Source organism: Thunnus thynnus, chromosome 10 (assembly GCF_963924715.1).
Source record: "Thunnus thynnus chromosome 10, fThuThy2.1, whole genome shotgun sequence".
NCBI classification, from domain to species: Eukaryota; Metazoa; Chordata; class Actinopteri; order Scombriformes; family Scombridae; genus Thunnus; species Thunnus thynnus.
Genome location: NC_089526.1, coordinates 24715430 through 24780539, shown reverse-complemented (window position 1 = coordinate 24780539; position 65110 = coordinate 24715430). Strand labels below are relative to the sequence as shown.

Sequence of the window (65110 nt, the reverse complement as noted above, 5' to 3'; positions counted from 1 at the left end):
GAAATGTTATGGAAGGTTTAACCACAGAATAGAAAAAGTGGCCTCATTGCTTTATTTATGGTTGAAAGAAAATAATGTTGATTATTTTCATTACTGATTAATAATTCAATTATATTTTCAATTACTTGATTATATGTGTAGTCTCTGAAATATCAAAAAAATAGTGAAAAATGCCCATCACAACCTCCCAGAGCTCAAGGAGTCGTCTTCAAATGTTTTGTTCGACCAAAAGTCCAAATCCAAAAGATATTCAATTTACAACAATACATGATAAAGAAAAGCATAATTTGAGCTGAAACCAAAAAATGTTTGGCCTCTTTTCATTATTTGTATGTGTGTGTGTGTGTTTGTGAGTGAGAGGGTGAAAAGGGGGTCAGGGGGGTGGGGAGGGTTGTTATTTACCGTATGTGTTTAAATCTGACATCTTCCCTTTTACCCTCATCAACTCCCAGAGGTAACGGCTCAACAAAAGAATAGGTCTCAGTGAACACTTGAGGCTGAGATAAGACCCAATAACAAATTACTTACAGTAATGCAGCATGGAAAGGTTACGTGCCAATGTGCCCAACACTGTGTCACTGAATGTCTACATGGGTTCTTCTGCCCCGCTCTGATGAAATGTGAAATATGAAATATGAAATATGAAAGTACAAGATAAAGGGAAAACAAATCTGTATTCATTCTTTATAACAGGATAGTTTAAATGCTTTGACTTTCAAACTTTCAAGAAATCTGTTGTCCATATTTGTGAATCCTGTATGTCATTAACATTCATTCATAAAATTCAACATCAGATTACTGACAGAAAATCCAAAGCATGGCGGATATTCATTCAGTCAGTTTTAATGATGTTTTCTAAATGAGAGGCTGCATGTGTTTGGAAGAAAACATCCTTAGTGGAAATTCCAGTAAAATATCAGCTGCCTGCAAACCACTCAGAGCCTCCTGCAGTGTTTGGGCATAAATTCATTCACTCATGTGATGGCATGCAAAATAAACAGCAAGTAAAATAAACAGGGCTCCATTCTGGTAAAATATTGTTTGTATTCCTAAGCAGAGATGGGGTCAACAACTTCCCCCTCAGTTCAAAATGTCATGGGAAACTGTTTTAGCAACAGAGCTGTCGACCCATTGACACACATATATGTAATTTATGTGTTTCTTTGTTTTAGGTAAGTTAACTGATTCATCTGACTGTTAATGGAAGACTCATATGAATTCTGCCAGAGATTTCAATTACATCTCATGGTCTTCCTCAGCAGATGAGAGAGTTTGCAACAACGTGAAGATTATTTATATTTTGTTAAAGATATAGACGTCAGAGTGTAGAGATGCAGAACCAGCTTGCAGGTGCTCATTAAGTCCAAGTGCCTGACGAATTAATCCTGTTAAGTTTGACGCTGCTCTGATTGATTAGTCTTAGCACAATTTAGACAAGCGGACTACAGACCAGCCTGCCGTACCATCTGTCTTCCTACTATTGTTGTTGCTGATTGTATTTTGAATTTCAGTGACGTAACATGCACAGAACCCATCTACTGTATATTCTGACTGAATCCATCAGATTGGCTTCAGATGACAGACTGATGATGGACCGAATGAGTGAAGAACAGAGTTTACTTAATCATTTCTTCACCAGATTTAGCTCTTGCCACTTTTCTATCAACCAACAGACCTGAAATGCTGTCACACATTTGACATGTAAAAATATATTTGGAGATGAGATCTTAGTGGCAAACAGCTCCACATTTAAGCAGCTCTTGCAGCAAACATTTTATCAAAATTTCCAAATCTTTATCCCTGTGGTGTCTTTATAAATGGCTCAGCAGCATTTCCCTCACTTGATGTAAAATAATGTAATTCTGAAAGCAGTAGTGCTCAGGTCCTCACACTCGGATGTTGGTATTTTAATCAGAACAAAATGAACAGCACATCTGCAGCTGGATCTGCCAGAGTGGGCTTAGACGTTCTCGATGTTCAGATGAAAGATCTGATGAGAGACTTCACGGCGACATTCAGGATTGTTTAGACTGCCCAGCTGTTTGATGAGGGACATGGCTTTGGCTGAAAAATCATCTCTTGGAGTAGTGGCACACTTTGTACCAGCCTCGCCCTCTCTTTTACTTCACTCCACCAAATAGCTCTGGCAGTGCTGTTGTTGTAGGAATACTGCCAGAGTGCTGTTTCCCTGACCTTAAGTCTCTCGTAGTTTTTTGATCACATAACCCAAGTTCATTCTGCAAGTGGGTCATCTGTCATTTAACTGACATGAAATCATCTGCTCAGAGAAAACCAAGCAGATAAACAGATGTTAGAGGACCACCTGCTAATGCACTATGATTTTCCTATAGGGCACAAGAAGACAGGAAGAGAGGAGCAGAGAGCAGGAAGTCGTCTGGGTCACTCCCCTTGTTAGCTGATGATTTGTGGAGGTACGTGGGTCCTACTAAACACTGGAGCAGTCCAGAATAGACGTGACATAGTAAAAGCACACACAATCCAAGCACGTACGGTGGACAAGGGGAGAACACACTGTTGTGTTTATTTATTAGCTGTTTATGTGACAACAATGGTTGGTCTAAACAGAGGTTTTGATGGCCGTCTCTCTTATTGTCTTTTGTCTCTGTGTATAAATATAACCTGGATAAATATAGCGACCAGCTGCGTTGTTGTCACTTTCACATTGATAACAATAGAGAGCATAGGGAGAAAGGGAAATCTTCCATTTGTTTAGAGTCTGGACTGTTGCTATTTTAGTAACAGTGATGATACTATAGACGTGAGCATAAACAACGGCCCTGCGTGCGAGGAATCAGCACTACTTGGAATACTGTGATGCTAATAAAAAAATAAGTGTTACACCATTTGCAATACCTACAAGACCTTCATGGTGATGGTATGACATCTTGGTCAAGCAACACTGCAGTACATGAAAAGTATTTTTCCAGAAATGCTGCATTAATTATTATTTGTAGGTAACTGTGTTGTGCCAACCAGTCATATAAATTGGATAAAGCCAGTGCCTTTTTAGCATTGCAGAGTGTAAACAACAAAATGGGGCAAAAGGAAAAATGCCTGTTTCAGTCAGTTCAAGTCAGTGTAAAATGAACAATAAATGTATCTTTAAAGATAGACGGTGAACCACTTCATTACTACTAGTTTTATGAAACATGATTTTGTGAATTCCCCAAGAACTGCTGCCATGGAGTCATCATTTGTTTGGTAACTGTCAGTCCAAGATTGTGTGTTGGACCTTTAAATGATAAAATCAGCACTTTTTTTCTTCCAAATTTACAGATTATTTACATCTTGCCTAAAGGGTATGGAAATAAAAGAATACATAGTAATAGGACAAACACATGTAGCATGCACTCAACTGACTCCTGACTTGGTATTTACAGCTGATTGAGAATGAAAAGCTATTAGTATATAGTTAGAACTGTTAGATTGTTATTGAATTTTAAATTTGGAAATAATAGTACTGCCATACTTTCAGCTGGGTGGAGAGGACGTGTGTAGGCATTACGTACATACAGGCACACGCACACAAACTATTAGTGTCACATGTGCAGGCTAAAGCACTGATCATTATCTTTGTGTGTGAACACTTGGTACTTCCTGCATCTTGATGTTGCAGTAATAGTATAGAGTGACGACATGATTGCACTGAAATGGGGGCAGTGACATGATTCTTCGTTTTACTTTGACTTGAAATATTTCTCGTTCTGTCAGCAGGAGGAATTTTACTGAAGTTGCTCTGAATTGAAGGAATGGAAGCTGTAGCAGGCTTGGAATAATGGAGAAAGCAAAATTTCTGTTTTTTTTAAGTTTAATTGTGGGCTAATATCTATATAATACACACCACTGATCAGTTCAATCAAACATAAAGGAACAATGTGTGTCTGTGTTCAGGTCAAGAATCACTAAAACTATTCAAGTGAACTATCAGATTGAAGATTTACAGGATTTTTGATTTACAGTAAAAACAGTGAGAGGAACACGATCCTAAAGGCAGATGGTTTTCACCCGATATCAAATATACCTTATGGCCAGTTTCAGAGACTTAGGAGGATCTATGATACTGAGAATGAATATGAACACTAAGCTAAAGACATGTACACAGATTTGAACAGAGTGGTTACAACAAAAAGGTTCTCAGTAAATCTTTGACTAGAGCCAAATCTTCGCCAGGAAGCAACTTCTAAACAAAAGACCCTGTGAACAACAACCACCCAGAATCTATTTCAGCACACAGTACAGCAACATGGCCTATGATAACACACACATCATCACTAAAAACTGGGACACTTTGCTCAGTGTTTCCCGAGCCTCCAGTCTTCTCTTTCAAAAGGGCACCAACATTCAAAGACAGCCTAGTGAGGAGTCACCTACCCCCACTAAACCCACTACATGGTTCCCAAAACCCACCGGTACATTCAGATGTAGCTCTTGGTTCTTGCAACAGACAACACATTTGTGGATGTTTTTAGTCAAAAGACATTTCAATGCCAAAGCTTTGCTAATTGCAGCACAACATATGTTGTTTATATATACTTATATATGTGAGTCTGGCTGTTTCTACATCGGCTGCAAAAAAAACGCAAGCTGCAGGAGAGACCGGCTGAACACAACTACACTATTAGGACCCATAACCCAGATACCTTGAAAGCCATGGCCATCAACGGGAGACTTTTTGGGTTTATACCCTCAGGGCCACTTCCTTTTCCAGGCCTAAACAAGGAGATTGACTTCTCCCCCTTTCTATAACTTCTTTTGTCATGGGATAGAGCACCTATGTGGATTTTTCTGTTGCTATACTATACTGTCATGTTATACTATACTGTTTTCATTCTGTGTGAGTGCTGTTTTTTTCTATCTCTGCATTTTATATAACATCATTATTCCTTCCTCTTAGTACTGATTATTATTGTTTTAATTATGAGCTTTGACCACCTGTTGACAAGTACTATTAAGGGTGATCCATTATGAGTATTTTCACACTGTAGGGTGTTATTAAAGTGCTGTTTACCTACAGTAGTGTATATTATCAGATTGTCCTTAACTTATACTCTAGGCTATTGATTTGTGATTGAATATTGACTCTTATCTCCTTCCTTTTTGTCATTATATATGTGAGGTTGTTATAATATATGTTTTCACTTGTTTTGTTGTTCTTACTGTTATGTCTCATATGTGGTCTCTTCAAGGGGCAGAATGCCATGTGACCTAGTCACATGACCACTTGTTTTAAATTGGACACCTGTTCTCATTGCACTTTATACCCTGATGAAGACTCTGAATTGAAACACGTTGGTTTATCTGTGATTTAATAAAGAATATTTAAACTTATAATTGTATAATAATGCCTTGAATTCTTTTTAGACTGCCTACCAAAACCATGGACTTACATTAAAAATAAGCTGGTTACATAAACCAATGGTTCATAGCTTATCTGTGTGGTAAAGATAATTGAAGACACGCACATACACACGCTCAGGTCTATTTTGTTCACACAAAGGGGGAGTGAGGGTGTGTCTTCTCCAGTCACGAGAGTCTGTCTCTGTCTCTCTCCCCTCTTCCTGCCGTCTCGTCCTCATGTCTTCAGCTGTCAACTCATTGTTTCTTTGTGTCTGTGTTACATGTGGCTGTGTTTGTATATACATTTTGTGTTTGTGTATTATATGCACACATATACAAAAATGTATTATGTCAAAGTATTATATTATTATACAATGTAGTTTGTGTTTTTGTCGTCAGACATGAAAACAGACACAAGAGTACACAGTACACGTGTGCTGTCCATAAGTATCCACCCTGCTGAACTGTCCTTCATATGTAAACTAGCCTATATCGTTAATAGCTATATACAGTAGGCTGCTAGAGTCAGAGTTTGTTGTATGATACAGTAAAAGCTCACAGCTCTGGTCAAAAACAGACACCTGTAAGTTTATCTGTGTTTATATTTTACCTACAACTTAAATAATTAACTATCATTAATTATTTTACATCAGACTATTAATTATTTTGAAGCACAACACATATTGTACTTGGACATCTGGTTGAGAATCACACTGTTGGCTCACTTTTTCTTGAACTTACAGTGTTTTTTCTTTAGATTATGTAACACTGTTAATTTACTAAAATTGAATTGGCATGTGTTTGTGTATTTGTGTGTGTGAGTTTTTGAATACAATTATAAACATAATATAGAGATTTTGGCACCAACAGAGCAGCTATTGTTCTCAGTATTTTGTTTATTTATGGGTCACAAAGACAAAGAGAGGAACACTGAACACTCATGTCATGTGTGTCGTGTGTGTTTGTGTGTGTTGTCCTGGATGAAAAGGCAACTTTCCATTAGTGTTGTTTCTAGCTAATATTAATAACTTAACAGGTAACTTGGTGTTACATTATTTCAAAATCTGCAGCATTCTCCATTTATTGTAAGAAAAAAATCTCTAATAAATTATGAAGGTTTTAATCCCTGTTAGAACTGTCACATATCTCAACATGTCAGTTGCACAAGACACACTTAAAGCAGCTATAATCAATATTTTCTATAATAATAATGTATTAAATGACAATTTGTCATGTGAGACGCGGTGCTCATAGTGATGAACCTAAAGAGAATCGGCTTTATATCATCCCATTGTTTAGCCGTCCAACTCGCAACTTCACTGTTTTGGTTCACTCTCACCGCTCTCATAGCATTGTTTTTGGCTGCGGCAGGTAGCTGCTCAGAGAAAAAGCTTTAAAAACCCACTGTACACTACCTGCTCGGCACCAGACTAATAGCTAAAGAGCCAAATATCTCCCTCAGGATTTGGTAGAGACCAGAAACTGAGCTCAAAGAGAGTCATTTGCAACATTATCAGTCAAATGAATGATAATGTTGCTCCATAACTGCTGGATGTGTAATGAGCAACTGTTTACTAACAAGTTCAACGCATCACCTTAGAGGACCAGTTTGTAAGATTTAGTGGCAGAACAAACTTGGAAGAAATGGAGTATAATATTCATGAGTATGTTTTAATCAGTGTATAATCACCTGAAATTAAGAATGTTTTCATTACCTTAGAATGAACCTTTTATATCTATGTAGGGAGCGGGTCCTCTTCCACAGAGTCTGCCATGTTGCACCACCATGTTTCTACAGTAGCCCAGAATGGACAAACCAAGCACTGGCTCTAGAGAGAGCCTTTCGCGTTTTCCGCAAGTTTGTGTCTGGCCACCTGGCTAATGTAAGTCTCATATATTCACGCTCTCGCTTTAGCTCTGTTTCTCCTTATTTTTTAGCTTGCACAACCTTCTTCTTCAATATCTTTGTCTTTCCTTTGTGCTGCACAGGTATCATAATTTTGAGACTGCAACTCTTTTGATTAGCATTAGCTAGCTAAGTTAATGTAATAGCCTGTTATCATGTTTTAAGAGGTAAAAGCTGCTTTTGACAGCTTTGAATCTTGGCTGGCTAATGAAATTCAATGACCTACACATTGTCAACAACCAATAGGTGCACTCTCTCCAGCACCAAACAGGAAGCAGCAAACTGGGTAGATAGTAAACATGGCAGGAACTCCACGAAGGCGCATCCTTGCTGTCCCCGTTCTCTCAACCAGGGTCGTGTCCACATTCTGCGGTTTCTTCTCTTTTTCTTTCTGGCTGGTTTTTCAGAACAAACCACTGCACACCCAAGGGCAGCTGTGGCCAAGAGCTGCTTCTATTTATGCTCCATTGTTCAACAGCTTTTCTTCTTGTAAATTTCCAACAGCAGGATGGGAAATAATCTCAAAAGGAATCTAGTTGTAGTCTTGCAAATAGTGACACTGCAAGATCCCCAGTCTTTGCAAAATTATGACACATTGTCTTTAGATGTGAGAGGATGTCAGACTTTAGTCTTTTCAAAGTCTTCTTAAAGTCTTCTAGTGTATGGTAGGCATTAGTTGGCCACGCTACAAAATTTAACTTTTCTCAGTTGTCTGGTTGGTGTTTTCATGCTGTTGTCTGTTAGGCTATTTATCTATACTCTGTCAAAGATGGTTTCCACAAGAAACACCACACTTTATTGTGATTGTATTGAGTTGATGAATAATTCTCTGAGGGTTTAATGACCCCTTTCACATACATGTAACTATTTAGCGCTAAATAAATCATTGCTCAAAATATTAATTAAAACAGCTTTAACAGGATGCCTATGCTGGATGTTTGTTAAATAGATACACTTGCATTTTGACCAATGCAGCTGTCTGCATAAATAAGAATCATTCACTCACATTTTGCATAACTGCAACTAAAGCATCTTAAAGTCAGTGTTTTGCCCAGTCATGTACATGACTGTAGGTTTGACTGTGAGCCTCAAGTCAAAATCCATAAGTGCAAGCCAGCACTAAAACTTAACAGATCCATTTTAGTCATTAGTTACTGCAGCTACTGTCAACCAGCTGCTTTTACTGTGTACCATGTTTTCTCAGTTTTATGAATTACAATCGTTATCAAGTAGAAAAAAACACAGCTAGCAAGAATGTGCTGCAGAGTAGTTCTCAGAGTGTGCCCACCCTCGTTAATAGCCCTCGTTAACAGCCCTCATTATGAGCACACTCCGCTCTAATGAGCCATAATAGCGCTTCCTGATAATCAACCTGATAGGCGGCCCCTTTGGACTCTGTACCCTTTGATTGGCTGGCTGGACGGCGGTGTAGAGACTGATAACCTATCAAGGGGGAGGTGGGAGGGGCAGGCTGGCTGTTAGCCAATAGAAGTGATAGGACCCAGAGGAATGAAACTTGACTGGCAGCGGGCACTAACGCGACGTAGATGAAAGAGCAGTGACGTAAGCCGGGTGTTCATGGGCGTGTGTTCGAGGATGGTCATTTGGTTGACCCTTTTTATCTAACCAACGTTGTCACCATGGTAGCAACTTGCTTGTGACAGCACCCACCTGTCACTCAAAGCAGCCACGCTTTTAATTATACATAACTTTAAGCCTTAATAAAATTTAAACGGGTGAATTATGTAAAAATTCACCTGGCATACAGTTGTAATGAAAATGGAAATTAGCTATAGAGACCAAAACTGTTTTTTGTACCAGGCTGTAAACATGTTTATTTCTGCTGTAAAGTTGGGCATTTTAACATGGGGGTCTATGAGGATTGACTCGCTTTCGGAGCCAGCCTCAAGTGGCCATTGGAGGAGCTGCGGTTTTTGGCACTTATGCTTGGATGAATCCCATGTGAGACTGTTTGTTTTTTTCTAGAAACTTTTTCAGGAATATTCCACAGGCGTTTTTCATATAAGACATTTGAACGTGTGATGAGAGGAAAAGCACAGGCATAGGGGCCTGAGCAATGAAGCAAGTGGAGCAAATGCATCCCCATTATTCAGTTTGGGAGAACAAAATTATGGTTGTGCTAGCCCACTTTTTGTCTTTTTAAAAATAAACTTATCATCATACAGTCCCCACAATCAGGTGATTATATTAAAGCAGCCTATATCAATGATCATTTTTCTATTCTCAACAACTGATAAAAACAGGTAATAAAAAAAAATCTGACGCTTTTGGACTACCATTTTAGTTGAGACCAACCCATCATGAGAGAGACAGAAAGACAGAGTGGAGCTTTTCCTCAAAGCGCCAGAGTGTCTGAATTAACAAACCACTGAACATTTGGAAAGTAACTTGTTTAGACCTCTGCAAAATACTCTGCGTTCATTTCAGTTTTAGTCAGACTTTGGATGGAATTATCTTTAAATATGATGAGGCATCACTCCATGTAATGTAATCTCTCATCCAGTTGCTTTGCACTGTGCTTTCATTATTATGATTATTCTCTCATTTCCTGATACAGGGTAAATGAGAGCTGTAAGTTTAGTCTAAGGGGAAGTAAGGTCTAGTCCTGAACTAAAATGGCCCTTTTAAGTCTTGAGGAGCAAAAATCACCCTCTGAGTTGTGCATTAAAATAGTCCTTGATTTGAGATAATGAAGCTTAAAATAATCTGCATGCACCTGGACCCTGAAACCAACGCAGCTAAATGGTATTCAGCCGTCATTCATTTTACACCTGTGCTTTTCCCACTGTGACATGAATGTCTTGGAAAAAGGCCTACTGCACATGCTAGCTCAGTGACATGACTTATGCTGCGTTCACACTATCTCGCATGGTTGGGATAGATTGGAAAGAGTTGATGTTAGTCATAGGAGGGTTTGAAATACTTACAAAATTACATTACATCAATTAAATTTGGGTTTAATTACATTGAATGACAGACTTTGGCTGATGTAAGCAATCCAGGTTTGCTTGGTTTTCAGGCACTTTGTATTATTATGTACCAAATCGGATATGTCTGAGCTTTCAGAAAAATCCCAGTTTCCCAGTTCTGGGTTTAAAAAATAGATTTTCTGATTCAAATCAATCTTCATTTGAATTATCCAATATCGATTCATAAAATCCCGAGATCAATCTTTTAATATATGCCTATTCCCATAACCCTGTTAGCCTTGTGTGGCCAACATTTGGTTCTTCATGCAACTGGATCTGGCCACGTGAGATAGTGGGCAATAACGTGTGTGTTACAGTTTGGATGAAGTTGGTTATGGACCAGGCTTTATGTGACTACAAATAAATTTCCATTCAACATTTTCCCTGCCTCCTGTGGACTTGTGAGTACATTGGGTTTCACAAGAAAAGTGGATTTAATTCAGTGGGACATGAGTCATAACTAATATACTTTGCAGATTAAATGGCTTAGGAACTTGGAACATGGTAAAACGGCCATTTTTAAATGAGAGAGGAAAAGATGATGGAGTGATAATAATATCTTTCCCCATCTCTTCTTCCCCTGGGGGGCTGCCTCCCCGTCTTTCATCCTGGAGGGAGAGGGTGGGGGGAGAGAGAGGAAGGAGTGAGAAAAAAACAAAGATTGGTAAAGGTATAGAGAAATAATGACAGGCAAATGACAGATAGGACTAATTGTGAGGCAAAAAGACAAAGAGAAATAGGAAAGGAATGAGAGGAGGAGGCACGTAATTCAATCATCACCTCCCATTTCTCTTCATGAATGACCTACAGTAACTCTGCAGTCAAAGGAGGAATGAGGACCTATGTGCTTTCTCTCTCTCCCCCCACCCACTTCTCGTTTCCTCTCATGTCCTCTGCTCTGGTACCCCTATATAACCTCTGACACAGACCCTCTCCCTGTCATAGTGATGGTAGTTAGCAACAACAGGTGTCTGAGTGTCAGAGTGGTACTGGGTTACAGATATTTGAGGTTTCTTTGTGTGTAAACTTTATTAGATAAAACATTTGAGTGTTCTGTCCAGTTGAGCAGAAAACAAAAAAATTCAGACCTAAAAGACAAACTGTAGAGTGGTGATTTGAGGTGAACATGACAAACCAATCAGCTTCCATCCTGAGAATGGCCCTGCTGCTGCTGCTGGTGGTGGTGTACAGTGCAGGTAAGATATTTTAACATTATTTAGATTTTAGCTGCAAAGACAATGTTGTAATGAAATGTTTTGATCCACATCACAAAGCAAGAGTAAGCAGAAGTTGTTCCTGGCTTAGTGAGCTTATGTTGGTCTTTTCAAGTGTAAGCATTGGATTTCCTCTTTTTTGTCCCCAAACTAAAGTTTCCATGTTTGTATAAACAGGGAAAACACTGGTTTCAGTTGGTTTCTGCCTGTCTAAACATTTAGAAAAGATATTTTGATTAAGCTGATGTTTTGCATTTTTTTTCACTATATAGCTATAAATATACATTTTATGGTTACCATTTATGTTTTGCAATCAGTTTTTGTTGTCTTCTGTCGTATTATGAGGTTTTTTTGGATTGGTTTTTTAAAGCAGAGTTTCGTGTCATAAAGTGGACTCTCTTTACACTTTAAAAGCACAGCGTTGCATAAATGTCTTATGTAAGGCCATTTTTATTTTAATAAATATCATTACCGCTCCGTGACTCTATTTAAAAAATGTTAGTTAGGAAATTATGAAGAATTTACAAAAAATTTCAGGAAATTACAAATATATAAAATCAATCTATGTGTCATCAACTGAATCTTGAACTTCCCCCTAGAGCATCAGTTTCAATCAGGTCATTGTTAACTGGAAAACCATCAGTAAGATTTTTCCCTTTTGATAACTCCTCTCCCGTCCTGTCTTCTCTAGATGCTAAGATAGAAATCATTATCGGTAAGAAAGATGTGCCGGTGGGAGAAACAGACGTCTTACTATTGTGTAAAGGTGAGTCATGAAATTTTTCTGTGTGTCTGCAACGTCTCAGCTTGAACCTCTTCTAGATGCTTTAATATAAATCTACACGTTTATTTTAACTCCCTCTCTTTCTTCCCATCTCCTCTCCTGTCTTAGCTGGGGGAGAAGGAACGATAACATGGAAAAAGGATGGAGAGGACGTAGACGAAGAAATCGTGCAACAAGTGGATGAGATCTCCTCTAAATTTAACATTAAAAAGGTTAGGATGTCGGATGCGGGCATGTATACCTGTCTGTGTGAGTTCGACAGCGGACACAATGATGAAGCTCAGGAAAGGCTGTATGTTTATGGTATGTAAGAACAATCATACATTATATATGTGTTGGTGCATCCATTCACAGATACAAATTCATGTTTGATGATGATGATATTAATTATTTTGTTGCTTTAAAATAAGCATCCTAACCCTTTTCTCTTTTGTCAGAGGGTCCATCATTTGGCAGCAACAAGACCCACTATGAGTTTCTTGAGGGCGATGATGCAAGTGTTCCGTGCCAGGTGTCTGGCCAGCCAGCAGTGGACGTTCTATGGCTCAAAGACAAGGAAGAAATCCCTTCAAATGGTAAGACCAGCACCAATGCACTGTTAAAAATGTATCTTATTAGGTAACAGCAAGATAGTTTTATTTAAAGATCCCCTCCTGACATGTTTTAGACATATAAAAATGGAATTTTGAATAATAGTTTGTGTCTGATATGATGTTTCCACAAAAAAAGTTAAATTACCTAATTAGAAATTCTTAAAATTACATCTATTCCTTCTTCCTTAATAAAAATTCTGAATCTATGAATATGCAATATTTTTCACTTAAAAAGTTGAACTCCTGGACATAAGATGTCTCCTACACATTTTTGAGTGGAGGGGGACTTTAATTAAGGATTTGCTTCTGAAATAGGATTTAGATAAGTGTCTGTGACTGTTACTCTTTTAGATGTAGACATACAGTAGATACTGAATGTTTTGGTTGCATACAGTTCAGTGTTTCTTTCTGTGCTGTCCTTGTGGTGCAGCAGAAAAGGCTCTCCAGTCCGATTTCCTTGTCCAACTGCAGTAATGTCACTGAATACTGGGCTTTATCCAGAATCATAATTCTGTCTTTCTGTGTGTTTGTCTCTTCCGTTCCCTCTCTCCATCACTCTTGTTTCTGCATGTCTGTGTTGCACATCTGTTTTTCTTGCATCTCTCTATGTCTGTCTCTTTCTCTGTCGACATCACCTCAGAAGGAAAACGTGTGCATAAACGGAGTGATAACGCACTCATTATTGAAAAAGTTAAGAGAGGCGATGCTGGGACATACATATGTCAAGCCAAGATCAAAGATAGACCCGTCCTGAAAGAGCTCTCCGTCTCCGTTGTCGTCAATGGTCAGTATCTCCTTCATATGATTTAAATAATGACCAGTGTTTCTAAAAATCCATTATGACATGATTTTTTTGATTCTTGAAAAATTTGATGTGTGCATGAGCAGCTATAGATGCTGTTAATAAGCCTTTAAGCATGACATTGACACACCTGATTGCTCATTGAGTAAAGATAAAAGAAAATCTGCCATGGAGTGTTGTGGTTAGGGATGCTTCAAGGGTTAGGCTCTATGCTTAACAAACACATTTCACCTTAAGTATTAATGGTACCATAATACATTTGAAGCACAACATTTTGTTTTATGTAAAATGGGAAAACTTTTGCCTAAAATATGAGCCTCCCTCTGCAGCTCCTCCTTCTGTAAGTGTGAAAGAAGATGAGAAGAGAGTGATAGCTGGATCAGACACCAATGTTTCCTTGTTGTGTCTGGTGGACGGCTTTCCAACACCCACAATCACCTGGAAAATGTAAGACCTGGTTTTACCTATGTGGAGAGTTGGAGACGAAACAAAAAACAATAGACTGCCTTCTTCATTATGCATCAATGTGTTGACAATATACAGGATAGTACAAATGGAAACCAATGCTGATCTGAACATGTTTTCTCTCCATTTCACAGCATAATTTATGAGCTTATTTCAATTCATTTTTTTCACTTAAATCAGTTGACTAAGATGTTTTTCACAAATATTCAATTCTAATATTTTATTTTTCAATTACAATCTTGGTTGAAGACATCTACCAACTGTAACAAAACTGGGTTGTTTTGTGTTGATATTTAGACTAGTGCCCCCTGATACTTAGTATTGCTAATGTAGCATACCATCTTGTCTGTGTGCCGGAGGGTGGAGCAGAGTGCGTGTGTGTCCAAGGAGGAGGTGTGTGTGTGTGTGTGTGTGTGTCTGTCTATCTTTCTCCCCTTCCAATTTTTTCTCTGTCTCCCTCCTCCTCTGGTCTCTTTCTCCTCCCCTTCCTCATTAAGTTGTAAATATCTATAGCATCACTATATCTCATGTTTTGAATGCCTATTAGCAACAAATCACTGCAACATCACTCAGTGTGTATTTTGCTTTACATTTCCCACTTCCAGGCCGGTGGAGTTTGACCACTCACATCATCGGTTCAACTCCGACCGTAGCCAGTTGACTGTATTGTCTGTTGTCAGAGCCGACTACGGGGAGTACATCTGCACCGCCACCAACAAGATAGCTGAGAGAAATGCCACCATCACAGTTCATGTCTTTGGTTGGTTAAACTGTTTTTTTCCCCCCACCTTTCTGATAACTCCATCAGAACATGACATAAAGATGAAACCATAAATCAGCATCGTCAACATGAACCTGCTTTTCAACCATGGTGTTACTTTATCCCATTGTATTAAAATGAAATGTGTTTCTTTAAATGTTGATATGGTGGTTACTGTCATGATGATGGAGATGTTTCATTTCAGAGGCCCCAGATGTGTCTGTGACAGCAGAGGAGCAGAATGTGTCAGTGAGTGAGCGTGTATCTGTGTCCTGTAATGTCTCTGGACATCCTCAGCCTGAGCTACACTGGCTCAACCCCATTGGACAAAGAGTGGTAAGAGTGCATGGATGCATACCACACACACACATCTCACTTAATCTGAATTTATGTTTGGTCTAATATGTGATTGGATGTTTGTTTTTGTGTCTGTTTGTCAGAGCTTTGCTTCTGGGCGAGTCCATGTCACGGATGGTATTTTGGTGATTGAAGACATGATGCCCTCTGATGGTGGACTGTATTCCTGCATGGCTGTCAGCCCCCATGGAAATGCCTCCAGAAAAGTTGCAATACTCAGTAAGACTTTGTGTCTTTGGTGAAGGAAAAAAATAGATGCAACTATGTTTTTAAACATCCAGTTTTATTCTTTTGTCATTTTCTAACTTTAGTTTTTCCTTCTCCAATCCTCCACCCTGCCTCCTCCATAGCCCAGCCTGGTCGACCTCACTACCTGTCAGTCTCACCTGGGCTCGCCTCAGTCCTCTTCTCACTCAAAACCGAACCCGCCAGTGGAGGAACAACAATCACAAGCTATGTCCTGCAGTGGAAGCAAAGTCCAGAAGAACAGTGGAAGGAGATCATAGTCCCAGCTTCAGGTAACATTTGCTCCTCATCAACAGTTTTGTATTTGTGTATCATGAGTCTCAGGAGAAAATCAGATAGTGAATCATGATACTCTATACCGTTTACACCTTAAACTATGTTCTGCCACAAATAATAATATGTAATTATGTACAGTAAATGATGTCTTTGTATGTGTTTGTGCTCTTTTAGATGCACTAATTGTCAACTCCCTCAAGCCATACACAAAGTACATGGTGCGTTTAGCTGCCTTGAATGCACGGGGACTGGGAGAGTTTTCAGACACAAACAACGTCCGCACACTGGGAATGCGTAAGTGTTACACACACTAACAGGATATTGGCAACACACACTGTCAATACACAGCAAATACACATTTAATGTTGTGTGTGTACTTATTTACACATGTCTATACATATGCATGAATGTATCATGTATGCAAATGTAGTGATGTACCATTTACAGTATGTGTATTCATGCGAGCTGCTGTGTATGTTGTACATACCGTATGTATTGAAAGCAAAGTTTTTCCTTCTTATCTGACATTATTCATTTTCTTCATCTTTCATCCAACCATCATAACATTTCCATGCCATCATCATCTGCTGCCCGATGTTCATTCATGCTGCTGACGACACCGCCATCCATCCTCAGGAGGTAAAGAACTGTGATCTAATCAACTAAGAAATAATAAACTGATATGCTTAGTACAGTAATAAAATCTAGTAGGTATGTGTTTATTATTATTCATGACTGTTAAATGTAAATGTATGGTCATCTGTTCTTGCAGTAGAGTCAACAGCCTACTCCTCACATAACTACTAGTCTTTTTATGTCCATGCCACATGAGAGTGCTCAAATTATATCTATCAATTAAGTTATAAATGTCACAATTGTTTTTTTTCTTATTTTGATTGATTGATTAACTTTATCATCCCAAAGGGAAATTGAAAGCATGGGCACAAAAAAGAGAACATGCACAATATAAACAGGTTGCAGTTCACAAATGACACCAGAGTCACTCAATTCTCTTTTCTTTGTCCCTCCGCCTCTTGCCTGTAGGTGAACCAGACAGTCCAGTTTTACAGACCAATGCGATGAAAATAGAAGCGAACTCCTTCTTTGTCCCCCTTAAAAAGAATGATGATGGAATTCCTCTGCTGAACTACAACATACGATACAGACAGGTACGGGAAGGCATGAGTCCATTCTTATTTGGTTGTTCTTCGCCTCTTTTGAGTGTTAAGTGAAGGTATACTTTGGACGACCTAGTATAAACAACCACTTATATCTCTCCCCTGTTTTCTGTTTCAATATTTTCATTTTATTTCCTGAACCTCCCTGTTTCTATCCTCTCCAATGCGTTCTTTTTCACCAGGATGAAGAGGGGGCTGAGTGGAAAGAGAAGGAGATGTCATCGGATGCTGATTCTGTCCTCCTCAAGGACCTGCCTTTGGGCTCTCAATATCACCTGGAAGTGACAGCAGTCAATGCAAATGGTTCCTCTATCCCTGCCAAGTTCAGCTTCACCATCGCAGAACAGAAAGGTATGTAGCCTGTAGGAGCTATCCTGTATCCTTAGACATAAGATATCTAGAAATTTGGTTCAGACTATCAACAAGGAGCACCAGTGCAAATGGCTCTGAAATTAACGATACCTCAAATATATTGCTCACCACGACGAAGATGTTCTCCAAACTTCAATCCACTTTTAAGTAAATCATCGAAGTCTTTCTCCTTCCCCCTCCGACCCTCTCTCTCTCACCCTGCAGGCGGCGTGACCAAAGGCAGCGTTGTTGGCATCGTCATGTTGATCTTCCTGATTGTCTTCTTAGCGGTAGACGCCACCTGCTGCTACAGAAATCGCTGCGGTATGCTCATGTTCATCGCCGTGAAACTCTTTGGACAGAAAGTTCCAGGCCTCAAAGGGGTTGAAGATGGAGAGGGGACCACGAATGGGTAAGTGGGTATGTGTTTATGTCCTGTTCTCTGTGCACAATACATTGTATATGACAGCAAATTGGCATCATTGTAATTCAAACCTTTGTGTGTGTCCCTGCTGTAGAGAAGTGAAGCTGAATGGACTATCTACTCCGAGAGGCAGTGTGCAACAGGCAGAAGTTCAGACAAAGGAGGGGGGGCTCACAGAAGTCACCTGTGACAAAGCCCCTCTCACCAAACACGAGTACGTATATTCACTCCCCTTTACAGTAAACCTACTTGGATATTTAGTATAAAGTATTTAGAGTCGTAAGAATAATCTGTGAAAACACCTTCATTTCACTTCTCATTCTCATATCTGAGCCATCTCTCTATAAACAGTCACAGGAACAAGCTGTAAACCAAATGCAAACTCCATACTGTGTATAAACCAGTTAGAAAAAATGACATTTTCTCATCTAATGAAAAGCAAATTTCTTTTCATTGTTTCACATATGTTAACACAAACCTAAAATATGTGTAGCACATATTCATCATAGTCTTTTAGTTTCTCATAATGACATGAGCAATATTAGCTTTTATCTTAATGTAAAGTAACACTAATTGTTTGGCTTGTTTTAACACCTGTCGTTGTCACTGGAAAGAAACAACAGTCACGTGACAGTTGAAACATGCATTTGAGTTTGTTGTCTTGAGGACTTCCATGTTGAAACTGAAGATACATTTAGTTACGAACAAAATATCACCTGGAATATCTGCTAGATCTGTTTGTAAGACAGTCTTGCTCTGGCTAATTTATAGCACATATAGATTAGCCAGGGCACATATAGAGTAAATTGTTATAACTCTAGTTTGTTTATATTTCTATATGTTTATATACCAATATGTCATTGATGAATTATTTTGTTCCCACAGGAAAACACAGCCAGGTCGAGACTTGCCTACTGCTGACCCATGAGTCCCGCAACTGGAAAAACAAGAAACAACAAATAATAAGTGTGGACCAACAAGTGGTAATGTATCGACAACAGGAGAAGATATCAAACCATCACTCAGTCTTAACAACTGACTGAGAAGAGTCAGCGATCTCTACATCAGATGCAGCTACGATGGGAAAAAGTCAAAGTGATTGATGTTGTCGACTTGTGTTAAAACTATAACAGCCTCTTTCAGACCTCTGTGCTATTGAAGTAAACAGTGAGAGGACAGCGGGCCTGTGTTCAGCCTCTCCTGACATCATGTCCTTTCCTCAGGATGAAAAACCTTCCAGCTTCCAGCTTGCATGAAGACTGCCAGAGACTACAGACAGGATATGATGTCATTTTGTAGTCTTTTTGTAGTTCTGTCCGCTCTGAGATAGATTAGTTCAATATAAGAAAACTAAAATCTCCTTTTGCAGGGTAATCATGATGTCTGTGTTTTACAGGGTAAAAATATCAGTGTTATTCTTTTATTCTGCATTTTGAATGTTGTACACAGACACAAAGTATTATTTTATTTTACTCTTTAATCATATCATGAATATCCTGTGTAATGCAGCTTTTTTTTTACCTTTTGTCTGTGTTAGTATAATGTCAATTCTTTTCATTGTTATTGACTTTTTATCATAACATTGCATTGTGGCTGCTACTGATCATTATCTTACTTTTAGATTAAATGTCACTGTATTCTGTTATTGACCAGCATAATCAAACATTTAAAGGGCAATTAAGCTTAAACTAAAACCAATTAACCTTAATATGATTATTATGCACTGATATTTATTGGTTTTAAGACAGCTTTACTGTCAAGCACTTACCTGTGAAAAATCTTTGAATGGGCAGCAGCTAACACTGGCCACTCGGAGGACCTGTAATTAAAAGCTACATTTATCTAACCTTCTTTAAAGTACCTGTAATAATAATGTAAATCATATATACATCTAAGTAAATGGACTAAGACTATAAGTTTTGTATTTTATAGTCATATTTTACAAATCAAACATCTAACTAACTCTAATGTAACTCTGCTGTTTTTTGTTCACAAGATATTTGACAGAAAGGTATGCATGTCTGCAAATTACCTGAAAATATGAATGAAGTGTTTTGATATTGTTGTAATATTGTATTGAACACTGTACATGGTTGTACATACACATGTTGTTACATCTTTGTGCTTTATAAAACATGGCCTGTTAAGCAGCTTTATGTGTTATTTGCCCATCAAATAAATGTTTTTCTTTCTCATTTTAGCAGCAACATCATCACATACAGTAAAATTATTACTATAACACCCAATGGAAAATGTTTTGGTCTTTAATGGCTGTACAAATCCTGAAAATCAGATATCTATTCAGAGAGCCAAAGACTGACAGGATTATGCTCCTTTCAAAAAGACTGAATTGATCCTGCAGATGACTTTAACAATAAAAACTAGAGTTCTATTTATTCAGGATTTATCATCATACCCTCCAACCCTGTCTCCTGCAAAATACATTTATATATCACTAAATTATTTTCTCAATAAAGTTGTGGTGACAAACATGATCACAGCCTGGATTATGTTCAGATGCAACACTTTTTAGTGAAGGAATCACTTTATGTACCGCACCAGAATCGTTGGTAGGTGGTCGGGGAGGATGGTGGACGTCCACATACACCGGCTCAAGTCGCTGCCCCTTTGCCCTCTTTGGCTGAAGTGCCCCTCTGGACAAAGTTAATATATATAATAATAATATATTATCAGAATGTTATTATTAATGATAGTAATACTATAAAGATTATTCTATTATACCAAGTTATCACTATTGTTGTAAAGACAACAACATCATGTAGTTGATAAAACAACATTATACTGTATCATAGAAACTTTTATTTGATTATTTTATATGTCTTTTACTGGCTCTTTTTAAGTGTAAAGTCCCCCTCCATTCATAAATGTGTTTTTCTTCTTGTTCCTTAAGTTGGATGTTTACCCTAATAGTGATGTGGAAACATGTAGCTTCCAGACTTTACAGTGAAGAAGGAGACATCTTGTATCTAGCAGTTAAACCTTTGAAAGGAAAAATATTTGCAGAATGTGTTTCAGTATTTTCATCATTTGGAGTATATATCTCTAAATATTTGTGCTTTTACTCTATTATGTCCTAATGAGAGAACACAGGCCATACATATCATACATACATCATGACCTTGGGACTTTAAATTTGCACTTACTGATAATTTTAATATTAGTTTTTACTGTGAAATGTGTGTATGATGTCTGCTATGTGTGACTGAACTCTCTTGTTCTCTTGTTCTCTGTAAAAGAGATCTTCATCTCAATAAAACTTCCTGAATAAACAAAGTGTAACTGAATAAATAAATACTTTGATGACTCTGTCTCCTGTGAGTCCTCCAGTCACATGGAGATGCAATACTAAATCACTGGAGTAACCCTTTAACATAATCTGGGCTCGTATCTGTCTCCAGATTGTTAAGTCACCAGTTGGTCGACATCTACAGTCAGGATGTTAATTTGCTGTTATATTTTCAAGTCTACACTAATGTAAAATACCAGGTAAAATCTCATAAACTGTGTCTTGTACTTCAGCATAAAGACGTGATCTCTAGCATGTTCTTTAGCTTGCACTGGTGGCTGAACTGTTCAGACTTCAGCAGAAAACATCTGCTGTGTCTGCTGAAGACATGAATGATCTGCTGGTGGAGGACAGCAAGAGCACAGTGAGAGTGAGGTGAATTACTGGGACACACACACACACACACGCACACAGTCCAGCACAACACCTGACGTTAACTTGTCTTATGTCACACCAATTTGTCTCTAATGAGGAAGAGAGAATGAGTAAAAATGAATCTTGTGTTTTCTTTCTGTTTGAAGGCTCTGGGAGTTTGAGCCTCTTCTCAAGCTGGCAAGAAGAATCCTGAAGAGATTTCACTTGTCTCATCACACTTGATTTATTCTGTCAATATGTCAACTCTGCTAATCATATCTGAACCAGGTCTCCACCCCTCTGTGCACCATGCTGCATCAAGTCACCTTCTCACGCTCCATCAGAGATGTCGTGGTCCTGTCTATCCAGGAGAAGGTTAGACAGAGTTACACTGAAGACGTCCTGGTGAAGAGGCTGAACACCATCACTGATGTCGCAGTGGGAGAGATCTGTGTGCTGTTTCAGCCTCAGACTAACCGAGACTCTGCTGCTGTCTTAGCTCCTCCACCTCATCTGATGCCTCCAGCTGAAGTTTTGTCAGTCCCGGATGGTGAGACCGTGAACGAAGAGCCCAACAGAGAACCAGACTCTGTTGTGGTTTCTCCTCCACCATATCCTGTTGCTCCTGCTGATAGACCTCCTGACATCCTTACAACAGAGGTGCTTGCTTCTATACAGCGTTTGGAAATAGGCACTTGTTCTCCCTTCTTAGCATTTTTCCTCCCTTTTTCCTCATTGACTTACATGGGTTTTAAACTGGTTTGTTTTTCAAAGCCTTACTGGTCAGTCAGGCAGCCACCAGACTTTATGTGCTACCTCAGGCCAGGCCACCAAACACTCACTGACTGGTGCCTTCACTTGCCTTTTTTTCTGGAGGACTTTTGTCTGGGCTAGAGGTAGACTACTAGCCTATTGTTGCAAAGTCTCATCTAGGGCACCGATATAGTCAGGGCTGAAGATAAACCGTATTTGGTGACCCATCAGATTCTGTGAGCTGCAGTGTTGGTTAGGTTTAGGTATGAGTGAGATGGTTATGGTAAGCGTAAGAATATCAGGGCAGGTCACAGAATTTGATGGGTCACCAAATATGGCGTAACATTGGCCCTGATTATAAGCTTATCATATATTATTTCATGTAACTACAGCTGTTAAATAAATGTAGTGGATTAAAAAGTACAATATTTCCCTCTGAATTGTAGTGGAGTAGAAGAAAAGCAGCATACAAATGACAACACTCATGTAAAGTGCAAGCAGCCTGTCTAAAAACTGATGAAATGTGCTTAGTTACACCCCCGCAGCAGACAGTGACAGTGATGGTAGTTTAGGTAGATGAGTTGCAGCTCTATGTGTCTCAGTGCTGTGACAGACTGTGTGTGTCCGCCCACAATGCTGCTGACTGGAAGCACATGACCAGGCGTGTTTACACCTGCAGTGACAGCAACACACACAGCGCTAACCTCCGCTGTGGCACTGACAGGGAAGTCCACAACCTAAACCGAGACGACAAGTAGCGTTAACGTGAGAGGTTACCGTTTACCGGACGCTCGCTGGGAGTCGGTAAGTTAGTCTTATTAGCGAGGCTGTGTTTTATATGTAATCAGTGATGTGTGAATGCTAGCTGCTCTTCCGTAGCAGCCGCAGCTAGGTTAGCATGCTAATGTTTTTCAGTAGGTTACTTGGCTAACACTGCAAGGTGTGTTTGTCTTTTAATGTCCTCATTTCGTAGCTTTGTTAACGTTAAAATTTACTGTACGAGTTAGCTAGCTGCTTCGTGTCCATCTGTAGTTGGTGGTAAATGCGACATAAGTGGTTTGAACAGGTGAGTCACTGTATCTAAAGCGAAGAAACCTGAAGTGACACATGTTAAAATATTTCAGCCTTCATACAAACAGTCCTCTGTAGCTCTTAGTTGGAGACAGTAATGTTGTCTCATGCGCTGCTTTGGCTGGTTGTCTGTCACGGAGGTTATAATGTCAGCTGTAAGCCATCATCACCTGGCCTGACAGTCATGTGAATGTTTGTCAAGGTTGTTTTTCAGAAAGCTCCTGTGCTTTGAAGTTACAAGCAAGTCAGATGACTTTAGTTAGATATATACAAATAGTTCTTTAGTTAGATATATATAGAAATTGTTGTTTCTGGCTTGGGAAAATTCACATTTTAAGTGAGGAAAAATCATGTGTGCCATATTTAGAGCCGACCGATATATCAGTCTGCTGTTATCAGCCAATATCAGCTTATCTGTATATATGTCGGTCCAATATACACCAATATTTTGTAATTTTTTAAAGTTATTCCCAGTGAAGTTTACTGTTTTAGTGCAATGATATCATTTTGGATCATAAAGTTGATTGTTAAACTGTCTGTAAAATATCCTGTCTCCATCACATATCTTTGTCACAAGTGATACAGAATACTGGCCAATATATCAATATCTGAATTTTTTTTACTCCCTAATATCGGTATCGGTATCAGCTCCAAAAATCCAGTATCGGTCAGGCTCTAGCCATATTATAGGCACACATACACAATAAACAAAATATTTTCAATGAAAATAAGCACATGTCAGTCTGTGAAACCTTGACTTTACTGCTAATGCATTTTATATTAATATTCACTTTATATCCTCATTATACTCTGTTCCTTAGCTGCAGACAGCCTCCTCTGCCCATCTGTCCCCCAGGAGGGAAGCTCCGTCCTCAGCCACAGGCTCCAGGAAACCAACCCTCTTTCTGTCCACCATGGATGAGACAGATGTGGAACGTAAGCTCTTCTCTGTTTCTCTTTCTGCTTGTCTGTCAGCTATTTCTTTGCTCTACTGGACACAGCAGAAATCCAGTATTCCCCATTGTGTTCTAAAATTTCTTCAGGCTCTTACTCTGCTCAGATCATGTTTCAGACAGCAGTAGTTTTCTCAAATTACTTCCACAATCTGTGTTTATTCTGTTACTCTACATCAAATATTTGTTTATATGACTTTCTACTTTTTAAACTTTCTCTATCCTGTTGTGTTAATAATCTAGAGGTGACCCTGGCACTACTAGATGCAGCCACTGATAAAGATGCTGAGGTCCAGGAGCAGGTCAGGAAGTCTATGTTGACCCTGGGAAAACAGCAGCCAGACCGAGTGTTAGCCATGTGTCAGGACTACCTGCTGAAACATCCTAAGGTAAAACACCTCGATTATTGTAAACACCTGCCAGATTAGCATGACCACATGTATATGGTAATACTGTTATAACTTACTATAACATACAAGTGCTTAATTGCTGTGACTGTACTGTGTGATCATATTGTACACATTTAGAGTGAAAGCTGCAGGGGAAGTTCTGCATGCTTCTCATTTCTGATAAGGGGAAACACCGCCCTTTTAAACAGGCTTGCAGCAAACATTATGAACTGTTACCTACAGTATATGATTAACATGGTCAATGGTTTTATTACAGATCTTTCTTGACTCCTGTAACTCCAGCTAACAATAGTCTGCTGCTAATCTGTTAAACCCGGTCACACTTAAAAGGCCTCTCAGAGCCCCTAGCATGTGGTTTGCCAGCATTGTTAGAAACAGCAACAGCATTCCAGCTAAGCCATTCTTTCTAGAGGTTTCACTCAAGTTTAAGATGTAAACACTGCAATAAGTAGTTGTATGTGTCACAGAGACAAACTGAGTGTTAGTCTGGGGTTGTCAGATTTCACAAATGGCAGTCAAGCAGTCTTTTCTCCCCTGCAGACATTCAGTCACTCAGAACTGTATATACTGGGACATGATACAGATAGTTGTATCAAACCTTTGAGCAGGGCTACTTTATGACAATATTGTATCTGTAAAATATTTCTTAATTCCAGAAGATTTACTATATCACTATTGATATATAAATAACAAATATCACCCAAACCTAAAATCCAGTACCTTGACTGATCTAAATATCAGTCCACCTACAAGACTGCAAAGCAATAAGTCATGTAGCTTGAGGTTTAAAGGCAAATTTTGTGGTTTGTTTTCGACTTTGTAGCACATTCTGTCCTTAGAAATGTCGCCAGGAAACCATGAATCAGCTTGATGCTGCAACATCTTTTCATACAGTCACAGCCCTCAAGTTTGTGACAATCAGTTGATGAATCGTTACACTGAGGAAACGTTTTGGGAAACATCAGTGACATAATACATATATGTCCTTTTACCGTACTGTATTTTACTATAACTATATGCCTTTGTGAAGGACTATTGCAAACATATTACTTGGTATTTGCAGCTGTTTGATACAGATAAATAAATGCTGTGTTCCAATTTTGTTTTGGTTTTATATTTTAAATATGCTCTTTACTCTTATTCCTGTCTTCCTTCTCTTGTTGCCTCTTTTCTTCTCCTCCTCTAGTTGGTAGTCAGTCACAGGGTTGTGATTCTTCAGACTATTGAGCTAATTGTTGGCTCCAGAATAGAGGCGATCAGTTACCCGAGGATAAAGAGCATCATCTCCCTGGCCTCAGATGAGATGACACGATCAAAGGTAGAATATGTCAAATGTTGAATGTCAAATTTTCTGTGTCTTGCAGAGAGCAGATGAGCTTTGGACAAGATGACAAAGTACATGATTATCTACTAGTATTTGTGAAATTTACACAGTCTCTTCCTTACATCCATTTTTACTGCTGTCTCTGTCTTCCTGGCTCACTCAGGAAGTCATCCCCGATTGGCAGCAGGCGGCCAGTAATATTTTGGTTGCTGTGGGTAACAAGCACATCAATGACATCATGGAGGAGATATTGAGCAAGTTTCAGCCAGGTGTCTTACCTCACTTCTTTGTGGTCCAAACACTAGCCAACCTCTCTGATTCCAATGGTAAGAAAGCTATTACACACACAAACCAACTGGAGGAACACACACACACACACACACCAGAAAATCAGGACTTTGGCTGACAGGGCAGGTATTCACAGGTGACATGTTAAGACATTGTTGAGAAACACATGAACCTGTTAAACCTGTCCAAAAACAGCGTTTGGAAGCAAAACATTAAGCATAACACCAGAATACGTGTCTTTAGGAGCAGTCTCTTGTGGTTTTGAAATGATAATAATTAGTAGTATGTTTTACATGGATTATGTAGCAGTCACACCTGAAGAGATGTCCAGAGGCACTGAAGTGATCAGGACATTTATAATCAATTAGCACTTGGCATATAAAAAAGTTTTCTTATTCTTAAAGCATTGAGATAGAATGAACTGCAGGGTAAGACATGCAAATGAGTTTCACTGAGCAGTTTCAATTAATGATAACCACACCGAGAGTGAAGCAAGAACAGGAACTGGGAGTTAAAGAAGAATTTGCTCTGTTTCAGCCACATTTTGCCAGTGCACCATGTCTTCGTAATTAAAACTAAATATAAACTGGAGTCTCTGTTTCATGCTAAGAATGATGAGGGGCTTTCCAAACTTTCTTTTCTTCAGACTTAACACTGAAGAAAAGTAAAGTGCTACCAAGCTGTCAAACACATCTGTTTTGGATATATTGTTTGGATATACTTTGAATATAATATTAAATGATTCTGATCAGGATCAGGGCAAAAAATCCTTGCAGCATCCTTGTCATTCTCTCTCAGCAGTCTCTGAGACCTTTTTGACCAGACTACCTACTTTTGCTTTTGGATTGATGTAACATATTGTAGAGTTTTTGAGGAAGTACAAACATGTCATTAACGTCGTACTCCTCTCTTTGTTCTCTAGTTTATGGCATGGTACCTTTCCTGAATGCTATTCTGGGCACCATGTTGCCCATGCTGAGCATGGCCAAACAGGACAACATGAAGTGGGTCTTCTCCTCTGGTAAGAACCGACACTGCTCTCTGAGTTGTCAGAATTGTTGTGAGTGTATTCGCTCCTCTCCAGAAAGTCTTGAAACACAACATTCAGGTATTCACCCACAGGTTTTGGGAGAGAAGAACATTATGCAAAGAAATTTCAGTGATAAAACTTGTAAATATTTTCAGGTCCCTCTGTAACCAAAAATTATTGCAACTTCAAAATATGCAACTGTCTCCTTTCTTTTTCTTTCCTTGCCTCTCTCTTGCTGTTTTGTCATCAAATTGTCTTCTTCTCTCCTCCTCCTGTTTGCCCCTGTTTTGTTTCCCTTCCTCCAGCTCTGTGTCATTTCAGCGACAGTATCTTAGAGTACCTGGCCAACCTGGACAAGGCTCCAGATCCCACAGTCAGGAAAGACACATTCTCCAGTGAAATCTATGCTGCTTTTGACATCCTCTTCAATAACTGGTTACAAAGCAGGGAGTCTAAGGTGAGATTACAGTAGCTCAGTATTTGGGGTTGAGTTGTACATTTGACAGCAAGTGATGTGTTCAGGGAGTATTTAGTGAAACTACAGTTTGATCTGGTGTGAGGAGGGGAGATGAGGTTAGCCAACTAAAGCTTGACATTTTGAGTTTTTGTTTCAAAGATTATGCCAGTCTAAGGTGCATATTTTGCAAGTGTTAGTGTGTTATATCAGTGTGTTACTGCAGGGTAACACCAAAAAATCACTACAAAGTACAATATGATGAAGCTTTCAAGACCATGAGAAATCAACCAGAAAACCCCTGCTAGTTGACTACGAAATCATCCATAAGGGGAGCCTTAAACACTGCATCACCATACCAAACACGCCTTTATAGACACAAGGGGATTACATTAGTAGATTTATTCAAGAAAATCTGAATCCCATGTGACTCTCATTTTACAGAGAATCATGATGCACTGTGAGAACCCTTTTCTGGGGTCATTTTCTGTTCCTGAATTGACACATTGACCACATGGTTACTACTAGTGTTTTTGCCACTATTTGGATCTGTTAAAGCCTGGTAAAGCATATTTTCTATGGGATCTTAAAAATGTAGTAACCACACAAATAACTGTTTGTGTTTGTATAGGCCATGTCGACCCAGTCTAACAATTTAACCGCTGTGCCTTCCTGCTGCATTACCGAAAGCAGGGAACTTATTAGAGCTAATTATTGTTCAGTGGAATGACATTCACAGCTGTGTTCAAAAGGGCACTGAATAAGCAAACAGAGAGTTACAAACACATAAACCCCAGAAAACAAATGAACTCAGAAGGATATTCATACTGTCACAGAACATTTACTAAAATCAGTAGGATCAGTTTTGTTCTATTGTCAGTTCTTTTACCTGAAAATAAAAGTATATAACTTTAACGACATGGCTACCAAGTTGATTTGCAGTTATAAGTTGTTTTATCCATTGAATGATATCATATCTTACATAATTTTTTAAACGGCTGTTGTTCCCCTTTTTATTTCCTTCCTATTTACAGACCCATTGTTACAAATGCATGAGAGGGTGTCCCCTTATGCCTTTCATGACTGTCACCTGACATCTTGTTTTTCTGTCTCTGTTTTCCAGTTGAGGCTAACAGTAGCTGAGGCAGTGGGCTCAATGTGTCATCTGATGGCCAGTGATAAACTGGAGGAGCAGATTCCCAAACTCATCCCTGCCATCTTGTCGCTGTACAAGAAAAACAACGAGCACTATGTCATTAGCAAAGTGTGTATAGACTGTTTATTATGGATTTTGTAATGTGGATCAAATGGTACACCGTAACTCCTTCTGTCAGCTATGATGTGCCTCAGCAGTGCTTGTGGTTTAAAACAGGTTTCCCATAACGGTGTGTGTAACATGGCACTAGTAATTGCGACACCACACTTTTTTTTTTTCCTCTGCCTTCACTCAGAGTCTGTGCCAAGTGCTTGATGCTTCTGTCAACATGGGCAGCAGAGTGCTGGAGACACAACTGGACAGTCTACTCTTTGCACTGCATCAACAGGTACACATTACAAAAATAAATACATACTAAAGTCAATTCTGCAGCTTTAACCTTGAGTGAACCAGATGCTTTTGTTAGCTTTTCCCTAACGGATGACAGAGCTCATAAAAAGAGGGAACTAGGTAGCAATTCTTGTAGCAATTTCACTCCTCCCATATTCACAGATATACATCCAGGTATTGTTGACCAGACATTTAGCAGTTTTCACAGCTACTGAATTCAGGAGACACAATGTGACAAACATTTTAAATGGATAATAAACTTGCAAAAGAAGTTCTAACTTTCAGCTATTTCCTTGATTAACTATTTTGGCATCATGGAAACCCACAATTTGTTATTTAACAAACTTATGTGAATAGGGTAATCATTTTGATGTGTTGTTGCAAAAGACGGAATTCAGAGTTTTTTTTGTTTGTCTTTTTTACATCGCAGTAAACTGGTTTTCCTCAGCGTGCAATGAATAAGATTATCAAAAAAGTTCCATTAAGGTATAAAATATTGTTGTGGCAGCAAAAAGTTTTCGCTGTCACTTTTTTTTCAAGTCAGAACTTTGGTAAAAAAAAAAAAAAACACATTGGGCGTGCCCGGTAACAGACCTTGAGCAAACCGCAAGCACAAAAGACTTACTGTTGTACCTGGATTTGTCTGGTCTGATAACTGACAGTTTCTGGTTAAACAGTCTGTTTAGCAATTTCTATCACAAGACTACGTTGTTTTCACACCGCACCAACTGTAATCCAGTCCTTGTGTCTCAGTCTCCCTGTTTAGTGACAGAACGATTCATCAAAGTGGAACCAAAAATCTGTGGCTAAATGGTGGGCACACTGGACTGAATTCCTTTTGCGTCTTATATTCACATTATGCTGCTTTCTTTCACAATATGTGTCAAATGACTGTAAGAGAGTCACTGTAGTCAGATGTTTTCGTAACCTTGTGACTCAGCTGACACTTGGTACGATGCCTTGACTGTTGCTACATTTTAGTACAGTGACTTTGCAAATTATCTGTGTGTATGGTGGGACTGCTTAATGGGGACGGAGAGTATCATTTCACCAGGATGTTAAAGCACCTTTTACAACAGTTACAGTTATCATTCCTATCCTAATCTTAGACCACATCTCCTAACTACATTTGTAGACACAAAATATGTGCGGAAGTGAAACTGACTGAAGTTCAGAAAGTCCAAATTAGCTGCTTGAAAGCGCAAATTGAATTTGAAAGGAGGCTTTAAAAAATGTGAAATTCTCAGTTCCTATTTTCAGCTTAGAAATTTACCCCAAGTAGGAGACTGTGATTGTACTTTAAACTTTTCAGGTGTGACTAAGTGCTATAAAAAGAGCACACGTGATCAGCCACTCCCGTGGGAAACCAAATAATGCAAACTATTTTTACTATGTATACAACTATTTTCTTCATTATTATTACTATTATTATTCCTACTATAAGCAAGAGTGTGTTACAGTGAGCCAGTTAAGCTGAATTTGATTGTCTTTATTTTCCCACGTAACTCACATCATGACATATCATGATATTTGCTGTCTGAGAGCAGTGTAACATTTCCTTTGTCTCCCCCAGGTGTCTGCCCCCGTTGACTACAGTAACCCTCCTACTATCAAGAACCACAATGAGGTCCTGCGCTGCTTCAGCCTGTTAGGTACTAAAGCTCTTCAGCTGCTGGTCGTGTTTATGTGTAATTATTGACTGCTGCTACTACATTAGATTATGCTAAACACTAATATGAGGTCTGTGGTGAACAAGTGTGGTAAAAAATGAACATGGTCCAACAGCATCAGGCCTTTCTATCTGCTTTAGTTCTATGGAGTCACAAGAACAGTAATAAGATCATCCAATAGTGTGTCAGACTCAATGTCCCCCAAGAGATAATCACATTAACCGTGATGGTCCATCTACTTCTCTCCCCTTCTCTCTGGTCTTGTTTGTGTTTCCTGTGTTTTGTCCTTGTTTTGGTATTTCTTTAACAATAAATGCATTTCACATTTTAACGTCCTTCTTTCAACTTCTCCTCTTCTCTTTCCAGCCAACTCTTTCCCAGACCGGTTGGTAATGTTTGTCATACAGAAGTTGGAAAATAGTAATGAGCGGAACAGGATGGGCTCCCTGGCTGTGCTACGTCACCTTATCAACTCCACCAGTAAGGAAATACAGTCAGACACGAGTATTACATACACAGTCCCCAACTCATACACACTGAGCTTAGAGGGGCAGTTAAAAGTATATCAAAGTAATAATTTAAATGCGACCACACTCATGCAGAGTATATAATCCATAATCCTCCTTTATCTATCTGTTTATTTGTGTGTGTTAATGTGTGTGTGTGTGTGTGTTGCAGCTTCCACGATGGAGAGCAAGAAATTGCTGATTGTGGCCAGCATCAGGCAACCAATGGCTGACCACAGCAACAAGGTAACACACGTGCACACATACACAGAACTATTCAGCCAGTTTAGTTTTCCTGAAGAAGTCACATTGGCAGTTAAAACTCTGTCTGACTCTGTTTCCCAGGTGAAGAAGCGTGTGATCCAGGTGATCAGCGCCATGGCTCATCATGGCTATCTGGAGTTAGAGGGAGGGGAGTTACTGGTTCGATTCATAGTTCAACACTGTGCCTTACATGACACATATCAGGTACGACTGCAATGTCATTTATTTTATAAGCTTTGCTAAGATGTTAAATTGATTTGTGTGGAAGTTGTTGTTAAATTTCAATAATTTATTTTTCTTGTATGGGTAGCTTGTGTGATTATTTGTGTAAAGAGGTGTAGCTTTACTTTCTGAATCTTCCAGAGAAAGTTACACACACCATTATGGGAAACCTGTTTTTGAGAATGTTTGTTAAAAGAAAGTTAATAAAACTCAAACAGGTAAAGGGAACAATTATAAACAAACAAGCACATGCACACATGTATACTAAATATACATGAGTTCAGTGGTAATAAGTTATCAGTGCAACAGATGATGTAGAGCAAAGGTGTTAAATATCTGCAAATCTAAAACCTTTTGTAACACTCAGAAGTGAAGAAGTTAAAACATAGCTTGCTGATATAGTGGCTATTTGTTCAAACTTTTCAACATTCAATATCGATCATTTTGCATTGCAGAGGAAGAGATTAAGGGAAGTAAAGTAAAATATTTATTCCCATTTGTTCATGTATCTGTGTGACTCCAGCGTGGACAGAAGCCCACAGATCCAGAGGAGGTGACCAACGAGGCACTGAGGTCAATGTGTGACAACGCCCTTCATCTCCTCACCACCACCGTCGGAAGACTAGCTGATGTACGTATGGTATCTATCCATCCGTCTGATCTGTTTATCTGTTGGTGACTGATTCATCTACGTTCCCAGAATATTTTAACTGCTGATGTTGTTGCAGATTTTAGTTTTGCTGCAGTTGAGCTTTGTAACCAAGTAGTTGAGGTTAAATTTATATCAGTTAACAGCAGTTTTTTTCCATTGTCAGGGTGAGATAGATGAGCATTGCTCAGAAACTTAATATACTGAATGTATTTTGTCGTTTGTAGGTGCTATGGCCAAAGCTGCTGTACTATCTGACCCCTTCACAGTACAGCAATGCCACCACTCCTCTGTGTAAGAGTCTGATAGTGCTGGGCAACAAGAAGAAAGAAAACAAGGAGCCCAGCTTCAACATAGACTTTACACAGGAAGGTAGGTGGAAAATTTACTGACCAGGTACATCTATCAGACATGAATGAGAGGCATGAATTATGGAAAATGAAGCTTTACAAATGAATTTTTGCGCATTGAAAATTCATCCTGTTCTGTATAATTGAATCCAAGCTAAATGTGTGTTATCTCTCCCCTCCAGTCAATCTAGCGTCTCCTCAAACACTAATGATCAGACTGCTGGTAAGTACAGCCAACAGTATAACACACTACAGTAGTGTCTGATGTTGATTACTGTCAATTAATTAATGCAACCTCAATGTTTAATCCTTTATCATGCCCAATAACCCTTATCAGTTGTCAAGTCTAATTTTCATTTTAATATTTCAGTTACAGTCTTTCATTATTTATCATGAATATTATTAGTATTATTATATTGATTTTTAAAAGCTGCTCTCGTCATATATCCAGTATGGAGGGATGAAAGGAATAATAAAATAATCCTAGTCAAATGGTTCAGTTGTACTGTTGTTTTTCAGTTCCTGTTTTTAAGTAGAAGTATTATTATACAAACATTAACATACAATTTAAAAGCAGCTCATTTAAATTGAGGTACATAAAGTCAAAGCAAGTAGTCATCTGTAACATGCCTGATGGGTTTGTGTTAATCTACATGTGTTTGTGTTGGTGTTTGCATTGCTGTGTTCCAGGTGAATGCAGCGTTTCCGTTCAATAGCAGAGGTCATGGAGCTCCATCTCTGTCTCTCCTGCAAATCCTCAGTATCAACATTCACCCAAATACAGAGATACTCTGGGAGAAAGAGATACCTCCTCTGTTGACAATACTAGAGGGTATGGAGATATAATCTCTTCTATGTATTTAGTGTATCTGTGTATAGTAAAGGTACAGGAGAAGGTGATACTTCCACCGCTGTCACTACTTAAAAGTGAATCGCTGCTCTACTTGACTTCATTTGGGCATCTGTAGGATGCAGTTTAGTTTGTTGTATTTTCATCAGCCTTTCTTTAGCCTAAGCCATGATTACTATTATTCATTACAGCTGAAAATTAAAAATAACGTTTGCTATTTAACCATCCGAAATTACTTGTTTTGGATGGGAGTTTACAGTTGGAGGACAAGAGTTCTTGTTCCTTTTCATCATTCATGCACAGTATCTGTTTTCTCCTCCATACTGAAGTCTGACTGTGTGCTGCATTTTCCAGAGTCAACAGCAGAGAGTCTAGATAAGAAGCACTGGGATGAAAAGCTGCTGAAGGTGTGTTTTTCTATATGAAAATATCATCTCATTCATGTTATAATGTGTAGTTAGAACAGTCACCCCGAAAGCCATCAACATTTAAAATTTAGATCTCACATTCTAAACAGGCTAAAGCAGTATTTAGTGTTATTTGATTATTTCTAGACTTCTCCATTCATCCATTTTCCTTTTATTAAAACATGACTGATAATCCCCATTCTTTTAGTATTAATGGTCCATAATGAGCAGCAGTAGACTGAATGATGTTCAGAACTATTATTTGGCTATTTATGTAGATTAAGACTGAGAGATTATGCTGTTTGGCTATTTGGATTCAGGAATATTTAATTCTGACTTAATTTGCTGAAATGTCATTGTAATATGATAAAATTTTCTCCAGCTCTTGTCTAAAACCCTGGCTGCTATTGATGATGACAAGTGGGTGTGTCAGTTGGCAGCTGAAGAGACAAGATATCTCTCCACATATAACAACGCTTTAGAGGAGAAGGTAAGTGCTTTCAAGAGCTTCACTTTACCCACAAATCATAGCAGTGTGTGCGCATGGAGGTGAGACAAGTATAGCTGCTACTAATCTAGTATTTTTTCCCACTTACCATATTGTTGCAGTCCAGTAGGCAAACTAATCAAAAATGAAATGAATGGCAGTTTGTTGTTTGTTAACTTGCCAAGACCCCACAGCAAACCTAATTTAGAGCTTCATGCAAGTCATAATCGAGCTCAAAAGCTGACAGTGTAGATCAGTGGTCCTCATCCTTTTTGGTTCATGACCCCTTTAAACACAGCCATGCCTCCTCATGACCCAGCTGCCACAAGTTTGTACGTGGAGAGGTGAACACCCCTTTCTACAGTATAGTATAGTATGTATAGACACATTAAATTATCTTACAACCCAATGAGGGGACCCAACCTGTAGGAAGAGGACCAAAATCAGTACATACTACAGTATAGTGCCTATGTGAAAACATAATGTGTTGTTATACATGACAAGATTCTAATCTATATTTTTTCTTCCCTTTTGTAGAGTTTCCTGTATCAGTGTATAGGAATGACTCTCCAGCAGTGTTTCAATAAGGAGCTGGTTAAAAAACAGCTGCAGGAAATCCTCCTCACAGCACGACATAATGACGCTATTGAAAGAGAGGTACAGTCTGTCTAAATCATAGATGGCTTACGGTGATTTCTTTGGTGTTGTGGTTTTGAAATAACCTGAAACCTTCTGTCACTGATTTGTTTGGGGATATCTAGACAGGGTTGAGGTCTAACGTTTGGTTTCTGTCCTCTGTATTTATCAGGGAGTTGCAATGGGCATCGGGCTGTGTGCAAACAGCCACTTAGAGGGAACTCTGACCAAGCTGGATGAGTTTGGCAAATCTGATGCTTTCAAGAAGTCACCAAGCATCTTCAACCTGCTCAAAGTACAAGAAACCGTTATGATATATCTCAAATGAAAATTGATTCAATAACATTGCATGGTTTCTTTATATTGGTTTGTATTACTGTTAATATACGGTAAAAAGAGCTTGTCTGTCTCTGTCTCTCCTTTCTTTCCTCAGGAACGTAATGATGTTGAGGTCGAGAAGGTGAAAAGCACATTAATCTTGTGTTACGGTCAAGTGGCTCTGAATGCACCTCCAGAAAAGATACTGACCCGCATTGATCAGGACATCCTTCGCTGCATCAGTAAACACTTCAATACGAAGGTAATGTGAATACCATGGTAACATGGGGATTACAGGGGATACTTGTTGAAGAAGGGACTTTTGGGCAGAGAATGTACAAACAATGATATTGATGATAATAAGAAATTAAGAGTTACAGTCTCTAGACTACAGGAGCCCATCATTTAAGATAGTCAGCCAAATAGGGGCCTGCATCTGGACACAAGATCTACTCAAAAGTGTAATCTGATTTTCGTTATTGTATGATTATTATAAATCTAAAAATATACAAATTTATATGAACATGTTGCATTACTACCTGTGTGAATTGTCTGACCCGCTGATCATTCATTTTTGTATAATATAACAGGAATTTAATGAAAAATTACAGTCTAACTGTCACGAGACATTTCTTGGTTCACGCAGGATATTGTTTTAGACATAAGAACTTAATCTTGCAGATTACGGGGCTGTATTTGTGCTCATGACTTTATCGCCTCTATTTCATACAGGTTCTGGGGATTAAAGTAGAGACTAAGGTATCGTCACAGGAATTCAGGGGCTCTTTTTGTTTGTTCTTTTATCCTTCCTCTATCTTGTCATGCTCTCTCTTCTTGTATTTCTCCCTCTGTGGCTCACACACATGGTGATATCATCTCTAAAATCTTCACTGAAAGTCTACAACTCAAGAAAAACACAGCTTGATAAAATAAAGTAACTACATAGTCTTCATGCTTATACCCAGGCATATCTTTTTAAAGTTACATTTCACAATGAGAGCATCAGATTTTACTGTTAATGCCTTTTGAAGACGCTCATGAATGAACCACCATTAACAGATGACTTGTTTCTGAAATTCTTTGGTTGTGCTCACTGTAATAAGTAAAAATGCTTTACCTCAGTGAAATGTAGCTTTAAAGTGATACACCATCAAAAATCTTTTGAGTATCAACACTCACTCCTGGTGGGCTTGAAAGGAGGATATTTAAAAGTTTGTAATTTCCTTCTTGATAGAGAAGATCTGCTAAACAGTTCTGACCAGTTTTCCACAAAAAAGCTGTAAAGCATTCCTGAAGGGTAATTGACTTCTCTGCTGTCCACACGTATGTGCTTAGTCTGAACTGTCCCAACAGTCAAAGTACAGAAAAGTACAGCAAAATCTTACAGTATAATCCATGAGTTCAAGCTGACCTCAGCTGCTTTTCTCCATCAATGAGAAAACTATTAACTTTTTACAGTCACCTTTTTAGCCTTTGGAGTTGAGTATTTGATACTCTAATATAGATTTGGAGTGGAGTATCACCGCTCAGTTTAACCCACTAATCTGATGTAAAAACAATTAAAACCTTTCATTTGAAGTGCTTCAAGTTTTGAAGTTTTTTAAAATATCTTTTGAATGATCCACCTCACTTGCTAGTCATATGATGCTGCTAAGTGATAACGAACAGAAAGGCATCACTTACAGTATGTCACTTTTTAAATGGGGTTGAAAAGCAAGTAGTGCTAACTTGCTACTACATTCTTGGATCTTGGATAAAGCAGTTTCACACCAATCCTGCATTATTATGCTGTTTTTAAGTTGTCAACATTAAGATTTTCTATTATATAAGTGAAATTACTACTTCACACATACAAATCCATATCCATATGATTCTGCACATTTATTAATGGTGGATTGCTCTCTAAATGCTCACCAGCGACTCACAGTGTGAAAAGGCTTTTATAATTTCTTGCTAAATCCTAACAGCTCTTCCGTCACTTCTTAGACCTGCAGGTGGTTTGCTGTTGAACCAATCTCCTCTAATCAACTCGGACTTCTGATCTCTTGATTTCTCTCCATCCATAGGCATGGGGGATCAATCTACAAATGCACTATTAGATTGATTTGATTGATTGATGGACTGAGTGGACTTGATTTTTATATTGCTGAAGTGATTTTTGGATTGTTTTTGCTTATACTAAGCTAGTAGTAGAGTTGTGTCTGCTAAAGGCCTTGCTGTTTGCATTCCTGACAATTTGGAAAATGCAGTTATCCAATTTTCTTCATATTTTGACATTAATTTTTGTATCTTCGTATGTCCTCGTTTTCTCTGTTGTGTGTCTTGTACGTGTTTTGCATCTCTGTATTTGTCTACCTGCATTTGTGTGTGTGTGTTACCCCATTTCAGGACCTGACTATGAAACTGAGTTTGATTCAGAGTGTCGGGCTCATTGCCAGAGCCATCAGTGAGTGTGTGAAGAAACAAGGCTACATCTTCTCTCGCAAACAGGAGCTCATCACTGTCATGCTGGTGAGTAGTCCTTCATTTCAGTTTGCTAAAACAAGTCATAAATGTGTAATTGGTGATATATCAACAGTTATTTTCTGATTTCTTCCCTTGTCAGGATTTTATAAAGGCAGAAGCAGCTGATGCACTGCGGACTCCAGTACGCCATCTCGTGATGAGCACCTGTGCCAATTTAATGTATCCTTCACTTAAAAAAATAATGAGACCCTCAGTGTACTTCTAAGACTTTCAGATTTGTCATTTATTCATGGAGTCAGCAGTTGACATTTTGACCCCTGGAAGAAATACTAATATTCTGTCATGTAAATGGAAAGTGTTTTACATGTATTTACTTTTCCTTTGGTCAAACATTTGGGTTAAAAATTTTCAAGTCATCACAAACATGTGAATTAAAATGAAATAAACTGACAATGTTTATTGCACATGATCAGTAAAAAATAATTTGTATGGTATCCCTATATTCTTCCATTGAGATTCTGTCATTTGCCAGTGTTTTACCTTTGACTATTAGTGCTTCAGGCCTCTGGATCCTGCGCTGAGTGAGAATGAGAGTTTTGACTTGCTGAAGGTGTGTGTGAACAGCGTGTTCTCTCTGCCATCTGAGACACACACTCCAGAGAAAACTAAAGAAGACGAGATACTGGACCCAGAGCAGAGAAAGGTGAAATAAAGCAGACAGAGATGTGTGCACACATACAATACACAGATCTGCTGGACATTGTCCTGTGCAACCACTAATCATAACACCACAACTAGATACCAAAACTTGTCCTTCAGTAACCGTTAGCAACAGCAGAATCGTACAACTCACTATTGATGTTTCTTCTTGTGTAGAAAGACACACAAACGTTTGAAACATGTATACTTTATAAAACATTGTGTGCACTTTGATGCTATCAAACTAACATATCCTGGGGAATCTGTACAGGTTTTGTACAAAGACACGTTGGCTGCACTGCAGGAGCTGCTGAAGAGTGTACTGGCCAGGGATCCAACACCTGATGGCCTGCAGAGTGTCTTCAAGGTGAGGCCTGTTGTCTTAGTTTAATTAACTGTTTAGTTTTAAGTGCCAGTAATATTTGTGTCATAGCACTATTCTGTTGTTTTTTAATTGTACTTAGAAACTGATTACTTGTTGATTTAAATCGTGGCAGCCGTTGTCACTTGGTGTGGTTACACTACATTCCTGAACAATAGTAACAAATGTGCCACCAGAAATGCCTCACTTCCTTCAAGCCTCAACAACTTTCACCTCTGATGCTAATAGTCCTTCAAAGGACCAATTTTATACCAATTAAATACTTGAATATTAATTTATTGTTTGGCTTATATAAAAGAATAATTAGAATCTGTGAACTGCCATACATCAAGAAGTCACTTTCCCCTGTGTATTATATAGTAACTGTGTTGTCTGACATCATGTGTATTTTTGTCCTGTGCAGCACATTGAGTCGTGGTTGAGCTCAGGTCAGGACCATGAGAGAGAGAGAGCTGTCACAGCCACCGCTCACATGCTGGCCTACTACCTGGATAACCTGACCGTTAAGGTACAGAGACACACAAACACACACAAATATTGTGGACAATACAGATTTTTAATTACACATGCATGCATCCAGGAAACCCTCACCATCTATCATTGCTTTACACAGTAAAGATGTCCCTCACAAAGCTGATGTCCTCTCTGACTTTTGTTGTGTGCATGTGTGTCAAGAACATAGTGACCTTCCACAACCTTGGAGCCCTGCTGGGTCGACTGTCTCCACGCTGTTCTGACCCTCACCCTGCTGTACGCACTGCTGCTATCGACTGTCTATATTCACTGCTTTACATACAGCTACGATATGAAGGTACAGAGACACAGAGCCCATACCAGGTCACTTTGTTTAGGAGAGAACGTCATTTCATTGTCTGAATTTTCATGTGCCATCACACTGTACATCTAATTTCTAATCATTTATAAATATTTCCCTCAAAACTTGGATAGTTCATGTTGAACCTAAACTCTTCTTCACACTACTTCATTGTATTTTTTAAATATTTCACTGAATGTCTGTGTGTAGGTTTCGCTCTAGATTATAAGGATGAAGCTGTGGACAGTCTGTTGACCCTAAAAGACAGACTAGAAAACCCTGACCACTCAGTTCTCTACAAGACCTGCTCTGACCTCACCAAGGTACCTCAGCTGTCTTACAATTGAACTTTTTTTTTTATTTGTATTAAATCCTTTTGTTTCCTTGCAAAGTACATTATGGAAATCAGCAATAAACCTTTTTTCCCCAATTTTCTGTTATGCCTTTACTCTGCTATCCATGGTAATATGCTCATACAGTTAATGGTGCCTTATTTAATGTTGGCATCAACATAGTGGTTACAGTAACAGTCTGTGTAGTAACTGTGTCTTCTTCTGTGTGCGTTAGGTGATGAGTAAGCGTCTGCCTCAGCAGCAGCTGACAACGTTAGTGTTCATGTTGTTTGAAGGGCTGGTTGACAGTCAGTCAAACTGCTGCAGAGCTTCATCTGTCATCCTGAATACACTGCTGAAGAACAGAGGAGCTGGACTACAAGAGATGGTAATGCAAACACACGCTAACCCTCACTCTCTCACACATACACACACACACACACACACAAACTATACTCTCACTCAGCCCTTTGTTACGTCTGCTGAGGATTACCACACTGTGCTTTCTGTCTTTGCATCTTTGTATGTGTTTGTGTGTGTTTTATATGGGGATGGTATTATGGATATTGTGCATTTATGTGTTTAGGTCCCAGAGATGCTGGAGGTGCTCCATGTGCGTCTGCAGAACATCACAGAGGAGCAGGTAAGAAGCGACAGAAGTATTACAATGTTAATCATCACTATTTTTCATTTCACAGCTTTGGTTTTGACAGTTCTGGTGGCCTATGAATATATTATGCATTCTGCCATACTTTTGGTATTTTTAGCATGTTTTGAATAATTAAGTCATATAGACCTCTTTGACTTATTTTGCAATAATGATCAACTTCCTGCATAATTATATTCAACTTCATTATTATTATCTTGCAGTTGATATATAATAATGTGTGTTGTGTACTTGTGTTTAGGTGAGAGTGGCAGTGGGACAGACGGTACTAATCCTGGCTTCTCAGCATCTACAGACTGTTATTAATACACTGGTAAACCAGCCACTTCCATATGACAGGTACATACACACAAAACTTAGAAAAAAGTATATAAACTACACAAGCTCATAAAAGATTTCACCAAATAAATTTGGTTACTTTTTCTTCAGATTTTCAGTTGCTATTTTTGTCTTTGCAGGACAAAGAATTTAGAGCCAAGAGGTTTTTTTTTGCTTCTGTAATAGTTTTCTATCTGTCTGTCCAGCTGGACCAGTGAGATGTGGATGGCTTTGGGAGCAGACCCCATTGTGGCCAATCAGATAATAGAGATGGTGATGGAGAAACTTCTCATCATGGCACCCTATGTAGACAGGAAGGAGTCGATGGTCAGAGGAGGGACAACAAAGGTGGCCACTAATCAGCCACTGGCTGTAAGTCACAAACACTCACAGACATGTCACTGAATATACTGTAGCCATTAGTATTAGAAGGATGATATTCAGATATGAATACTTTTATGCAGACACACACATCACTTCTGATTATAAATAAGAAAGTAAGGCTTCTAATTATAAATTACAAGGTTTCCACAAAATTTGAAGTTTGTCATAGGATGTTCAGTTTTGTGTCCTCTGATTAGGTGCTGTCGTGCAACCTAGTCATTTTATAAAGTTACAACAAATAGAAGCTTTCTGCGGCTACCTTTGACATCATGCACAGCACCCTTCATCTGGTTTCTGCACTGGACAGTAGCAGCTTCACACCAGAAAAAAGGATGTTAACATGTCCATGTGTGTCTGTGTGTTCTTTGTTTCCAGATGACGTGTGGCCTCAAAGAGCTGTTATTAAATGGCCAAAGTCAGGAGCCGGCAGTCAGCGTGTTTCCTCAGCTCTTCTCCTGTCTCACTGTCAGACTGGGAGCCAGTGTTGGGGTCTCAGCACCGAAGGACAACAACACTAAACACACAGCCTCCGTCCATGTAGCAGGGTGGGCATATTTGTCTCTTCGTGTCTAGAAAAATATAGCTGAGCTATCTACATGAATTAGCTCTATAAATGTGTCATTTCAGGTGTAGCTGTGTGAGGTAAAACTTTGGTCTACTTTTTTTTTTTTTTTTTTTTTAATCCAGGGTAGCAGCTGATGCGCTGAGAATCTTATTGGCACGAGCCCAGTTAGATGAGGTGACGAAAAGACTGGATGAGGATAACGCCTGGGATGCAATGAAGGAACCAAGTACACACATTACTGGAGTTACACTACTAGCAAGGTACAGACACACTAAGGTGGCTGCGTGCAGTTTGGAAATGAAATAAGTGGAAAAAACAGGATCAGGAACTAAATACTTTATGTGATGCGCAGTCCTGTACATATCTCAAGGGTCCAAAAACGTTTGCTGTGCTTTTTGCTCAATACTTGTTTTAGTTGTTTTGATGATTAAAAATGTTCTCTTTCTCATAACATAAGACTTAATTAATCATAATTTAATCCACTCAGTATACATAGTATGTCTAAATGTGAGTATATTTCTCTTGTCTTCAGGGCGATGGCTAAACATGCTGGTCCCAGGTTGCCTGCCATTGTAGAGTGTCTGTGTCCATCCTTAAACAACATCTATGAATGTCAGAGAATCACCGTCACTACTTTCTTCTCTGAGGTGATACACCATGAAATGTTGCATCATGTTTTTTAGTTTTTCTGTGTTTGAGTGAAGTAAAGTAAACATTAGATTTATTTTCTTTGCTTGCTATCATTTCTACATTACTAATAGTTATTCCATACCACTTACCAATTGTTTACATAGTCTATGGACAGACAGATGGAGAACATGATCTCTCTCTTTCTGTCTCTTTTTCTGAGTCCAGCTGTTAAACCATCATGTGGTGACAGAGTTGATGTTGATCGACGTATTAATGAACAACATGATGGAGAGAATATCAGATCCTTGCTGCACTGTCCGCATGTTGGCTGTGCGGGGGCTGGGCAACATCGCTGTGGGATCACCTGAGAAGGTATTCACACACTCTACGCTACCATATTCACACTAACTGTTAGATCACTGACATCTGACATTTTTATGGGATCCTTGGGACACACCTTTCATCCCTTTCTCTTCCTCCCTCTCGCTTCCTGCCCCCCGCTAGGTGAATAAATACGCCAAGGAGCTGCTGGCAGCCATGAGTTCAGGCATGGAGGAGAAAGACGACCCGGGTAAGATGACCACAAAGTTATTTGTCATGTTAGAAAAGGCAAAGTTATAGTAATATGTAATATGGCTCACCTAATTTATTGCATTATTGCATATTTTTAAGGCTTATAGTCCACTGCTTTTGAGTTTCACTTTCCTTGATCCCATCCATCATGTTTATTCTACTTCAGCCACTCACTCTGGATAGGTCATCATTGATAGAAATACAGTTCTTTTTTTTATTTATGGCCTCGTGTCTTCCTGCAGGTAAACTGATTACTCTTGAGGCCATGTCAGGTCTGTCTAAAGTTCTCCTCCATCTGGACAAGAAGAATGTCCACTTACTTGTGGTTTATATCTTCATGAAGATTAAACCTTTCTTGGAGAGTGTAAGTTTCATTTTATCTTTCAAGATTTTATATGATGACATATACCACATTATAACTAATAATCATAATTATCAGAATTTGGGTGCAGTGCTGGAGTTGTTGAACCTGGTGAAGTTGCTTCCCACACATACAGACACATGTAACACTAATAGTATCTACTGGCTCTGTCTTCATCCAGGACAATGACGAGATCCGCTGTGCTTCCATCCATCTAATGGGAAACCTGTCCAAGTTTGGCTCAGGAGAGGCGGTGTTCAAAGACCAGATTCACAATGTTCTGGTCAGCCTGCTGTTACACCTGGTTGACCCAAACCCACAGGTGGTCAAGGTAAGAAATCTGCACTCACACACAGAAGCTTTCACAACTGCTTATTTTGTCTTATTGTGGATAAATCTTAGACTTGCAGGGCAAATTTCTACTTTGTTTCTTACGAATATGGATTGTGTTTTTGTGTTTGTCCAGGCGTGTAAGTATGCAATGCGTGTGTGTGCTCCTGTGGTGGGATCAGAGCAGATCACAACCATGTTTCAGAACCACCTCCATGAGGACAAGAGCTTGCACTACGGAGAGTTCATCAATGACCTCACCAAGTACCTGGTGAGATAAACACAAGTTTGGCTTACAGAGAATAAAATGCATTTGGATTGTTCTTTGTTAAATCAGTTTGATTTTGATTCCTGCAGGTTTTTTGATTATATGGAAATCTGGACAGAATATCTAGATAAATTGTAAAGATTTGGTCACATCTGGGATTAAACGTAAAGATTATTTGCAAAATCAGATAAGATCATATTGTTAAACTATTCAGGAGACAATGTTTATACTTACTTCATGTTCAGTGCTTGTTTTGTGGTTTTAGATCCAGGACTTTCCAGGCATGCTGAACTTCTACCACATCTCAGTCATCCAGTTCTTCAAGAGTAACTGGTCTGAGGTTAGAGCAGGAGCTGCCATGTTTATAGGTACGACTTCAACCCTCTGTAAACTTGCTTCATATTGTAAACATCTGTGCCAAAACATTCTGGGGTAAAGTTATAAGTTTAAAATGCATTTATTAATTTTAAAATATTGTGCTCACGATGTTAGGAAATCAGCAGCAACTTATGTATAAATTTGTCCACAATCATCCAGCCCTGTTAGTACACTATACAAATGAAGCTGAAGCAATTGAACTCAAGTTGATGTATGGCATAGAAACTGTGTTCTTGTTATATGATGTGACCTGATCATAATGTGTGTGTTATCAGGGTTTCTGCTGGGAAACCTTCCAGAGGAGCATTTCTCCCACCTCAACATGGGCACCATCACTAAAGGTGATGCACTGCACAGCCTTCACACCTTCATTTCCTTCAAAAATTAAAAACAAATATTCTGTTTGTCCTCTGGTGTTGACTGTGTTTTGTGTGTCTCCATCCTCAGGTCTAGTGATGCTGCTGCAAGATCCAGATCCTGTGGTGAGAGTGAAGGCCGCTGAGGCCATGGGACACTTCCACTGACACAAACAAAGATCCACATCCACACAAGAGTGTTTCCTTTGAAGTTAATGACAAGTGCTATGTCACCACTACAAAAAAAAAAAACATGAAAAAACTATGTTTATATTTTGGCCCACAGTTAAAAACATTCAGAGCCCAGTGTTAAATTTGCAGTCATTATAACAGTATTTAAATGACACAAAACTGCAACCTTTATTAAATAAAAGAGGGACCAAAGTGTGGAGCTGGAAGCCAAACTGTTGCATCTATGTGACAGAATCATACAAATGATAATACACATACATATAAATATATATATATATATATATATACACACACATAAATGCACATATACTTAACCGTTAGCAGCTTTATTTAGCTTATTTTGACACTTGGCTATGGTACTTGAAAGGAAGTGTTAATTCTTAAAAAATTATTTAGTGACCAAAGACTGTGTTGCTTTATACAGACTGAAGTTGTGTGTAGTGTTTACCAGAGACAAACTGTATGTCTAATTGCTTCTGTCAGTTGAAACATACCACACATCAAAGGATAAAAACACACTTAAGTAAATATGTTTTTAGAATAAATATAGTTTCTTCAAATATTATTTATGTGCAAATAATAAGAGTGATGCACATTACAGACAGTACATGACAGAACTGTGACATGACTCTGGCTGGTTGCTTAAGTGTGAGAGTGTGTAGTTATACCAGCATTTCGTGATAATGTTTGTGGATGTTTAGTTTTAGTTTCAGAAGAGCTCAATTTTAGAGATAGTTTTAGTGTCCTGAAGATCTCCCTATAATCAACCTGGTATCCATCAGTCAGGACTGAGCTCAATCGCTACCCTCCATGAGAATCCATCAAAATATTTTTAGATCAGTTAGATGTGTGGCACTACAAAAAAGAAAAGTGAATGTGAAGTCTGTAATAGAAATAACTGCTAAAATGCAAAATGCACAAGAACTACAGAAGACTTAAATTTCCTTTAAGGTTTTATAGTTGTAAGTTAAGGTTGTAATTAAAAGAAAACAGGGTGGTTACAGTCTCAAAGTTGTCTCCAGTAGTCCAGATCATCTCACTGACTTTGTCAAATCAGCCAGCAATAACCTGTAAAATAACCAGTTAGTGATTGTTTTCACAACCAATCTCTAACAGCAGGAATCACTTATTATCCTTCTTATTCAAGTCCTGCTGTTGAAGCTGTAGCTAACATGTGAACTGGCTGATTCAGAGCAGAAGTAAGAAACTTTAACCATCTACAGTAGGTTTTTAACATATCTGTGCCAAGCTCACCTCCATTTCTAAGCCATAATGAAATTCTTTATAAATCACTGCCGCCACTAAAACTGAATAACCACAATGGCCCCTTTCTGGTGTGACATGATCATCTCTTTAGTGCACTTCACTCAGTTGTTTCGACCGCTGTCGGTTTAGTTTGCACACACTTTATGATTCAGTTTCACATTATGTTCCAAGAGTGCTCGGCCATGTGCTGTATGAACATTAATTACCACAAGAAAGTTTCCTGACATCCTGTGGCAGCCATCATTGATGTACCAACTAAATGACAATTCAATTGTATCATTTTAATATAGAAATCTTTATTTATTCACATCTTGCATTGCTATGAAACCCATAATTCTGAGAGAAGTGGACCTTTACTTATGTTTGTCTTGTTAGTCTTTTTTTTTTGTTTGTTTTGTTTTACATCAGTTACAGCAGGTTAAAACTCGCCTAACTCTTTTTATTAAATCCTGATTCTGAACCAGCCAGTTCTAGCCAGTCAAACCATTACTTATCAGTGTTGCTAGATAAAACAGAGCAGTTGACCAGATAATACAGTTAGTGCCAAATGTTAATTCATGACATGTATTATAACAGTACTATAGAGCTACTTTTAATATTCTTCTCTCTCACACTTTGAATGCACTTAATGTTGTTTCCGTTGATTCCGTTGGTGGAGTTTGTGCAGAGGCGTTTCTGGTACAGTTGCAGCTTTGGAGGTGTCTTACTTTCATATAAATATACTCTGTGTGTGTGTGTGTGTGTGTGTGTGTGTGTGTGTGTGTGTGTCGTCAGGATGACGACATGTAACTTGACTTTTATGTCTCCAAATTTATTCACTCGAATACCAACAAGGAGGGATGTAAAATGATCCGTTAGGTGTCTCCTTGTGAGCGTTTGAATTCATTTGGTGACAAAATAGAGAATCAGATGAAAGCAATACATTGTTTGTTCTAAAGATTATGATTATGTGTATGTCTAACTTCAATATTTCTGTTGCACTTTTAAGCTCTGCAATGCAGTCCCTGATTTAAGAACTGAAAGGCAAACTAGGTGCTGAACCTGTTTAGCTCTTTTGCATCCTCATTTTAATTTCCTTCATGAGACACAAGTCACATGTGTAGAACAAGTTTGTAGTTATGCCCTCATGTAACTGAAAACAGCTCCTCACTGCAGCCTGTGAGTCACATTAGTATTAAGCAGTTTGTTCAGTCCTGTTTGCAACAACCATTCGTTTTACTGCAAAATGCTAACAGTTTTAACAGTCCTACATAGTTATCTCAGGTGTGACAGAAAGGCAAATCTTTCACCACAATATGACAAGGTCTTGGTGGGAAGAAAAAAAAAATAGCAAAACTAACATTTATAGTGTAAATTTATTATTAGTTCAATATAAAAGGCTGCTCCTGGATCTGTATTTATTTAGATGTTCTACAAACAGGGACTCATGGCTTCTGGCACTTTCTAACACTGTGGTTTGGTTTAGGGTGAATTGTAAATGGTAATTAGCAATGATCTCTGTTCATCTGCTGAATTTTAAAAGCTGTTGTAACTTTATAATGTTGATATTATTTTTCATGTCATCCACCTGTTTTTAACATGTTGAAGGTTGTTAAATATATGTCCCAGTGTGTATGACACATGAAGGTACAGCTATTTCAGACGGTTCGATGTGTGAATGTGTTGAAGAGTGAATGTGTGCATGTCACTTTTCATGTTACTGGACCAGAGTGTGGATGATGGCAATCAGTGTATTTAAAATGAAGAAATAAAGAGATACATGAAAACATAAATGGTGATTTTTGATTTCTTTTGGGCCTTTTAGTTGTTGCTGCTGCATTTTCTTTATTTTAAAATCCCTTACATGTTATTTTCACTTTAATTTGGTGAAAAGATACAGGGTAATCCTATATATACAAATATATTGTAGAAAATATAGGATTGGCCTGGAAACTTGCAGCTTAATTTAGGGTTGATGTTGATAAAGGTTATTTGTCTTGTAGTGTGTGATACTAGACAAGAGTTCAAAAACTCCCTGAAACTTTTTACATTTTTATTCTTTGGTTCTTTGCACACACAGCAGACTCACTCCATCCTCTGATTAGTGTTTAAGAAGAGAAAGGAAGGAAAAAACATTTGGTCTGCACATTTCTGCCAAACTCTATGTCCAGTGGGAGTGTGTTTTTCTCTGTGTCCACACGTGCGCAGAGACAGTTCTTGTGATCATGCAATAAAGAGATGCTAAAAATAAAATCTTTTTAGAAGATATAAACTCTTGATGTTGTCAGAGGCCAAAAACTTTGATGATGCACCAACAGGAAATGATGCAGTGTTATTATTTAGTAATCTGATCCACCATCCAAGAAGCATTCAATTTCATGTCATGTCACAGTGTTCCTGTGGGTACCTCAGGCGCAATCACAAGTAGGTTCAAAAACAAAGGTGTAATAATGACATAAACAATGCTACCAAACTAATTGCAGCATATTTCCCTCGCAGCTCTTTGTTAATATCCCTTCATCTTTCTGTCTGTTCCCCTCCTTTCTCTGTCATCGTCTCATACATCTAAAGGGTATATGTATCACAATTGTTTTTTAGGAATTGATTTTGTCATCAGTTGTGAGAGAACTGTGGAGCACAAAACATGACATAATGGTGAAGTCATACAGTGATATTCTTGCCCAAAGACTGAACCCACATAGCAGGAATATGATCCTTACCCTGAAAAATTACGAGCCTATGCTTTTAAATGGCAATGCACATGAACAAATACATGAAAAAGGAGGAAATTATGTCAGGCAAGTGGCAGGGTAATTTACTTATTTGCACAGGGCAGTAATCTCAATAGACAATATTCCCTATACAGATACTAATTAAACACTCCAAACAAGAACAAACCAGAAACTACTTAATGTATGTCAGAAGCGTGCAGCACCCCATGTATTTACTCTCTGAAGCCTGCCGCACTCCAACTGCTCAGCCTACCCACTAATGTAGGTGCATTAATTAAACCAGCCAATAGGTGGCTGCAGCACATCTGGGAATCAGGTGACACAGTTTGTATCCAACTAATATCACAACTTGTATAGATCAATAAATTCTGAACTTCCTATTTCCACAGTCCAATTACAGTTCCAACCTCTCTAACATTATATTTCAAATTATTGGAGGAATACTTGATCACTTCCAAATTGAACTGCAGTTTAGAGAGTAAGATGCACCTGACAGTAACCCTAATCAAATTCAGATTTCCCAAGACTGAACCTTAACCCGAATGCCGTCCTAACCCTAAAATAATTATGAGCCAATTACAATTCCAGCCTTTCTGACATTATATTTCAAATTATTATCATTATTAGTATTATCTGTCATGTAGACGTCCACAACTCAATGAGCTCAATGAGCAGCTCTGAATTTTCATCGCTTTCTTACATCACAAAAGATGTTGTCAGTGTTACATCAAAAAACATGTCATCATTGAGCGGTTGCGAAATATCATGGCTTTGTTGCATCACAAAGGTTGGCCTCAAAGAGCATGTATTGAATTTCATGGCTTTGTGACATCACAAAGGATAAAATTTCATGGCTTGTTACATCACAAATTATTTCCTCAGTGTTACATCACAAAAAAGGTTTTAAGGGAGTTGATCTGAAGATTGATGGCTTTGATACATCAAAAAGGATGTACTCAATTGGCAGCTATAAAGTGTCATGGCTTTCTGACATCACATAGGTTGTCGTCAGTTAGCGGATGTGAAATATCATGGCTTTGTTACATCACAAAGGATGAAATTTCATGGCGTTGTTACATCACAAAGGATAAAATTTCATGGCTTGTTACATCACAAATTATTTCCTCAGTGTTACATCACAAAAAAGGTTTTAAGGGAGTTGATCTGAAGATTGATGGCTTTGATACATCAAAAAGGATGTACTCAATTGGCAGCTATAAAGTGTCATGGCTTTCTGACATCACATAGGTTGTCGTCAGTTAGCGGATGTGAAATTTCATGGCTATCTCACAAAGGATGTCGTCAATGGTACATCACAAAGGATGTACTCAGTGAACAATTATGAAATTGCATGGCGTTGTTACATCACAAAGGATGAAATTTCATGGCCTTTTTAGATCACAAAGGATGTCCTCTGTGTTACCTCACAAAAAATGTCTTCTGTGTCACACCAAAAAGGATGTCGTCAGAGTTACAACACAAAGGATGTTTTCAATGTCACACCACGAAAGACGTTTTCAGTGTTACATCAAAAAACATGTCCTCATTGAGCAAATGTAAAACATCATGGCTTTGTTGCATCACAAAGGATGAAATTTCATGGCTTTGTTACATCACAAAGGATGTCCTCAGTGTTACCTCACAAAAAATGTCTTCAGTGTCACACCAAAAAGGATGTCGTCAGAGTTACAACACAAAGGATGTTTTCAATGTCACACCACGAAAGACGTTTTCAGTGTTACATCAAAAAACATGTCCTCATTGAGCAGATGTAAAACATCATGTCTTTGTTACATCACAAAGGATGAAATTTCATGGCTTTGTTAAGGCACAAAGGATGAAATTTCATGTCTTTGTTACATCACAAAGGATGTACTCAGTGAACAATTATGAAATTTCATGGCGTTGTTGCATCACAAAGGATGAAATTTCATGGCTTTGTTGCATCACAAAGGATGTTTTCAGTGTCACACCACAAAAGATGTTGTTGTCAGTGTTACATCAAAAAACATGTCCTCATTGAGCAAATGTGAAATTTCATGGCTTTGTTACATCACAAAGCATGAAATTTCATGGCTTTTTTAGATCACAAAGGATGTCCTCAGTGTTACCTCACAAAAAATGTCTTCAGTGTCACATCACAAAGGATGTCTTCAGAGTTACATCACAAAGGATGTTTTCAATGTCACACCACGAAAGACGTTTTCAGTGTTACATCAAAAAAGATGTCCTCATTGAGCAGATGTGAAATATCATGGCTTTGTTGCATCACAAAGGATGAAATTTCATGTCTTTGTTAAGTCACAAAGGATGAAATTTCATGGCTTTGTTACATCACAAAGGATGTTTTCAATGTCACACCACAAAAGATGTTGTTGTCAGTGTTACATCAAAAAAGATGTCCTCATTGAGCAAATGTGAAATATCATGGCTTTGTTGCATCACAAAGTTTGTCCTCAACGAGCAACTATGAAATTTTATGGCTTTGTTACATCACAAAGGATGTTTTCAGTGTCACACCACAAAAGATGTTGTTGTCAGTGTTACATCAAAAAAGATGTCCTCATTGAGCAGATGTAAAACATCATGGCTTTGTTGCATCACAAAGGATGAAATTTTATGTCTTTGTTAGATCACAAAGGATGAAATTTCATGTCTTTGTTAAATCACAAAGGATGAAATTTCATGGCTTTTTTAGATCACAAAGGATGTCCTCAGTGTTACCTCACAAAAAATGTCTTCAGTGTCACATCACAAAGGATGTCGTCAGAGTTACATCACAAAGGATGTTTTCAATGTCACACCACGAAAGACGTTTTCAGTGTTACATCAAAAAAGATGTCCTCGTTGAGCAAATGTGAAATATCATGGCTTTGTTGCATCACAAAGTTTGTCCTCAATGAGCAGCTATGAAATTTCATGGCTTTTTTAGATCACAAAGGATGTCCTCTGTGTTACCTCACAAAAAATGTCTTCAGTGTCACATCACAAAGGATGTCGTCAGTTACATCACAAAGGATGTTTTCAATGTCACACCACGAAAGACGTTTTCAGTGTTACATCAAAAAAGATGTCCTCATTGAGCAGATGTGAAATATCATGGCTTTGTTGCATCACAATGGTTGTCCTCAATGAACAGCTATGAAATTTCGTGGCTTTGTTACATCACAAAGGATGAAATTTCATGTCTTTGTTAGATCACAAAGGATGAAATTTCATGTCTTTGTTAAATCACAAAGGATGAAATTTCATGGCTTTTTTAGATCACAAAGGATGAAATTTCATGGCTTTTTTAGATCACAAAGGTTGTCCTCAATGAGCAACTATGAAATTTCATGGCTTTGTTACATCACAAAGGATGAAATTTTATGTCTTTGTTAGATCACAAAGGATGAAATTTCATGGCTTTGTTAGGTCACAAAGGATGAAATTTCATGTCTTTGTTAGATCACAAAGGATGAAATTTCATGGCTTCTTTAGATCACAAAGGATGTCCTCAGTGTTACCTCACAAAAAATGTCTTCAGTGTCACATCACAAAGAATGTCGTCAGTTACATCACAAAGGATGTTTTCAATGTCACACTACGAAAGACGTTTTCAGTGTTACATCAAAAAAGATGTCCTCATTGAGCAGATGTGAAATATCATGGCTTTGTTGCATCACAAAGGTTGTCCTCAATGAGCAACTATGAAATTTCATGGCTTTGTTACATCACAAAGGATGAAATTTCATGTCTTTGTTAAGTCACAAAGGATGAAATTTCATGGCGTTGTTAGATCACAAAGGATGAAATTTCATGGCGTTGTTAGGTCACAAAGGATGAAATTTCATGGCTTTGTTAGATCACAAAGGATGTCCTCAGTGTTACCTCACAAAAAATGTCTTCAGTTTCACATCACAAAGGATGTCGTCAGTTACATCACAAAGGATGTTTTCAATGTCACACCACGAAAGACGTTTTCAGTGTTACATCAAAAAAGATGTCCTCATTGAGCAGATGTGAAATATCATGGCTTTGTTACATCACAACGGATGAAATTTCATGGCTTTGTTACATCACAAAGGATGAAATTTCATGGCTTTTTTAGATCACAAAGGATGAAATTTCATGGCTTTGTTACATTACAAAGGATGAAATTTCATGGCTTTTTTAGATCACAAAGGATGTCCTCTGTGTTACCTCACAAAAAATGTCTTCAGTGTCACATCACAAAGGATGAAATTTCATGTCTTTGTTACATCATAAAGGATGAAATTTCATGTCTTTGTTAGATCACAAAGGATGAAATTTCATGGCTTTGTTACATTACAAAGGATGAAATTTCATGGCTTTTTTAGATCACAAAGGATGTCCTCTGTGTTACCTCACAAAAAATGTCTTCAGTGTCACATCACAAAGGATGTCGTCAGAGTTACAACACAACAGATGTTTTCAATGTCACACCACGAAAGACGTTTTCAGTGTTACATCAAAAAACATGTCCTCATTGAGCAAATGTAAAACATCATGGCTTTGTTGCATCACAATGGTTGTCCTCAATGAACAGCTATGAAATTTCGTGGCTTTGTTACATCACAAAGGATGAAATTTCATGGCTTTGTTACATCACAAAGGATGAAATTTCATGTCTTTGTTACATCACAAAGGATGAAATTTCATGGCTTTCTTAGATCACAAAGGATGTCCTCTGTGTTACCTCACAAAACATGTCTTCTGTGTCACACCAAAAAGGATGTCGTCAGAGTTACAACACAAAGGATGTTTTCAATGTCACACCACGAAAGACGTTTTCAGTGTTACATCAAAAAAGATGTCCTCATTGAGCAAATGTGAAATATCATTGCTTTCTTGCATCACAAAGGATGAAATTTCATGGCTTTGTTAGATCACAAAGGAAGAAATTTCATGGCTTTGTTACATCACAAAGGATGTTTTCAATGTCACACCACAAAAGATGTTGTTGTCAGTGTTACATCAAAAAACATGTCCTCATTGAGCAGATGTGAAATTTCATGTCTTTGTTACATCACAAAGGATGAAATTTCATGTCTTTGTTAAATCACAAAGGATGAAATTTCATGGCTTTTTTATATCACAAAAAATGTCTTCAGTGTCACATCACAAAGGATGTCGTCAGTTACATCACAAAGGATGTTTTCAATGTCACACCACGAAAGACGTTTTCAGTGTTACATCAAAAAAGATGTCCTCGTTGAGCAAATGTGAAATATCATGGCTTTGTTGCATCACAAAGGTTGTCCTCAATGTTACCTCACAAAAAATGTCTTCAGTGTCACATCACAAAGGATGTCGTCAGTTACATCACAAAGGATGTTTTCAATGTCACACCACGAAAGACGTTTTCAGTGTTACATCAAAAAAGATGTCCTCATTGAGCAGATGTGAAATATCATGGCTTTGTTGCATCACAAAGGTTGTCCTCAATGAGCAACTATGAAATTTCATGGCTTTGTTACATCACAAAGGATGAAATTTTATGTCTTTGTTAGATCACAAAGGATGAAATTTCATGGCTTTGTTGTATCACAAAGGATGAAATTTCATGTCTTTGTTACATCACAAAGGATGAAATTTCATGTCTTTGTTAGATCACAAAGGATGAAATTTCATGGCTTTTTTAGATCACAAAGGATGAAATTTCATGTCTTTGTTACATCACAAAGGATGAAATTTCATGTCTTTGTTACATCACAAAGGATGAAATTTTATGTCTTTGTTACATCACAAAGGATGAAATTTCATGTCTTTGTTAGATCACAAAGGATGAAATTTCATGTCTTTATTAGGTCACAAAGGATGAAATTTCATGGCTTTGTTACATCACAAAGGATGAAATTTCATGTCTTTGTTAAGTCACAAAGGATGAAATTTCATGGCTTTTTTAGATCACAAAGGATGTCCTCTGTGTTACCTCACAAAAAATGTCTTCAGTGTCACATCACAAAGGATGTCGTCAGTTACATCACAAAGGATGTTTTCAATGTCACACCACGAAAGACGTTTTCAGTGTTACATCAAAAAAGATGTCCTCATTGAGCAGATGTGAAATATCATGGCTTTGTTGCATCACAAAGGATGAAATTTCATGTCTTTGTTAAGTCACAAAGGATGAAATTTCATGTCTTTGTTAGATCACAAAGGATGAAATTTCATGTCTTTGTTACATCACAAAGGATGAAATTTCATGTCTTTGTTAGATCACAAAGGATGAAATTTCATGTCTTTGTTAGATCACAAAGGATGAAATTTCATGTCTTTGTTAGGTCACAAAGGATGAAATTTCATGTCTTTGTTAGATCACAAAGGATGAAATTTCATGTCTTTGTTAGATCACAAAGGATGAAATTTCATGTCTTTATTAGGTCACAAAGGATGAAATTTCATGGCTTTGTTACATCACAAAGGATGAAATTTCATGTCTTTGTTAAGTCACAAAGGATGAAATTTCATGGCTTTTTTAGATCACAAAGAATGTCCTCTGTGTTACCTCACAAAAAATGTCTTCAGTGTCACATCACAAAGGATGTTTTCAGTTACATCACAAAGGATGTTTTCAATGTCACACCACGAAAGACGTTTTCAGTGTTACATCAAAAAAGATGTCCTCATTGAGCAGATGTGAAATTTCATGTCTTTGTTAGATCACAAAGGATGAAATTTCATGGCTTTGTTACATCACAAAGGATTAAATTTCATGGCTTTGTTAGATCACAAAGGATGAAATTTCATGTCTTTGTTACATCACAAAGGATTAAATTTCATGGCTTTGTTAAGTCACAAAGGATGAAATTTCATGTCTTTGTTAGGTCACAAAGGATGAAATTTCATGTCTTTGTTACATCACAAAGGATTAAATTTCATGGCTTTCTTAAGTCACAAAGGATGAAATTTCATGTCTTTGTTAAGTCAAAAAGGATGAAATTTCATGTCTTTGTTACATCACAAAGGATGAAATTTCATGTCTTTGTTAGATCACAAAGGATGAAATTTCATGTCTTTGTTAGGTCACAAAGGATGAAATTTCATGTCTTTGTTAGGTCACAAAGGATGAAATTTCATGTCTTTGTTAGGTCACAAAGGATGAAATTTCATGTCTTTGTTAGATCACAAAGGATGAAATTTCATGTCTTTGTTACATCACAAAGGATGAAATTTCATGTCTTTGTTAGGTCACAAAGGATGAAATTTCATGTCTTTGTTAGGTCACAAAGGATGAAATTTCATGTCTTTGTTAGGTCACAAAGGATGAAATTTCATGTCTTTGTTACGTCACAAAGGATGAAATTTCATGTCTTTGTTAGATCACAAAGGATGAAATTTCATGGCTTTTTTAGATCACAAAGGATGTCCTCTGTGTTACCTCACAAAAAATGTCTTCAGTGTCACATCACAAAGAATGTCGTCAGTTACATCACAAAGGATGTTTTCAATGTCACACCACGAAAGACGTTTTCAGTGTTACATCAAAAAAGATGTCCTCATTGAGCAGATGTGAAATATCATGGCTTTGTTACATCACAAAGGATGAAATTTCATGGCTTTGTACATCACAAAGGATGAAATTTCATGGCTTTTTTAGATCACAAAGGATGTCCTCTGTGTTACCTCACAAAACATGTCGTCAGTTACATCACAAAGGATGTTTTCAATGTCACACCACGAAAGACGTTTTCAGTGTTACATCAGAAAAGATGTCCTCATTGAGCAGATGTGAAATATCATGGCTTTGTTACATCACAAAGGATTAAATTTCATGGCTTTGTTAGATCACAAAGGATGAAATTTCATGTCTTTGTTACATCACAAAGGATTAAATTTCATGGCTTTGTTAGATCACAAAGGATGAAATTTCATGTCTTTGTTACATCACAAAGGATTAAATTTCATGGCTTTGTTAAGTCACAAAGGATGAAATTTCATGTCTTTGTTAGGTCACAAAGGATGAAATTTCATGTCTTTGTTACATCACAAAGGATTAAATTTCATGGCTTTGTTAAGTCACAAAGGATGAAATTTCATGTCTTTGTTAAGTCAAAAAGGATGAAATTTCATGTCTTTGTTACATCACAAAGGATGAAATTTCATGTCTTTGTTAGATCACAAAGGATGAAATTTCATGTCTTTGTTAGGTCACAAAGGATGAAATTTCATGTCTTTGTTAGGTCACAAAGGATGAAATTTCATGTCTTTGTTAGGTCACAAAGGATGAAATTTCATGTCTTTGTTAGATCACAAAGGATGAAATTTCATGTCTTTGTTACATCACAAAGGATGAAATTTCATGTCTTTGTTAGGTCACAAAGGATGAAATTTCATGTCTTTGTTAGGTCACAAAGGATGAAATTTCATGTCTTTGTTAGGTCACAAAGGATGAAATTTCATGTCTTTGTTACGTCACAAAGGATGAAATTTCATGTCTTTGTTAGATCACAAAGGATGAAATTTCATGGCTTTTTTAGATCACAAAGGATGTCCTCTGTGTTACCTCACAAAAAATGTCTTCAGTGTCACATCACAAAGGATGTCGTCAGTTACATCACAAAGGATGTTTTCAATGTCACACCACGAAAGACATTTTCAGTGTTACATCAAAAAAGATGTCCTCATTGAGCAGATGTGAAATATCATGGCTTTGTTACATCACAAAGGATGAAATTTCGTGGCTTTGTTACATCACAAAGGATGAAATTTCGTGGCTTTGTTAGATCACAAAGGATGAAATTTCGTGGCTTTGTTAGATCACAAAGGATGAAATTTCATGGCTTTGTTAGATCACAAAGGATGAAATTTCATGGCTTTGTTAGATCACAAAGGATGAAATTTCATGGCTTTGTTAGATCACAAAGGATGAAATTTCGTGGCTTTGTTAGATCACAAAGGATGAAATTTCATGGCTTTGTTAGATCACAAAGGATGAAATTTCATGTCTTTGTTAGATCACAAAGATTGAAATTTCATGTCTTTGTTAGGTCACAAAGGATGAAATTTCATGTCTTTGTTACATCACAAAGGATGAAATTTCATGTCTTTGTTACATCACAAAGGATGAAATTTCATGTCTTTGTTAGATCACAAAGGATGAAATTTCATGGCTTTTTTAGATCACAAAGGATGTCCTCTGTGTTACCTCACAAAAAATGTCTTCAGTGTCACATCACAAAGGATGTTTTCAATGTCACACCACGAAAGACGTTTTCAGTGTTACATCAAAAAAGATGTCCTCATTGAGCAGATGTGAAATATCATGGCTTTGTTACATCACAAAGGATGAAATTTCATGGCTTTGTTAAGTCACAAAGGATGAAATTTCATGGCTTTGTTGCATCACAAGGGATGAAATTTCATGTCTTTGTTAGATCACAAAGGATGAAATTTCATGGCTTTGTTGCATCACAAAGGTTGTCCTTAATGGGCAGCTATGAATTTTCATGGCTTTGTTGCATCACAAAGGATGAAATTTCATGGCTTTGTTAGATCACAAAGGATGAAATTTCATGGCTTTGTTAGGTCACAAAGGATGAAATTTCATGGCTTTGTTAGGTCACAAAGGATGAAATTTCATGGCTTTTTTAGATCACAAAGGATGTCGTCAGTTACATCACAGAGGACGTTTTCAATGTCACACCACGAAAGTTTTCAGTGTTACATCAAAAAACATGTCCTCATTGAGCAGATGTGAAATATCATGGCTTTGTTACATCACAAAGGATGAAATTTCATGGCTTTGTTAAGTCACAAAGGATGAAATTTCATGGCTTTGTTAAGTCACAAAGGATGCAATTTCATGGCTTTGTTACATTACAAAGGATGAAATTTCATGGCTTTTTTAGATCACAAAGGATGTCCTCTGTGTTACCTCACAAAAAATGTCTTCAGTGTCACATCACAAAGGATGTCGTCAGTTACATCACAAAGGATGTTTTCAATGTCACACCACGAAAGACATTTTCAGTGTTACATCAAAAAAGATGTCCTCATTGAGCAGATGTGAAATATCATGGCTTTGTTACATCACAAAGGATGAAATTTCATGGCTTTGTTAGATCACAAAGGATGAAATTTCATGGCTTTGTTAGATCACAAAGGATGAAATTTCATGTCTTTGTTAGATCACAAAGGATGAAATTTCATGTCTTTGTTACATCACAAAGGATGAAATTTCATGTCTTTGTTACATCACAATGGATGAAATTTCATGTCTTTCTTAGGTCACATAGGATGAAATTTCATGTCTTTGTTAGGTCACAAAGGATGAAATTTCATGTCTTTGTTACATCACAAAGGATGAAATTTCATGTCTTTGTTAGATCACAAAGGATGAAATTTCATGTCTTTGTTAAGTCACAAAGGATGAAATTTCATGGCTTTTTTAGATCACAAAGGATGTCCTCTGTGTTACCTCACAAAAAATGTCTTCAGTGTCACATCACAAAGGATGTCGTCAGTTACATCACAAAGGATGTTTTCAATGTCACACCACGAAAGACGTTTTCAGTGTTACATCAAAAAAGATGTCCTCATTGAGCAGATGTGAAATATCATGGCTTTGTTGCATCACAAAGGATGTTTTCAATGTCACACCACAAAAGATGTTGTTGTCAGTGTTACATCAAAAAAGATGTCCTCATTGAGCAGATGTGAAATATCATGGCTTTGTTGCATCACAAAGGTTGTCCACAATGACCAACTATGAAATTTCATGGCTTTGTTAGGTCACAAAGGATAAATTTCGTGGCTTTGTTAGATCACAAAGGATGAAATTTCATGTCTTTGTTAGATCACAAAGGATGAAATTTCATGTCTTTGTTACATCACAAAGGATGAAATTTCATGTCTTTGTTACATAACAAAGGATGAAATTTCATGTCTTTGTTAGATCACAAAGGATGAAATTTCATGTCTTTGTTAGATCACAAAGGATGAAATTTCATGGCTTTTTTAGATCACGAAGGATGAAATTTCATGTCTTTGTTAGATCACAAAGGATGAAATTTCATGTCTTTGTTAGATCACAAAGGATGAAATTTCATGTCTTTGTTAGATCACAAAGGATGAAATTTCATGGCTTTTTTAGATCACGAAGGATGAAATTTCATGTCTTTGTTACATCACAAAGGATGAAATTTCATGTCTTTGTTACATCACAAAGGATGAAATTTCATGTCTTTGTTAGATCACAAAGGATGAAATTTCATGTCTTTGTTAGATCACAAAGGATGAAATTTCATGTCTTTGTTAGGTCACAAAGGATGAAATTTCATGTCTTTGTTAGATCACAAAGGATGAAATTTCATGTCTTTGTTACATCACAAAGGATGAAATTTTATGTCTTTGTTACATCACAAAGGATGAAATTTCATGTCTTTGTTAAGTCACAAAGGATGAAATTTCATGTCTCTGTTAGGTCACAAAGGATGAAATTTCATGTATTTGTTAGATCACAAAGGATGAAATTTCATGTCTTTGTTAGATCACAAAGGATGAAATTTCATGTCTTTGTTACATCACAAAGGATGAAATTTCATGTCTTTGTTACATCACAAAGGATGTAATTTCATGTCTTTGTTACATCACAAAGGATGAAATTTCATGGCTTTTTTAGATCACAAAGGATGTCCTCTGTGTTACCTCACAAAAAATGTCTTCAGTGTCACATCACAAAGGATGTCGTCAGTTACATCACAAAGGATGTTTTCAATGTCACACCACGAAAGACGTTTTCAGTGTTACATCAAAAAAGATGTCCTCATTGAGCAGATGTGAAATATCATGGCTTTGTTACATCACAAAGGATGAAATTTCATGGCTTTGTTAGATCACAAAGGATGAAATTTCATGGCTTTGTCAGATCACAAAGGATGAAATTTCATGGCTTTGTTAGATCACAAAGGATGAAATTTCATGTCTTTGTTAGATCACAAAGGATGAAATTTCATGTCTTTGTTACATCACAAAGGATGAAATTTCATGTCTTTGTTACATCACAAAGGATGAAATTTCATGTCTTTGTTAGATCACAAAGGATGAAATTTCATGGCTTTTTTTAGATCACAAAGGATGTCCTCTGTGTTACCTCACAAAAAATGTCTTCAGTGTCACATCACAAAGAATGTCGTCAGTTACATCACAAAGGATGTTTTCAATGTCACACCACGAAAGACGTTTTCAGTGTTACATCAAAAAAGATGTCCTCATTGAGCAGATGTGAAATATCATGGCTTTGTTACATCACAAAGGATGAAATTTCGTGGCTTTGTTAGATCACAAAGGATGAAATTTCATGGCTTTGTTAGATCACAAAGGATGAAATTTCATGTCTTTGTTAGATCACAAAGGATGAAATTTCATGTCTTTGTTACATCACAAAGGATGAAATTTCATGTCTTTGTTAGGTCACAAAGGATGAAATTTCCTGTCTTTGTTAGGTCACAAAGGATGAAATTTCATGTCTTTGTTACATCACAAAGGATGAAATTTCATGTCTTTGTTAGATCACAAAGGATGAAATTTCATGTCTTTGTTAAGTCACAAAGGATGAAATTTCATGGCTTTTTTAGATCACAAAGGATGTCCTCTGTGTTACCTCACAAAAAATGTCTTCAGTGTCACATCACAAAGGATGTCGTCAGTTACATCACAAAGGATGTTTTCAATGTCACACCACGAAAGACGTTTTCAGTGTTACATCAAAAAAGATGTCCTCATTGAGCAGATGTGAAATATCATGGCTTTGTTGCATCACAAAGGATGTTTTCAATGTCACACCACAAAAGATGTTGTTGTCAGTGTTACATCAAAAAAGATGTCCTCATTGAGCAGATGTGAAATATCATGGCTTTGTTGCATCACAAAGGTTGTCCTCAATGACCAACTATGAAATTTCATGGCTTTGTTAGGTCACAAAGGATGAAATTTCGTGGCTTTGTTAGATCACAAAGGATGAAATTTCATGTCTTTGTTAGATCACAAATGATGAAATTTCATGTCTTTGTTAGGTCACAAAGGATGAAATTTCATGTCTTTGTTAGATCACGAAGGATGAAATTTCATGTCTTTGTTAGATCACAAAGGATGAAATTTCATGGCTTTTTTAGATCACGAAGGATGAAATTTCATGTCTTTGTTACATCACAAAAAATGTCTTCAGTGTCACATCACAAAGGATGAAATTTCATGTCTTTGTTACATCACAAAGGATGAAATTTCATGTCTTTGTTACATAACAAAGGATGAAATTTCATGTCTTTGTTAGATCACAAAGGATGAAATTTCATGTCTTTGTTAGATCACAAAGGATGAAATTTCATGGCTTTTTTAGATCACGAAGGATGAAATTTCATGTCTCTGTTAGATCACAAAGGATGAAATTTCATGTCTTTGTTAGATCACAAAGGATGAAATTTCATGGCTTTTTTAGATCACGAAGGATGAAATTTCATGTCTTTGTTACATCACAAAGGATGAAATTTCATGTCTTTGTTAGATCACAAAGGATGAAATTTCATGTCTTTGTTAGGTCACAAAGGATGAAATTTCATGTCTTTGTTAGATCACAAAGGATGAAATTTCATGTCTTTGTTACATCACAAAGGATGAAATTTTATGTCTTTGTTACATCACAAAGGATGAAATTTCATGTCTTTGTTAAGTCACAAAGGATGAAATTTCATGTCTTTGTTAGGTCACAAAGGATGAAATTTCATGTATTTGTTAGATCACAAAGGATGAAATTTCATGTCTTTGTTACATCACAAAGATTGAAATTTCATGTCTTTGTTAGGTCACAAAGGATGAAATTTCATGTCTTTGTTACATCACAAAGGATGAAATTTCATGTCTTTGTTACATCATAAAGGATGAAATTTCATGGCTTTTTTAGATCACAAAGGATGTCCTCTGTGTTACCTCACAAAAAATGTCTTCAGTGTCACATCACAAAGAATGTCGTCAGTTACATCACAAAGGATGTTTTCAATGTCACACCACGAAAGACGTTTTCAGTGTTACATCAAAAAAGATGTCCTCATTGAGCAGATGTGAAATATCATGGCTTTGTTACATCACAAAGGATGAAATTTCATGGCTTTGTTAGATCACAAAGGATGAAATTTCATGGCTTTGTTAGATCACAAAGGATGAAATTTCATGTCTTTGTTAGATCACAAAGGATGAAATTTCATGTCTTTGTTACATCACAAAGGATGAAATTTCATGTCTTTGTTACATCACAAAGGATGAAATTTCATGTCTTTGTTACATCACAAAGGATGAAATTTCATGTCTTTGTTACATCACAAAGGATGAAATTTCATGTCTTTGTTAGATCACAAAGGATGAAATTTCATGGCTTTTTTTAGATCACAAAGGATGTCCTCTGTGTTACCTCACAAAAAATGTCTTCAGTGTCACATCACAAAGAATGTCGTCAGTTACATCACAAAGGATGTTTTCAATGTCACACCACGAAAGACGTTTTCAGTGTTACATCAAAAAAGATGTCCTCATTGAGCAGATGTGAAATTTCATGGCTTTGTTAAGTCACAAAGGATGAAATTTCATGGCTTTGTTGCATCACAAAGGATGAAATTTCATGTCTTTGTTAGATCACAAAGGATGAAATTTCATGGCTTTGTTAGGTCACAAAGGATGAAATTTCATGGCTTTGTTGCATCACAAAGGTTGTCCTTAATGGTCAGCTATGAATTTTCATGGCTTTGTTGCATCACAAAGGATGAAATTTCATGTCTTTGTTAGATCACAAAGGATGAAATTTCATGGCTTTGTTAGGTCACAAAGGATGAAATTTCATGGCTTTTTTAGATCACAAAGGATGTCGTCAATTACATCACAAAGGATGTTTTCAATGTCACACCACGAAAGTTTTCAGTGTTACATCAAAAAACATGTCCTCATTGAGCAGATGTGAAATATCATGGCTTTGTTACATCACAAAGGATGAAATTTCATGGCTTTGTTAAGTCACAAAGGATGAAATTTCATGGCTTTGTTAAGTCACAAAGGATGAAATTTCATGGCTTTGTTACATTACAAAGGATGAAATTTCATGGCTTTTTTAGATCACAAAGGATGTCCTCTGTGTTACCTCACAAAAAATGTCTTCTGTGTCACACCAAAAAGGATGTCGTCAGAGTTACAACACAACAGATGTTTTCAATGTCACACCACGAAAGACGTTTTCAGTGTTACATCAAAAAACATGTCCTCATTGAGCAAATGTAAAACATCATGTCTTTGTTACATCACAAAGGATGAAATTTCATGTCTTTGTTACATCACAAAGGATGAAATTTCATGGCTTTTTTAGATCACAAAGGATGTCCTCAGTGTTACCTCCCAAAAACTCTCTTCAGTGTCACATCACAAAGAATGTCGTCAGTTACATCACAAAGGATGTTTTCAATGTCACACCACGAAAGACGTTTTCAGTGTTACATCAAAAAAGATGTCCTCATTGAGCAGATGTGAAATATCATGGCTTTGTTACATCACAAAGGATGAAATTTCATGGCTTTGTTAGATCACAAAGGATGTCCTCTGTGTTACCTCACAAAACATGTCGTCAGTTACATCACAAAGGATGTTTTCAATGTCACACCACGAAAGACGTTTTCAGTGTTACATCAAAAAAGATGTCCTCATTGAGCAGATGTGAAATATCATGGCTTTGTTGCATCACAAAGGTTGTCCTCAATGAGCAGCTATGAAATTTTATGGCTTTGTCACATCACAAAGGATGAAATTTCATGGCTTTGTTACATCACAAAGGATGAAATTTCATGGCTTTGTTACATCACAAAGGATGAAATTTCATAGCTTTGTT

At 37.6% G+C, this 65110-nt stretch overlaps 2 protein-coding genes across 6 annotated transcripts; both read left to right on the top strand.

Annotated features, from left to right (window-relative positions):
- Positions 1-11136: 11136 nt before the first annotated feature.
- On the top strand, positions 11137-19899 carry ncam3 (neural cell adhesion molecule 3). 3 transcript variants are annotated; one of them, XR_010930452.1, is made up of 16 exons: positions 11137-11450; positions 12160-12234; positions 12361-12555; positions 12690-12827; positions 13486-13629; positions 13977-14094; positions 14718-14872; positions 15078-15208; positions 15313-15448; positions 15580-15747; positions 15926-16046; positions 16794-16920; positions 17112-17280; positions 17506-17700; positions 17799-17918; positions 18590-18634. XR_010930452.1 is itself a non-coding variant. In XM_067602227.1 (16 exons), the coding sequence occupies exons 1-16, from the start codon at positions 11381-11383 to the stop codon at positions 18630-18632; spliced, it is 2097 nt and encodes a 698-aa protein (XP_067458328.1). In that variant the 5' UTR covers positions 11144-11380; the 3' UTR covers positions 18633-19899. The 3 variants fall into 3 exon arrangements, 2 of the variants coding, with proteins under 2 accessions (XP_067458329.1, XP_067458328.1); XM_067602227.1 differs by having other exon boundaries at positions 11144-11450; positions 17506-17692; positions 18590-19899; XM_067602228.1 differs by lacking the exon at positions 18590-18634 and having other exon boundaries at positions 17799-17919.
- Positions 19900-22766: 2867 nt separating this feature from the next.
- Positions 22767-48306, top strand: mroh1 (maestro heat-like repeat family member 1). Of its 3 annotated transcripts, XR_010930451.1 has the most exons (46): positions 22767-22922; positions 24011-24125; positions 24386-24531; positions 25739-25870; positions 26040-26202; positions 27087-27185; positions 27500-27651; positions 28772-28912; positions 29100-29192; positions 30768-30846; positions 31231-31344; positions 31543-31616; positions 31716-31838; positions 32380-32487; positions 32733-32877; positions 33038-33078; positions 33546-33687; positions 34060-34112; positions 34495-34602; positions 35137-35256; positions 35408-35530; positions 35669-35815; positions 36286-36312; positions 37942-38064; positions 38159-38238; positions 38581-38722; positions 38990-39085; positions 39504-39608; positions 39776-39911; positions 40125-40237; positions 40482-40634; positions 40833-40889; positions 41155-41252; positions 41438-41603; positions 41991-42160; positions 42303-42440; positions 42713-42827; positions 43036-43182; positions 43315-43381; positions 43626-43747; positions 43926-44075; positions 44211-44345; positions 44608-44710; positions 44996-45061; positions 45168-46718; positions 46881-48306. XR_010930451.1 is itself a non-coding variant. In XM_067602224.1 (45 exons), the coding sequence occupies exons 2-45, from the start codon at positions 24104-24106 to the stop codon at positions 45242-45244; spliced, it is 4911 nt and encodes a 1636-aa protein (XP_067458325.1). In that variant the 5' UTR covers positions 22767-22922; positions 24011-24103; the 3' UTR covers positions 45245-48306. The 3 variants fall into 3 exon arrangements, 2 of the variants coding, with proteins under 2 accessions (XP_067458325.1, XP_067458327.1); XM_067602224.1 differs by having other exon boundaries at positions 45168-48306; XM_067602226.1 differs by lacking the exon at positions 36286-36312 and having other exon boundaries at positions 45168-48306.
- Positions 48307-65110: the final 16804 nt, after the last annotated feature.

What these genes read in the sequence shown, in the direction of transcription:
- ncam3 (XM_067602227.1), top strand. Translation starts at nt 11,381, where the DNA reads ATGACAAACCAATCAGCTTCCATCCTGAGAATGGCCCTGCTGCTGCTG. An exon ending in GGAAAGGCTGTATGTTTATG is followed by an intron (nt 12,556 to 12,689) that starts GTATGTAAGAAC and finishes CTCTTTTGTCAG; the next exon opens with AGGGTCCATCATTTGGCAGC. An exon ending in CACCATCGCAGAACAGAAAG is followed by an intron (nt 17,281 to 17,505) that starts GTATGTAGCCTG and finishes CTCACCCTGCAG; the next exon opens with GCGGCGTGACCAAAGGCAGC.
- mroh1 (XM_067602224.1), top strand. Translation starts at nt 24,104, where the DNA reads ATGGATGAGACAGATGTGGAAC. An exon ending in ATGAGATGACACGATCAAAG is followed by an intron (nt 25,871 to 26,039) that starts GTAGAATATGTC and finishes TGGCTCACTCAG; the next exon opens with GAAGTCATCCCCGATTGGCA. An exon ending in GCCTGCAGAGTGTCTTCAAG is followed by an intron (nt 39,086 to 39,503) that starts GTGAGGCCTGTT and finishes TGTCCTGTGCAG; the next exon opens with CACATTGAGTCGTGGTTGAG.